Source organism: Cryptomeria japonica, chromosome 4 (genome assembly GCF_030272615.1).
Source record: "Cryptomeria japonica chromosome 4, Sugi_1.0, whole genome shotgun sequence".
Classification (NCBI taxonomy): Eukaryota; Viridiplantae; Streptophyta; class Pinopsida; order Cupressales; family Cupressaceae; genus Cryptomeria; species Cryptomeria japonica.
This window is the reverse complement of record NC_081408.1, coordinates 637,807,231-637,879,319: the sequence shown is the minus strand read 5'-3', so window position 1 is coordinate 637,879,319 and position 72,089 is coordinate 637,807,231.

The window sequence follows — 72,089 nt, the reverse complement described above, 5'->3', positions numbered from 1 at the left end:
GTTGTTTTGTGAGTTCCATTTTCTTGGTTAGGAGACCTTGTTTTCCCACTCCCTTTCACACTCTACTGGAGAGTTCAACCCCTCTACCACAAGATCTTCATTCCCCACACTATACACATTAGGAAGGATGATTTTGGAATGATTCCCAACCCTATTCCTTGATGGAAATTGACACTCATTGGATTCATATGTTGTCATATCTCCTACCACTTTTGATTCTGATCTAGAGGATAATCAACCTCTTGCATTCAGAAGGGTATAAAGGAAGCAAGTTGATAAGCCTCTGGTAGAAGTGAAGAAAGTGGAACCAAGGAGGAATATAGTAAGAAAGGTGACAACTATATCTACACCTCTAGCAAGGAAACCTACTTAGAAGAGGAAGCCTACTCCATCTGCTCTTGTAACCCCTAGCAAGAAGAAGAGTAAGAGTGAATAAGCAACTGAATCTGGTAATATGACTTGTGTGAAGTTAATTGATGAGGTAACAAAAGATGGAATTTTGAAGAATGTGTCAAATTTATATGAAGATTTAGATAACAATGAGCAAAATGAAATAGAAGAAGTAATTTTGTTACATTTAGACATATATAAGATGGCTTTGGTAGAGATTTTGAAGGAAAATCCTTTATCATTGTATAATAAGTTAGATGCAATTAGGAGAGATAGAGAGATTAAAGATGTTGAACTTTTTAGTATGTGTGGTTCTATAAATACTGAGGAAATGAAAAGATGTATAGAAGTTACAAATAGAACAATCTTTAGTAGAAAACCTCGACAAATAAGCTTAATGATGGGTAGAATCAATGAAATATTAAATGAGACCAGAGATGGTTGGGCTAAATTCTTCCAAATGAATCCTAATTCCCTTACTTCTCAAGAATAATTTGCTAAGGAAACAACTCCAACTATTTCGGGCAAATCTAAAGGGAAAGGAATTTTGGGAAATTTAGATCAAATTTTGAGTGAATTAGCAGTTAAATGTAAAACTGATGAGAGTGTATAGACTAAACTAGTAGCGATAACATTTTTATAGTCTATGAATGGTAATAGAGGTACTGTATAGGGTACTGATAATATTGTCGATAATACTCCACCGACAGTAACAAATACTGCACCAAGTGGTGAAGCCAATGATGCAAAAGAGGATAAGGAAAAGGAATATGATAAGACATTTAGTATGATACCGACAATTAATTCCCCAACACAACTTTTGGCAATTTACACTTCTCAAGTTGAGAAGAAATCAATCACAAAAATGAGTCCCACAAAGCTAATGAAGGAGGGATCTATAGGCAAAGGATTAATAGATCAGTCAATAACAGTTTTGCACATATTGATTCCTACTTGTATGATTGAAAATGAAGCAAGCCCTTTTGGAAAGCTTAAGGCATTGATAGAGCACATATCTAAAAACTTTCAATCATTATAGTATATTTCCTACTAGCAAGCACTTGAAAGATTTACTCTGGCGAAGAAAGCCAGTTTTGACTAGATTGTTGAGAAAAACAAGAGGAAAGTTGAAGAGAAACTTATACTTATTTAAAATTCTTTGAACAGGGCACTAACATCTATAGGGTTTGTTGTAATATAGATATTCTTATACAAAATGTAGATAAGAGGATAAAGGAGTTACAAGAAAATATTGCTACTATTGTTAATTCTTTTGATGGACTAACTTCACTTGCAACATCCATTGATGGCCAAATTTTAACTTTGGAGAACCAAATTTTTTCTTTTGAAATGGAAAGAGAAAAAAATTGTCAGAGAGCAAGAAGTCTCCGAGGTTTGGTGAGTCCAAGATTGGATTCACTTAGTGTACATAAGAAGGAATGCATAAATATGCTTGCAAAATCCACACCGACAGAATTCAATGAGAAAGAAATACTAGCACATCTACTGAGTGGACTTGTATCCATATCTAGAACACTCAACACTAGCTAGGATACCTATATATAGTTGCTAGAGAAACCTTACCCGTAAATCTTGAAATTGGTCAAGCTCCGATAAAGTAATCTGTAATTATTCTTTCAATTCTTTCATCAGTCTTTGGCATTGATGCTAAAGGGGAGTGTATATTATGTGAAAAATATTTATATTTATATAATCCTAGGGGGAGGAGATCAGACAAAGAGTATATTGCAAACATAGTCAATCATCTTAGGCGGAGCATATTTTAGTTGAACCGACAGGGAATCCACTTTTCACATGAGTGTTGCCATGAATGCTTTAGGGGGAGATTGTTGGCAATTGACACTTATTGGATTCATATGTTGTCATTGATGGAAACAAGATTCTATTGAAGGCATATACTAGCAGGTACTAGTATTGGAGGCATACATCGATAGATACCGGCATTGGAGTAATCGGGGTCATCACCGACACTGACATTGGCATCCAACACTTCAATGAATCTGACATCAGTCTAGGATTTGAAAGGTTTTATTTATAAAATCATTTTGTATAGGGCCAACATTGAATATCTTTTTGTATTGTCATCCGACATAAGGCATAATGTTTGTAGAGGGTATATAAGTTAGTTTGCTAGGTCATTTTGTGATATGACAGGGTAGTACAATAAAGTGATGTGAAGGATATGTATGTAGATCATTTTATATGAAAAATTTATATCATGTTGGGATCAATAGATGGTTTGTAAAGCATTCTTGGAGGAAAGGAGATACTGGTAGAAGGATTCAAGGTTTATGAACTGGTACAAAGCAGAGCTATAACTGGAACTCTTTTTGGCATTGCAGATGCATTTTGTGAGTTCACCATTACTGTTTTATCTCAACAAAAGCTTGTAGTCACTGAGACTATTTTGTGTTGAGAAGTGTGCCTTCCTGCATGTGCAAGCCCCCATACTATGTAATATCTTTCATATGGCCAGTGAATTGATATTCTGGGTCACAAATCCCACCGTGGTTTTTCCTCTTTGAGGTTTTTCATGTATAAAATTATGTGTTCTATGGTGTTCATTCATGAGGCTGGTTTATTTAGACCAGTTTATATGTGTATGTTATAATAAGGTAAAATCTTATATTACTGACAGAGAACTAATTCACCCCCCTTCTCAATGTTCTTAGATTCCAACAATTGGTATCAGAGCTTGGTACCTCAGAGGAAGTTTAACAGCTTAAGGAAGAACCTGAAACTGGAATCATTGAATATGGCTATGGAGAAGAAACTTGAAATGGCACTTGAGGATTATGATGCTAAAAGGACGAAGAACTTAGAGCTGCAAGATTAATTGAATTCTGCAAATGAATTCATTCTTGTTCTGCAAGAAAGGTTATCATCATCTCAAGCTAAGAGGAAGGAACTTTTGCAAAACTAGAATGATGAAGAGAAAAATGCACTTAAGGAACAATGTCACAAACCAAGTCAAGCTAACATGGTCATGAAGAATGAAATGCAAAACCTGACTATGAGGATGTCAAAAGATATTGATGATAGAAAGAAGAAGGAAGAAAAATTTTCTATATCTCTTAAATTTTTTTTTGAAGAATGTGGCAGATTGGATCGTGAAAATAATCTATTGAGAACTGATTTGGTACAATCCCAGAATAATGAACAAGAGCTAGAGAGACAAATAATGACTCTAAGAGATGATCTGACTATTGCAAGTGAGTATAAAGAAAAAATCAGGATTAGTGTTGCATAGTTGGATGATTTATTGAAAAGACAAAGGCAGAGTGAAGATTCTAGAGGACTTGGATTTGTACAAGGTGAAAGCTCTGGTACTGCAAATGAAGATCAGACAATCGGTATGTAAAACTCATCAGACCAGAGGAAACCGGTAAGGGAATCTAATGCTTACAAATTTAATGGTAGATGCTTTATTTGTAATAAATTTGGGCATATGGATAAACAATGTAGAAATAGAGAAAATCAAAACTACAATTTAGTTCTAGGTCAATGCACAAATTAGAAATATGGTCATAAGTCAAAAGATTGCAGAATGAGTGTTAAATGTCATGCATATGGAAAGTTTGGACATTTGACTAATTAATGTAGGTCAAGTAATGACACCGGATATGTCAAAGCAATTCAAAAGAACAATGTTACATGTAATGCATGCAACAAAATAGGTCATATTGCTAAGTATTGCAAAAGCCAGACTAAAATAGTTAGCAATGATAAATAAAATGAGAAAGGAAAGTAGAAGGTAAATGAAATACAAAAAGATCGAAACAAGAGATGGTTTAGAAAGTCTGAAGAACCAAGTGGAGATACAACTACACCAGTAACTGCACCATTAACACGATTGGTAGAATAGAGCATTCCTGCACCGATAGGAAATTCAACTGGTAACTGAGGCATACGCCTTAGGGGTTGGCAAATTCATTGAAAATATTGCATATTCCCTAGAAGAGATCTGGAGAGTGGTATTGATCATTGATGGAGGTTTATCTGACCTAAAATTGTGAAAGCAACATCTAGTAGGGTGCATCGCTAAGTATTTATGACAATGATGAATTAGGGTTTACTTGCTGATAAAATGGGAAAATGGACTCATTTTCACTCACCCAGCACTTGAGAAAACATGAGTGAAGCAAAGGTGAATCATAGGTGACCATGAGTGAGAAAAGGTATTCTAAAATATTTCCAATAGTTATCTGATAAGTAATCAAAATCTTTCAACCGACGATCGTTATCTAGGTATTTCTTTGAAATGGCATCCGGATCATCATCTACTCCTACTTTCATTGTGAATCCCACTTTTGTTGAGGTTAAGGATAGGCTTAGACCTATTTTCAAAGAAGTTCCTCAAATTTCAATGAAGAAAAACTCTATTGGCACATTTTTGAGGGTTCCCGATGGCGTAGTTTATGTGGAAGATGTCAGGGCTTATATTCACTACACCTTGGAGGATTTAGGCACTAAGGAAATCAAGGGAATGTATCAATCTATGATACTAGGCAGCTCCGAAATAATCAAGTCATAATTTCAAATCATTGAGGACCTACGGTTAACTGGAATTATGTACATACCGAAATTCAAGGATGAAGTAATTAGATATGTTCTAAGAAAAGTCCATAATGAATTTATCTAGCTAGACCAGCCTCACATGATCACCAAAGAAACAATTCAGGCAGTCACTGACTTACCCAAAGTTGGACAGGAACCAAGGAAGAAGTCTCCAACATTAAGGTTGAAAAGCTCACCGACACAACCCATGATGGAAGGTCGATGAGGGTTAGCACCATCAAAGATACAGATGTGAAATTTGCCAGCATGATCATCGATTACAAGGTAACACAATCAAGTTGATTGAACTTTGTTGCCAGTTCCTTTTGATGGTATGATGAAAGAATAAGTATCTGGTAACTTACTGAGAGGGGGGGGGGTGAATCAATAAACTGAAAAAACTGATACAAACTTCCCAATCTCAAATTCAAACTCACAAAGTAAACTTTCACTATCAAGATCAATACTCATAAGAATACTCAACATCAACCAGTTAACTATTATAACAACTTAATAGTAAACAACTTCAATCTTGTAAATATCCAAATGCGTAATCATATATCAACATACTTCATCTCTCAATGTTTCTAGTTATCATGCCTTATTAGAATAGTTAAGTAGTCAATCAAATCAACAAATATGATCATAACCATAAAAACATTCACCACTTGACACAAATGTTTATACGTGGAAAACCCAAATAGGTAAAAATCACAGTGAGATAAGACTCACAAGATAGCTATTTGAACTCTTCTGAAGTTCACCTTGTTAGGAGCCAAGCATGTTAAAGCTTTTACAATAAGTCCTATTAAGAACTCATCCTATTAGGAATAACCCAGTTAAGGGATTTACAAAATGCCTTGATGAAAAGAAAATACCTTGTTAGGAGTAACCTTAGTAGAGGATTTGAGAATCCAAGCTAATGAATCACCTTGTTAGAGGATTTAAGAAGTAACAAAGCTTGTTAGAGATTACCCGGCTAGGGGATTTCACTTCTGTTGTAATTGTTAGAAAACAACAGGTTTTCTTGATCTATCTGAATAGAACTACATTTGCTTGATCAGATCCTTTTAATCTTCAATCTTCTTTTACTCAAACTGCAAATCTATTCTCTAGTTAGGCAAGCACACACTCAACTGATTTCAGCCAACACTTTGCAAACAACTTTACAAACAACTTCATCAACCTTAAATACAAATCAATTAGGTCAGTAACACAACAAAAACCTAATTCTCTCATAGAGATTACAAACAAATCTGTTCAAGTGCGACCATTGGATTTACATAGCAATCTATACACATTCTTCAAGAAAATTCCAACCGCTCCATGATCACCACTTCATTAGACTTGTAACTCATCACACACTATGCATTATATGCAATCCACTTTTCTCATTCCCTAGACAATCAAACAAACGATCAAAAATGCACAAAAAAAATATGAACTAATCCTCATTCAATGATCACATGTGTCACCATCATTACCACTCATCATTAGATCTTAAACCAACAAACTTGATCAATTAGGGTTTAACACAAAAACAATTGGTAGGGTTTACTCGTTGCATTGCATAAAAAGGGTTTAACCTTATACACCGGTTTACCAGTTCAACTCACAAACTATCATACCAGTTTACAACATCTTCCTCAAAGCTCTTCCTACTAGTTACAAGACAATATCAATAATAACAACAATATCAACATTATCATAAGTACCATTACCAGTTCAATTGACATCATTGACAACATAACATATCATTAATGCAATCTTCATGCAAATACCAACACCTTTATCCATGCTACATATCAAATGATAAAGAATAATGGAAACTATGATTTGTGTGAATGATTAAGAAGTGAGTTGATGTTAAATCTTGGCAAGATCAAAGGGGTTAAGAAAGGAACTTTCTGGTTTGGCAATCTTATTGTTTGCTTGATGTTATACTTCATGAATGAGCTATCAGGTTTGGGAAAGAAACGTTTGGCTCATAACATATCGGTAGGCATGCAGATCAAAGATGCAATCACCAGTCTTCAAAGGAATAGGGATGAGAAGTTATGGGGCTACTTTAAAACTTTTCAAGAGAACATGAGACTGAGGTAGAGAATCTCCAAACACATTGTGGAGAAATACTCCACTGAAATCTTCTTCATGGTAAAAATAGATGAGACACTCATGGAAACGGTGAAACCTAGAACAATATAGGTCACCGAACTGGGATATGAATTTGATGACAACATCTTGGAACTATATGCTAAAATGTTGATTGATGCTCCTTTGAATGATAAGGTTGAACACTTTGGCACTGCAGAGGAGAAGGCTCTTGAAGTTAAAATTGGTTTCAACAAGAAAAGGATGGAAAAGAAGATAGACAAAATGTTTGCCTTCATTTAGAATGTAATTCACTGGATAGATACAAAACTAGGCTCTAGATCTAAACCGGTAGATCAAACAACTATAGTGAAAAGTGCTCCTGAAGTAAAGAGGCCAACAACTTTCATATCTCCTATCACTTCTAATTATGATCCAAAGGATAATAAACCTCTTGCATTCAGAAGGGTATAGAGGAAGAAAGCTGACAAGCCTCCAGTAGAAGAGAAGAAAGTGGAACCAAGGAGGAAGCTAGTAAGAAAGGTGACAACTGCATGCACACCTTTGCCAAGGAAACCTACTCAGAAGAGGAAGCCCACTCCATCCACTCCTGCAACCCCCAGCAAAGAAGAAGAGTAAGAGTGATGAAGCAATTGAATCTGGTAATATAACTTGTGCAGAGTTAATTGATGAGGTAACAAAAGATGGAATTTTGAAGAATGTGTCAATTTATATGAAGATTTAGATAACAATGAGCAAAATGAAATAGAAGAAGCAATTTTTTTACATTTAGACACATATAAAAAAGGCTTTGGTAGAGATTTTGAAGGAAATTACTTTATCACTGTATAATAAGTTAGATGTAAGGAGATTAGATGCAATCAGGAGGGACAAAGAGATTAAAGAAGTTGAACTTTTGAGTATGTGTGGTTCTATAAATAATGAGGAAATGAAAAGATGTATAGAAGTTGCAAATAGAACAATCTTTAGCTACAAACCTTGGCAAATAAGCTTAATGATAGGTAGAGTCAATGAAATAATAAAAGAGACTAGAGATGGTTGGGCTAAATTCTTTCGAAAGAATCTTGATTTCCTTACTTCTCAAGAAGAATTTGCTAAGGCAACAAATCCCACCATTCTGAACAAATCTAAAGGGCAAGGAATTTTGGGAAGTTCAGATCAAATTTTGAGTGAATTGGCAGTTAAACTTAAAACTGATGAGAGTGTACAAACTAAACTGACAGAGACAACATTTGTATAGTCTGAGCAAGGTAATATAGGTACTGTACAAGGTACTGATAATATTGTGGATAATACTCCACCGACAGTAACAAATATGGCACCAAGTGGCGAAGCCACCGGTGGATAAGGAAAATGAGTCTGATAAGACACCCATTACCATACCGATAGTTGATTCCCCAACAAAAATTTTCACAATTGACACTTCTCAAGTTGAGAAGAAATCAATCATAGAAATGAGTCCCATAGAGCTAATGATGGTAGCTACTCAAAAGCTAATGAAGGAGGGATCTATAGACAAAGGAATAATAGATTAGTCAATAACAATTTTGCACAGATTGATTCCTGATTGTATGATTGAAAATGAAGAAAGCCCTTTCAGAAAGCTTAAGGCATTGATAGAGCACATATCTAAAAACTTTCAATCATTACAATAAATTTTTGATCGGAAAGCACTTGAAAGATTTACTCTGGCCAAGAAAGTTTCATTTGACCGGATTATTGATACAGAGATGATGAAGGTTGAAGAGAAACTTATACTTATTGAAAATTATTTGAAACATGGTACTAACATCTATAGGGTTTGTTGTAATATAGAGATTCTTATAGAAAATGTACATAAGAGGATAAAGGAGTTACACAAAAAGATTCCTACTATAGCTAGTTATTTTGATGGACTAACTTCACTTACAACATCCATTGATGGACAAATTTTAACTTTTGAGAACCAATTTTTTTCTTTTGAAAAGGAAAGAAACAAAATTATTCGGAGAGCAAGAAGTCTTAGAGGTTTGGTGAGTCCAAGATTGGATTCACTTGGTGAATATATGAAGGAATGTATGGATATGCTTGCAAAACCCACATCGACAGAACTCACTAAGAAAGAAACAATAGAACATCTACTGAGTGGACTTGTATCCATATCTAGAACACTCAAAACCAGCTAGGATACCTATAAATAGTTTCTAGAGAAAGCTTACCCATAAATCTTGAAATTGGTCAAGATCTGGTAAAATAATCTATAATTATTTTTTAAATTATTTCACCGGTCTTTGGTATTGATGCCAAAGGGGGAGTGTATATTATATGAAAAATATGTATGTGTATATAATCCTAAGGGGAGGATATCAGACACAGAGTATATTGCAAACATAGTCAATTAGCTCAAGGGGAGCATGTTTCAGTTGAACCGATAGGGAATCCATTTTTCACATGAGTGTTGCCATCAATGCCAAAGGGGGAAATTTTTGGCAATTGACACTCATTGGATTCATATGTTGTCATTGATGGAAACAAGATTCTATTGAAGGCATATACTAGCAAATATTGACATTGTAGGCATACACTGATAGATACTAGCATTGGAGTAATGAGTCTCATCACTGACACCGACACTGGCATCCAACACTTTAGTGAAGCTAACATCAGTCTAGGATCCAAAAGGTTTTATTTGTATAATCATTTTGTATAGGTCCCACATTGAATATCATTTTGTATTGTAAGCCGACATAAGGCATATTGTTTGTAGAGGGTATATAAGTTAGTCTGTTAGGTCATTTTGTGATATGACAAGGTAGTAGAATAAAGTGATGCGAAGGATATGTATGTAAATTATTTTGTATGCAAAATTTATATCATGTTATGATTAGTAGATGGTTTGTAAAGCATTTTTGAAGGAAAGGAGATACCTATAGAAGGGGTCAGGGTTTATGAACCAATACAGAGCAGAGAGCTATAATTGAAACTCTTTTTGGCATTGCAGATGTATTTTGTGAGTTCACCATTACTATTTTATCTTAGCATAAGCTTGTAGTCAGTGAGACTCTTTTGTGTTGAGCAGTGTGCTCTAGGTAGTGTGCCTTCCTACATGTACAAGCCCCCATACTATGTAATATCTTTCATATGGCTAGTGAATGGATATTGTGGGTCACAAATCCCACCGTAGTTTTCATCTTTGAGGTTTTCCACATATAAAATATTGTGTGCTATGGTGTTCATTCATGTGACTAGTTTATTTACTTCATGTTATATGTTTCTTCATTTACTGGTTTATATGTGTATGTTATAATAAGGTAAAATCTTATATTACCAATAGAAAACTGATTCAACCCCCCCCCCCCCCCCCCCCCGCCCCTCTTAATGTTCTTGGATTCCAACATTACTTACTCAAGAGATTTGACACTTATCGGTTTGGTGTTTTACAAACAAACTGCACTTTTAGGTCTAAACGAAGACCTAATTCTAGTAGCCTTGTTAGCGGAGTATTTTGCATTTACCGATTAAACTTCCTTAACAATCCTATGAAAAATTTTACATTCCAGAAACCCTTTTTGGGTTTACATATAATATTACAAAACCAGAGATGGTTTTTCTCATTAACATATCTAACCCTTACCGGTTTATCTAGGCCTAAAAGTAGGGATTGGACAAAACTCCTTCATCAGTCCGATTGCCCTTGTGAACTGATGTTGGTTTGAGGTTTGTAACTTCATATGGAATTCCAAATCAATCATACTTCACCTTAACCCACAAGATTCACCCAATTAGGGCCTATTATCCATGATTCCTAATGCTTGCCAACTCAACGTGCCAAGCTTAGGGTATTGTGGCAAATCTTTGATTTGGCTTTCCTTGTCTCAAAACCAAAAAGAAAACATAAATTAAATTGCAACCTAACATTCCAAAAGTTTTTAGAGAGGAAATACACCATGGAATGTTAGGTTGGAGCCATTTTTCTCTCAAAACCCTGGTTTTTAGGGCTCTTAGACATCCTTGTAACAAAATGAAGTTTATTTACAAACTACAAGACTTCAAGACTCAAAATCACTAAAAAAATGAAGGTAAGACAACAGACTATTAATCCATGTCCTTGTTTTGGAACTCTCAATTTGTACAGGTCATAAAAACTTGCAAAGAACAACAAAAACTTGGAAGAACACACAAATGGGAAACCAAAACTTATCTATTTACTTTATATCTTCAACCACTTTCAACAACAATCCATTATATTTGGTCTTTCCAAGCCTTATACTCACCTTGGAGTAGTTACAAATGCTAACAACTGATTGTGTCAACCAACTAACCATTGGTGTCTAAAAATGTTGCAATGTTGTTGTGAGCAACTTTTGTAACTTTTGCAACTTGTTGCATAGGTGAGTGACTTTGTTGAAACTCAAAATTGGTCATTTTCAACTAACTCATATGACCTTAACAACTTCAAAACAACATCAACCAACCTACATTACCCCAAAAACAACTTATCCTATTAAGTGCTCTACCTAGAACCCTTAAGAGATCACAAGCCAACATTGGCCAAACAAATACTCTTAGGGCCCTTACAATCATTTGAGAACACACTCAATGGCCTCTTGGCTTTATTACAAAACTAAAAACATGATTCCAACATCCTGGAAACAAAATCAACAAAAATTACTAAGTACCCCTACACCAAACTAGCATAGAATATTGCAGAGAAGAGAAGAGTACCAACAAAGAAGGAGCAAAGACTGAACTATTAAGGTTGTAGCAGAGAGTTAGTTGTAACAGGAGATAAGGTTACAACAGATAGCTGAGCAGAGAACCGATAGAGAATTGGATAGAGGATAACTAGTGGAGAAACTTGCATGAGAGTTACAAAGTTCTTTTGTAACAAGGACATTACTTTTGTATTTATTATATGATCTTGTAATCACTGAGTTGGAGCTCCTTGGGTTTGTGCCTTAAAATTAGGGTTTTGTGCTCCTTGGGTTGGTTCCCTAAAGCAAGAGTGGTACTCCTTGGGTTGGTACTGTAAATTTTGTAACCGAGTGTTTCATTGTGAAGCTAGATTGGAGTAGTAGACTCCAACGACATTTCTCATCAAAATTTTTTCCATCTTGGGTTTTCCTCGTACTGTTGGAATTGAGTTTTCATTGATGTCAACCAGTATGAAGAAGATTGAACTGGCATAAAGAACAGATGTATGTTATAAGTTGACAAATTATATCACTAGTATGAGGTGTGATGCAGGAGTGTATGAGCATGCTTGAGTTATAGCCAGTGAGGAATAAACCGGTATGATGGTTGACTGTTTGTTTGTGATGAAGAGGTGGAATGTTAAATGAATCACAACAACACCCAATGAGGAGAACAAAAATAATGGCATGAAGACATATCAGAAGGCAAGATGAATTGTTAGAAGGATGTGTTGTCGGTAAGTGTGATTGTTTAGTTTGTTGGTTATACTGGTAAGGTAAATTGAACCAGTAGTCAATCTTGGTCAAATGTCAAATTGACATAGAAAACCAAGTAGAGGTGGATGTCGAAAAAGATGATAGATGGAAGCCAGGTGGTGATAAAGCATAGGTTGGTGAAGTGTGCATTGACGTAACTGTTAGCAAGCAGGTCAACTTTAATGAAGAACCTGCAAGTCATGGAGGATGCCAGAAGATTGTGGCTTGAGGAAGATAGGCTGGCATGCGATTGAACTTACCTAGTAAGAAGATTTGATCTTCATACCCATTTGCTAAAGGAAACAATCGAGCCATTAATGGTGTATGACAAAGAAAATACAAAGAGTGTGGTGCTGACCTTCAATTTTAGAAAATGCACATTGGAATGCGGGGAATTGGTGGTGTTGATTGATGACATGAAGATCATCTCCCTATAAAAGAAGATCGAATCAAATCCAATATGGATTGAGTTGGTGAAGGAAAATCCTAACATGACACTGTTTGAATGCGGTTTTTGGTGGGAACCTTAGATTATAAATATATAAGCTCGAGATAGAAAATATTAATGCTTGACATGAATAAGTTGAGTGAAGAGAGCTTGAAAAAGGAAAATGATCATCTTCCTTAGAATTTATTCTAAGAAAGTTGCAGAGTGAGTTAGCATGCAAACCGATGAGAGGGTTTAACTAGTAGAGACAGAGAAACTGATAAACTGTTGTAGGTCTAACAGTTAAGCTAATTGGTGAAGTGTGATTGATCAAGAAGGCATTAAAGTGTGGTCAAGTGTGAAGTGAATCCAGCAGTCAGAGGGAAAGAAGCTTTTAGCAGAGTAAGAATCTTCATAAAGGCATTGTTGCAAGGTGAGTGGAGTGTTCACATACCAGTAAGATTGAAACCGGTAGAGCAAAGTATTGAAGGGTTGCAAAACTTCATTTGTAATAGGGAATTTATTTGTGCATTTGAATCTTCATATTGTCTTCACTAAGTAGGTACTTAGGGCAGGGGTTCTAGCTCCTTTAGGTTGTCGCATATAAATTATTTAGGGATTAGTGATCCTTTGAGTTAGTGCTCATAAATAAGGGGTTCGTGATCCTTGGGTTGGTGCCCTAAAATTGTAATTAGATCATTTTCATTGTGAGGCTGAATTGGAGCAGAAGATCTCGAGTAGCTATTCTCACCGAGGTTTTTCCCATATTGGGTTTTTCTCATATATCTGGTGTTATGTGATGCATTCTTGTGTATGCGTTATATTGATGTTATAGAAAATCCTTTCACACACTTAGTTTGAATTGTTTCGTTTACCGGTCAACACTTTGTTTGTTTTACATTGTACCAGTATATCCCTGATTATGAAAGAAGAGTTTAAATCACTAATTGACGCCCCTCTTAGTGATCCATTGTGTCCAACACATACATCTGGTGTTATGTGATGTCCCTTTTATGTGTGGTTGCATTTGTGTCATCCTCCCATCTAGCTGGTATGTTTTCTTTATGTTAGATTTGTTAATCGGTATACATACATAGGATAGAAAAGAGTAAAGTTTGGAAACCACTGATTCACCCCCTGTCTCAGTGGCATCTTGTGTTCAATAGTGTTATGTGTGATTCTTGTGTGTGAATTGATTATGTTCTCCCTACATTTTAATTATCAATGATTTAAATGATTCACAAGCTAAATTTTTAATTATGACTTATTCAACCCCCCTCTCAATGACCTATTGTGTTCTTTCAATTTTAGAGTACTAGGTTCCCTATTAGATAAGCTTTCTCTAGCTTGGGTAGATTCTAGTCTATGAACACAATAGCAAGAAATGAATCCTCATCTACAAAAGCACCAATGTTTGATGCCACAAACTATGCCTTATGGAGTAGGAGAATGGAAACCTATTTGTCCTCCCTAGGTTTTGATCTCTAGTTGTCAATCAAAATGGCTACACTATTCCTCAAGTTCTTCCTATAGAGCCAAATGAAAAAAGGGAATATGAGGACAATGCCAAAGATAAGAATGCAATCTTAAGTGGCATATCTTTTACCGAGTTTATCAAAGTCATGCACTGCACATTAAAAGAAGAAACATGGGACAAACTAAAAAGAATATATGAAGGAGATATTATGGTAAAGGAGGCCAAATTGCAAACACTTTGAGGTTAATTTGAAGGACTAAAGATAAAAGAAGAAGAGAAGATTGCTAATTTCCTTCAAAGACTGGATGAAATAGTTAATGCTATAAGAGAACTTGGAGAGGATGTGTTAGATGAAGTAATTATCAAGAAGATACTAAGATCATTAACAACAAAGTATGACACAAAAGTCTTTGTGATTGAAGAAGATAAAGACCTAAAAACCTTCTTTGTGGATTAACTATTTGGCTCATTATCAACATATGAAATGAGAAGTGCAAGTTCTGAAACATAAAAAAGGGAGGCTATCTTAAACACAACCAAGAAAGGGAAAATAGGTAGACACAAGGGTAAAAGTAGATGACTTTGACACTGCTAAAGAAAACTTTGTTAGAAAGCTCAAGAAAGGTTCAGGCAAATATAAGGTAAGCTTTCATTTAAATTCTTCAATTGTGGTAAAATAGGACACATTGTTTCTAAGTTCCCATATGAAGAAAAGGAAGAGGATGAGGAGAAAAATGTGAGGATCATAGGAAAAGGAAAAGTGAAGAAATTTCAAGAAGAAGAATTGGCTTTTCACCATTCACAGTGATGATACTAATGAGGAAAGTGAATCAGACATGGGGAGCAGTGAGGATGAAAGAGAAGTGAATCTTTTCATGGCACAAGAGGATTTAGATGAAAAACAAAACTCAGGGAATGAGTGGAGCTAAATCTAAAAATTCAAATCCTTGTGATAGTGATGAGGAAGATGAACCCGATGTTGATGTCAACCTTGAAGGTGAACTAATTTGTGCTCTTGAAGAACTATAGAGACTAAAGAAAGAGAACACCAAATACAAGTCAACCATAGAGGAACAAAGATAGTTGAGCATGAGACTTGATGAATCTAAAGTGAATATCAACACCTTAACAACTCAATTAGAGGAAGCCAAGTTGATGAATGAAGTGATAAAATTAGATTTGAGGGAAAAAGAAAAGCAGTGTCAAAAGCTAGAGCAAGAGGTTGTGAATCTTAGGAAAGAGCTTGAGATGTGCAAGGATGATCTCAAGCCGAGGATGAAGTATGAGGGTAGAACCAATGCATTAAATGACATGTTCTACCAAGAAGGAAATATACTTTTCCTCTTCAAGTGAAAATGGTAATGAACAAACCTTCACTATCAGTAGGCTTCCAAGAAGAAGACATATTCAATTGCTGCTGAAAAGAATATGAAGACACATGTTGCTGCTACAAAACATCAATATGATAATCACAAAGGTGTTGGGACCTATAAAATCCTGAGGGTTTAGGGTTTTTTTTTTTTCATGAAAACATTTAGAAAATTATACCTTTGTAGCACATTGTTGTAATTCATATTGAACTTGAACCCTTGAACCTTTTTGGTTCAAGGTTCAAGGTGCAACCGTTTCTCTTGCGTGAGTTGTGGCTTTTTAATATTTTTTAATAAGCAAGTGAGAATGCGTTATGTCTATTTTGAACCAGTCACAAATTGGTTCAAGGTTCAAGGTTCAAAATGTCCCTTTACTTTGATTAAAGCTCTTTTCTCGTTGCCTTTTTCCACTTAAGTGGAAGGGTCTGTGTGTCGTCAAGAGGGGCCCCCTTTTAAGTCTAGGCTTGGATGAGTTCTGATAAATTTTAATTTTTCCTAAGTCCTGTGTCTTTTCTTATGTTTCTGTCAGGCTTCCTAAAAGATCAAGCAAGTTTCTTTAGATCTTGTGGCTATTGCTATACCACAACATAAAAGTGCTCGATGGTTATTGCCTTCAACTTGGCGACAAACCACTAGCGGTGAACCATGGCCGGCAGTTAATGCAAGACGTTCAGGCAAATAAAGATCCGTGGGCATTTGGGGAGGCATCAAAGTTTTATAAACAGTACAATGGCAGGTGTATAGTCCAGGCCCAGACCAAAACCATCCTCTCTGCATAGTCTAGGGAAACAATTTCACTTACCAGTGCCATCGGGTATCGATAGAGGCTTTTTCATGCTACACCAATGACCCGATGGAAAGGCCCAAGCAGACCTTTCATCCCACATTGGCCATGGGGAGGAGCATTTTTGTATTTAAATCCAAAGCCCCATGCATATCAAGTGTCAAAGCTTAAAGGATTTTAACAAAGTGGCAGCTTAGCGTTGGTGGGGCCCTCACATGCGCACGCATCTCAGAATGACCTAATTTTATCGCAAAAGGGGAGATTAACCAGCCTGCAAGTCCAAGAAGATCAGACGATGGTGTGAAAGATCTGACGGGTATCACTATACCACAACATGAAGGTGCTCGACTAATTAAAGGTCGCAACTTGGCGACAAACTACTAGCGGTGAACTATGGTCGGCAGTTAGTGCAACCAATTAAGGAAGACAATTATGAAGAGGTTCATTCTGATGGTTAGTGGAGGCCATGCTAAGGTGTTAAGATAAGGACCCCAGAGCCAATCAAGGAGTTCCACGTGGCAAACAGGTGGCATGTCATCAGACGTGAATGTCGAGTAGACCTTGGTCGCAATGAACCTCTAAATGGTTTCACTAAAAGCTCATTTCCATCAACAAAGGCACATCGAACAAATATCAACTAGACTTGCCAATAAAATAAGGGCATCGATGAAACTGCAGTTTTGATGAGATATATGAACAACTTGCTGAAGAGGAAGTTTAGTCAAAATAATGATGCTAAACAAACCAAACCAAGTGGTGGGTCCAGTGGCACTGACATGGTAGATGAGGCTATGCTCAGATGGATCAAGTACCATAGTTGTGAAGTGCCTGGAATTAATACCCTCATGACAGGTAGCACCGAGGTGGACTCTAAGCTAATCATGAGGTGCCACATGATGACATGCAACTGATGAGGTGGAAGGTCCAGTGGTAGCACAAGGAAGACAGGTGGTGTGTCATCAAAATGAACATCGATGAGACCTTAGCTTCGATGGATCACTATAGGGACTCACCGAAGGCATCAATTGATAACTCAATGATGAATGAATAGTACCAAACCGGTACTAAGAGGGGGGGGGTGAATCAGTACAGACAAAAACACACTCTTGAACCGGTTTGTCTACAGACACTGTGCATTGACAGACAAACAGTAACACCGGTCCTTGAATAGAGTACAACCAGCAAAACCTAGAATAACTAAGACAAGCATAAACCAGTTGACACTTATCTTCTCATACAATCTAACACTTCATTTCCATTTCACCCTAATGCATGAACAAGTAATCTACCATCAAAGATGTACATATAAGCAACTAGATCAACATGATTCACCGCTCGACAAAAAACAACATAGCATCACATGAAGAAGACATCACACATGATGCACATATTTTTCATGTGGAAACCCAACTAGGAAAAACCACAGTGGGGATGAATACCCACAAGCTTTTTTTTGAACTTTTTAGAAGTCTGCTCTATTAGGAGCCTCGTCTGATTAAAGACTAATATAATAGGTTCTGTTAGGAACCGATCCTATTAGGGATCACCCGGTTAAGGGATGGCTAGAATACTCGATTAAGGGTTAAACCCTATTAAAGATTACCTTGTTAGAGGATTTCAAGAACTCAATGGTTTTGAGTCACCTTGTTAAAGGATTTATAGCAAGCCGGTTAAAGCTACCCTATTAAGGGATTTCTCAATTGTTGAAGTGGTTAGAGATCAATAGGTATTACAATGATATGGTAATAGCACTCAATGCCAATATAGATTTGCTTAAGCTCCTCTTCACCTTCTGCACTTACACTCTGCAGGTATCACTACTTTCCTTTGGTCTGGCAAGAATCACGTATCTCTTCTCTTGGATACACACACACAACTTTTGCCAACAACCCTAGAAAGAATCACAACATCGACCTTATAGGAAAATAGATAGGTCGGTAGCATAAACCCTAAACCCTAAACCTATTAGGTTAAGGAATTCAAATGGTTCAATCCTAACCGTTGAGCACACTGCATTGATCTCCATTGTTTGTTTTCCACTGATTTCATGGCGGCTGATAACCCATCACACGTTATCACCATTTACAGACTTTGCACATTCCTGAGGTAGATAGGAACAATCTCCTTCATGCAATATCCTTCACACACACAAGGCATACGTGGCAACATGATCTATTCTTCATTATCATGCTGACACATCACACAAAGTCACCGGTTGAGCCACATAGGCTTGAAGCACTTCAACCGAAAACCCTGAAGTTGAGACTACCAACTGGTAGTCATACAATGCTTCCATGTGCCGGTTCCCATAACCATATGCCAGTTCACCTTGAACAAGCACACTGCTTCACTTTGGCACAAATGTTGGTTCATAGTGTTATACTAGTTCTCTTGTCCTCATCATATTGACATCAATGACAACACACAATGTCATTATGTCCTCATACCGGTTCACATAATGCCGACATCAATTTCATCGACATAAAAGGTGTTGATGAAACTAGGGTTTCGATAAAACATGAAGTGGCTTTTTGAAAGGGAGGTTTGGCCGAAATACTGAGACCTAACAAACTAGGAAGTGACACATGGCGGGCCCACTAGAGGAGAGAGTAGCCCAGGTGAATTAACCAGTGGGCATGTCAAGAGGGATCCAATGGTTGGATGGATGATCTGATGGTGGTCTCCATGTTGTGATGGAAAGATGCTCGATGGTTAAGAGGCGTGACTTGGTGACTAAGTAGTGGGACCCATAGGAAGAACAGTTCAAAGGAAGTAAAGAATAAGAAAGTTCAAGGAATATCCATGGTTGTCGCCATACTTCAAGATGGAGGTGCTTGAATGTTAATGGCCATGACTTGGTGACTAATGAGGTGGCAAGACAGGTGGAGTCTAGAGGGACTCACTAGCAAACCTGGAGGTGACATGTGGCCGAAACCTGCACAAGAAAGTCAGGTTAAAATATAGCTTCAGACTATAGTGAAAGAGGAGAAATTAATGAATGACCTACTAAGGGATTGATGGCTGAGGATTGAAATTTTGCCCAAGTATGGATTTGTCATATATTGTTGGAAGCTCTTGATCTAAGGAATTTTGATTCTACAATCAATTGTAGCCCATGACATGTATTTGTGGGGCAGTGACCTCGAGATCTCAGAAGTTATTTCTCAGATAGAAGGTGATGATTTTCTGCAGGCCAAGTGCAAGAGTGGTTAATGCTAGTAGTTAAGGTAAGCAGTTACAATGGCAAACTAGTGGTATCAGTTAAGTTTTTAACAGCTAGAGACCAAGTGGTGGGACCCATTTCTAAGCAGATTACTTAGGAAAGTTAAAGGGTGCGCTAGTTTCCCATGATCAGATGGTTGTCGCTATACCACAATGGGAACGTGTCTGAACTTTAAAGGTCATGACGTGGCGACTACACGAAAGGTGCTTAGAAAAGAAGACCTCTTGATCTATTGGCACCAAAAATTCAAAATATTCAAAAGAAATGGTGGTAGAGATGAGCAAATCCCATCAGATATTGTTCAAAGTGAAAAGCTGGTGAAAGGTATTCAAGGTGATCTACAGAGGACATAATGGTGCATGGCTCTGTGTGTTTTTCTTAGATAAGAACTCATCAATGCTCTGGCACAAGATGATCCACCAGCATTATGAAGTTGATAGTAGTTGTATCCAATTTTGGGGAATAGGAGCCTGCCCTTTCGGCCATTTTCCAAATGAATGCCCTGTGAATTAATGAAGCATGCATCCTAGAAAGAATGTTAGATTTCTCCCTCAATTGCAATGGCACAAAAATATAGCTTTTGCAATAAATGACTATTAGGGTAAGATTTTTCTTCTAGGTAGTCCAAAGCTTGTTGCATCCCGATTTCTATAAAAGGATACCAAGGCTACCTATAAAAGGGGACACAAATTTTTGTAGCTAAACTGTGGCAAAATTAATACAAGCCTTTGTCTTAGGAATTTTTGAGTCAAATATGAAGTACTTGTAACCTTCTGATAGAGGAATGAAATATACAGTCCAGAGAATTTAAATTCAGATTTGTATTGTCTCTATGTCATTGTACTAGTGTTCATTCCATTTAAGTAATCAAGGATTGCTTATATGAATGATTTTCTAGGCATCTAATGAAGTTGTTTTGAGTCTTTTTCTTAAGGAGAAAAATATAAATATACTTTAAACAAAGTCATTGATATCGGTATTTCTGGTGTAGATTTGATGATGAAATCTGGTGCAGATTTGGACTCTGTGTATGTTAGGCATATTCAAAGTTGATAAATCAAGAACTTGTGATTTGTGTACTAGTTTCTTCTGTCAGGTTGCAGTCAATTGTAGATGACTATTGCCTGGATAAGGTACTAGTTTATCTGTTGATTTTTTTTGCATTTGTGATCCTTTTTAAAAAAGTCAAATCAATTTTCCATTTAGGTTAGTTGTATTGGTCAGTAAGGAAAGTTTGTAGGAATTTACACTAGTTTTCTGCAAACCATTTACTATTTTTGTGAGAAAATAGTCATTAAAAGGGTTCACCTACCCAAGATTTTATAAGCTTAAAGTGTAGGAGGTTTCCTAATTCTATAACCTCATATTTTTTTCTTTAATTCAATTTTTTGTTGTTCTCTTCCATTGTAGCACAAAGGGAGTAATTTTCACTTCTAAAGAGAAGAAACAAAAGTTTTCAAAATGGAGAACAACAAAAGGAAAGACGAAATTGAATAATGATGGCTTTACATTAAAAATGGAGGCCAAAGAAAAGGAGTGTCGAAAGTTGGATTAAGAGGTTGTGAATCTTAGGAAAGAGCTTGAGAAGTGCAAGGATGATCTCAAGTTGAGGATGAAGTATGAGGGTAGCACCAATGCATTAAATGACATGTTGCATAAGAAAAAACATTAAAACAATTCATTAGACATTGAATATAAAGATGGTCAATGTTATATTAATGGGGACTCATCCAAGAAGGAAATACACTTTTCCTCTTCAAGTGAAAATAGTAATGAACAAACCTTCACTATCAGCAAGGCTTCCAAGAAGAAGACGGATTCAACTATTGCTACAAAGAATATGAAGAAACATGTTGTTGCTAAAAAACATCGTTATGATAATCACAAAGGAAAGACCAAATTCAATGAAGGCAATAGATCACTTTGTGATCTTTTTGGTGCTACAAATGGTTTGTCAATTAGACACACATTTTGCAAGTTATGGCCTCTAGAAGTTTGTACTCTTTAAAAAATAAATATAATTTATATGGGACACATAAATGAGCTATAAAAGGGAGGGACACATGTTTATGTGTTTTTTACCATTTTATAGGGCATCGATATTAGAGATAAGGTCGGCTATACTTTATTGGGTGGTTTCATCTCATGGTTTTGTAATAGCGTTTGATAGTTTCTTGTATTGTATCTCCTATTTATGAGGTGCGTGAGATAGAGGTTGTGTGTAAGAGACTTATGGCTATTGAGTTACCTCTGAATCTCTGATTAGTGTTACTCTTACAAAGACCTTGCTCTGCAAGTATATTGTAATTTTTTTTTATTGCTGAATAATATATTGGGAGGCTTTTGGAGTGTGGGGTTTTTCTCCCAAAAGGGTTTTTCCCATGAAAATTACCATGTTATGGTTTGAATGTTATTATGTTTATTTTTGCTTTTTGTAACTGTTGTGATGATCTATAAAAATTTTTGCATTACCTACCTCTTAAGGTTAGTGTAGGAAGTTGTTCCACTACTTAATTTCCTTACAAGTGGTATTAGAGCTTGATCACCTTTGGTTTCAGTTGTGGGTTGTTGGGTTTTTTGAACTAATTCAGATTTGAGTGCAAGTTTCTATAGAAGACACTTTTTTTATCTTGTTACATGATTTTTTAGATGACAAGTGACGAATACTAAGAGGGGGGGGGTGAATTAGCATACCAGAAAATAATGAACTTAAACACTTAAGGTAGACATGTATAATAGTTTTACTAACAAATCGGTTAACACAAATGCAAACCAAACAACAAATAAGACATTCACCCATAGAAGCACAATCACCATAACACAAGAAATTTTGACGTGGAAACCCAAATGGGAAAAACCATGGTGAGATGAAACTCACAAGTAACTATTTGTAGAATAGTAACCAGACCGGTTAAGGTCATACAATGTTCTTTACCAGAACAGATCCTGTTAGGAATCTCAATCTCTATTAGGAGATAAGTCCAATTAAAGACTACCTTTCGAGAGGATTTTAGATCCACAGTTGTGAACCACCTTGTTAGAGGATTTACAAAGGATTTGCTAGGCCTACCCGGTTAAGGGTTACAAACTTGTCGAAGATGTGAGTAATCAACAAGTGAGTGATATAAATACTAGCACATTATGCTTGGTTAGATCCTTGATAGCTCATTGTTAATGCATTTCAACATTACTTCAGTCTTCAATATCTTCACACTCTATTTCTTCACACAGACCTAATCTTCTTCTGTGATCGCACATGCAAAAACTTCATCAACCACACAAAAACCCTAACATTGGCTAAAACCCTAGACATGATGTCCTTATAAAGGAATCTAATTTCATGTCGGTCCAATAGGATTACATTGCAAGTTCCTAGGTTCAGTGCATCTAGACACATTTGGTAACACAACATAGAATCACCGCCAAAGTGTCGGTGGATGATAACTCATCACAAAATAATACTGGTTGGTAACTCATCACAGAGCAATATCAGTTCATACATTTACCTATTACCGGTTCACATATTTTACCAATTACCAGTTTGCCAAAATGAAGACTGGGAACAAATGATAACTGTCATTTTAGTTCCTTCATACTGCTTGAGATCTTCAAACCACTTGAGGTCTTCGTACCACTTGGGATCGGTAGACACGTTCTGCAAAAACTGATAGCCTAAAGACTATAATACATAATACCGATTTGGAACAAATACCCATTGAGCATAACTCATACATACAAGAAGTGATCTCAAAGCAAGTTTGTGTCCATCAATGACAATCACAACAACATCATCAAAATGCCAACAATCTCCCCCTTTGGTATTGATGGCAACACTTAGGAAAAAATTTGACATCTAAGTGTTTTACAACAAAAAATATGCCATAATCAAAATTACTCCCCCTAAGCATATACACTACCCCTTTTTTTTGGAAAATACAATGTATACTACTCTCTTACAGAGATAAACATGAAAGTATATGTAACATGCATCAAAATTTTAACTACAGATTACTACTCCCCCTTTGCCAACAATGACAAAGTACATCTGAATAACCCCTGTTTCCATTATCATTAAAATAATAAGTGTTTATGACAATAAAGAGGGAAACTTGTCAAAAATTGATTTAAAGTCTTGCATAAATTTCTTCATGGATACACACCATGACTCAAGCAATGAGGTAGCAACCTCACTTTCTGTTTGCATCTGAAAAACCTGTTCCTCCATGGCATCCAAGGTACTCATCTCTTGAGTGACTGTTGAGGCATCCAGATTGAGATAGCATTTCTGAAGTATTTGCAGTCTTGGTAGTAGAACCAGTTGAAGTTCCTGTAGATCTCATGTCCAGTTGCTGATCTCTAATTTTATTCTTGTAGTTTGGAGTTGAAACCGGTGAATAGTTTACCCAAATATGGTGAAAGAAACATAGGGTGTCTTGAAGGTGCTTATATATGCCTGCAAATCAGATTGCAGTTTGTCTTTCTGAACAAACACATTATCACATAATAGATGGGGTTGGCTTATCTTATTGAGTAGTAATTTCCCCTCATCCATAGCATCTCTTATGTCCTTCTATGCCTTCTGAAGTTTAGACCAGAGCTCATTTAACTTCTTCACTAAGGTAGTGTTCAGTACCTTTTGATGCTTCTTTTGAGCATTGGCTTTAGCAACATCTTCCAGGCATTGCACTTGGTCCTCTACAACTGTGCATAAGAGTTTCAGTTGAGCTAGAGAGGAATCGGTACATGGGAGGTTGGTACCAAGAATCAAACTGGTAAGAGTTTCTACCACAGTTTGAATAACATCTTGCTCCTTCTTCCTCCTTAGCGCTTCCAGTCACTCTAAGGAAAGCTAAATGCTTTGCAACAACTCCGTTTCATTTGCAGATTGGAGGTCAATGGGACTGGTAATATCAATCGTTTTGGTTTGACTATCGGTTGCCTTTGGGGTCTCCACTTGTATGTTCTTTGCTGCTTCCTACTTGTCCTTGGCTTTTTGCTTTTCTTCTTTTGCCTTATTTTACTCCTCTGCTTCTTTCTTTCTTTTCTCTTCTTCCTTCTTCCTTTCTTCCTCTTTTTGCTTCTCTTCTTCCTTCTTCTTCTCCTCTTCTTTTCTCTTCTCCTCTTCCTTCTTCTTCTTCTCCTCTTCTTTTCTTTTCTCCTCTTCCTGTTTCTTTTCTTCTTCCTTCTTCTTCTTCTCCTCTTCCTATTTCTTCTTCTCCTCATCCTTCTTCCTCTTCTCCTCTTCTTTTGTCTTCTCCTCTTCCTCCTTACTCTTTTTGTTAGGTCCCAAAGACAACTAAGAGGGGGGGTGAATCATTTGTCAAATAAATTTAAACCAAAATCAACTTAACCAACTTAATGCTTAATACCAGTAAACTAGTTTAGTATGCTGGTAGATAGTGTTAATAGTTAATTGCTATACCGGTACATATTAATGCATGAAACATAAACACAAAGTCATCCACAACACATAACACCAATATTTGTACGTGGAAACCTTGTAAGGGGAAAAACCACGGTGGGAAATCTTACCCACAATCAGATGATACTACTGCAAATAGTAAGTGTACATAAATGGGGTCTGCACATGCAAAAAGGCCAACAGCCTAGAGCTCACTGCTCAATCATAGAATGGGAGTTACACTGACTATAGTTGGATGGTTAGATCCAATAAGAATGTACTGCACAAAAATAGCATCTTAATATGCTGGATTCAGTACTGGTGTAATGCTGATATGCTTCCACAAAAACCTAACTTCACCTTCAAATGATGTCTTCGTGTATAGCTCTGCTTAATCTCGCATATACCTTCTCTTTATTCTTTTTCACATTCCACATTCGATCTTACAAATAAGATCTTACATTTATACCATAACCTAAGACCAATTTTAGTAGGTCGGCTCTACAAGATATTATAATAAAAACATTTTACAAATAGTATAATTTTCAATGTAATAAACGATTAAACATGTTGGCTTAATGCATTTACAACAACAATAAATCATCTGCATAGCGTGCCATGCTGATCTAGAAAAGATAAACCTGTCGGTGTAACCCTAGGTAACCCTGGACCTATTTGTTGGTAAAAGCAAATATGCAAATATGATTATACCAATGATTAATTCTTCAAAACAAAGTGTCCACACAATGTCTTTGACATTACCAAGTGTCTTCCATATCATTCCAAGTGTTGGTGATAATTATATCCTGCTAGTGAACTATATACCAGTAACTGTGCAATAGTTACTTGCTTGCTGGTGCATGTTGCTAGATATCCAGAGTACTAGTGTTTTAGTAGGTGTTGACATCACTGACAAAACCATACCAAAATACCAACAATCTCCCCCTTTGGCATTGATGGCAACCCAAGATGGAAAAACCATCAAAGTGCCAAAACAAAACTACCAAAACCCAAAAGCCAACAATCTCTAAACAACAATCTCTCCCCCTAGGAGTAACATGTGTTATCCAAAGTTCTCTTAAAAGATAATGTGTGTTCCTATAGATATCTCTCCCCCTTTGACATCAAATTCCAAAGTTATAATAATAAAACCAAGTTCATATACAAAATACCAATCAATTCAAAATACCAACTACTCCCACTGAGAAGTGGCTTCCTCAACAAAGACCGAAGTAAAAGATTTGTCTTTTAGTTCTACCGGTTGACGACAATCATCAACTGTCTAAGTCTCTATCGGTGGTGGTATGACTCCAAGCTGATCTCTATGATATGTAAAAGTCTCCTTAGGCAAAGGTTTTGTGAAAATATTTGCAAGTTGTTCTTTAGTATTCAAATAAACCAGTTTTATCTCCTTTTCTTCAACTTTTTCCCTTAGAAAATTCAGTTTGATAGAAACATGTTTTGTTTTAGAATGTAATACCAGATTCTTTGATATATCAATTGCTGCAGTGTTATCACAATATATAGTAATAGGTTCCTTGCATGTTACCTTTATGTCTTTCAACATCTGTTTAAGCCATAGTACCTATGTACGGTTAGTTGGTGCTACAACATATTCTGATTCTACTATTGATAAAGAAGTACACCTCTGTTTCTTACTCAACCAAGAAACTAATCTCTTTCCAAGAAAGACTACTTCGCTGGTGGTGCTTTTTCTATCATCCACATCTCCTTTCTAATTTGCATCTGTGTTTGCACATAGATCAAAATTTTTATCTCTAGGATACCATAATCCAAGATTTACAGTGCCTTGTATGTATTGGAAAATCTTTTTTACTGTTGATTCATGATTTTCCCTGGGATTACTTTGAAATATAGAAACAATATATACTACATTCATAATATCTGGTCTAGTTTGTGTCAAATACAATAAACCTCCTATCATAGATTTGTATCTAGTTAGATTAACAGATGTAGATTCATCCCTTTGAGATAATTTGTCATTTGTAGTCATAGGTGTGCTTACCGGTTTAGAGTTCTCCATCCCAAATTTCTTTAGTAACTCTTTCAAGTACTTGGATTGACTCAGAAATATACTTTTGTTAGTCTGTGAAATCTACAGTCCTAAAAAGAATTGTATTTCTTCAATCATAGACATTTCAAATTCTTGCTGCATTTTAATAGAAAATTCCTTACATAATCCATCCTCTCCTCCAAAGATTATATCATCAATGAATGCTTCTATAATCAAGATGTCATCATTAGTTATTTTGTGATATAAATTGTTGTCTGCATTTCCTTTAGTAAAACCAATCTTTAAAAGATACTTATCCAATCTTGTATACCAAGCTCTTGGGGCTTGTTTCAATCTATACAAAGCTTTTCTTAACATGTAAACCATATCATTGTCATATGTCAAAGAAAATCCATCAGGTTATTCAATATAGACTTCCTCTTCAAGATCTCCATTCAAGAATGCACATTTAATATCCATTTGATAAACTTTGTAGTTCTTGTGAGTAGCAAAAGCCAAGAATAATCTGACTGCCTCAATTCTAACTACCAGTGCAAAGGTTTCATTGTAATCAACTCCTTCTTTCTGAGAATATCCCTTACACACTAGTCTTGCTTTATTTCTGACAACCTCACCATCTTCATTAAGTTTGTTTCTAAATACCCATTTGGTTCCAATTACATTTTTATCTTTAGGCCGGGGAACTAATGCCCAAGTATTATTTTTCTCAATTTGTCCTAATTCTTCTTCCATCGCTTTAATCCAAAATTTATCTTCACATGCCTCATTAACAGATAATGGGTCAATTTGAGAAAGAAGACATACCTCTTCATTTTCCAATCTTCCTCTTGTCATAACTCCTTTAAATTTGTTTCCAATTATCTGATCTTTAGAATGATTTAATCTTACATACAGGGGTGTCTTAGTTTGTTGTTGTTCCTCAATTATTGTGGAATCTTTTGATGATATCAGGGTAACTGGATCTTCATTCTGTACTGGTGGATTTAGGGTAGGTTCATTTGTCACAATTTCTATTGCCGGTTCAGAGTCTATATACCTTGAAGTTCCTCTGACTTGTTCATCAATCTTTGCATTTGTACTCTCAACAATTTTTTGCAATCTCTTGTTAAAACATCTATATGCCTTGCTCTTAGAGGAATAACCAAGAAATATTCCTTCATCACTTCTAGGATCAAATTTACCAATATACTCATCTCTTCTAATATAACATTTACTTCCAAAAATTCTAAAATACTTAAGAGTAGGAGTATTACCAAACCATAGTTCATGAGGGTTCTTACCGGTTTCACCTTTGATGTGAACTTTTTTGAATGTATAGATGGCTGAGCTAACTGCTTCTCTCCAATATACATGTGGTAGATTTGCTTCAGATAACATACTTCTTGCTGCATCCAAGATAGTTCTATTTTTCCTTTCAAAAACTCTATTTTGCTATGGTGTCTGAGGTGCTGATAGTTGTCTTCTGATTCCATTCACTTCATAGAATGTATTAAAGTCCTTAGATGTGAATTCACCTCCTTGATCTAATCTTAAATATTTGATTTTCTTACCGGTTTCATTTTCAACCATTGCTTTGAACAGTTTGAACTTTCCAAGTGCTTCTGATTTTTCTGTGAGAAAAGTAACCCAAAGCATTCTAGAATAATCATCAATAATTAGCATGAAATATCTATCAACTTGTAAGCTTTTAGTTCTAGCTGGACCACATAAATTAGTGTGAATCAAATCAAGAGTATTATTGGATTTTTCTAGAATACTTTTGAAACTAGCTCTAACTTGTTTTCCAAATTGACATTCCTTACAAATTGTATTCTGATGTTTCACAATTTTAGGTAGATCTCTAACTACCTTAGAAGTACTAATCTTCACAATGCAATCAAAGTTTACATGACAGAGTCTCTTATGCCATAACCAACTTTCATCTATATGTGCAATCAAGCATGCCTTTTCACTGTTATTCAAATGAAATTTATTACCTCTAGTCTGATTACCGGTTGCATTTTAAAATTGTAACTGAAATCCTTTCTCAACTAATTGGCCAACACTTAAAAGATTGTGTTTTAATCCTTCAACATAGTAGACATTGTTAGTGTTAGCCTTACCATCAACAAATATTGTACCCTTACCTTTGATTGAACAGGCTTTGGAATCTCCAAATCTTACTAAACCTCCATTATATTCTTGAAAGTTCAAGAATTTACCTTTGTCTCCTGTCATATGATGTGAGCATCTTGAGTCAATGATCCATTCATCCTTTACTTCTACTTTCGCTGCTAGGGCTTGTTCTACCAGTTGAGCAGTAGGTACCAGTTGATTTTCTGTTATAGCAACAAAAACCCATCCATTGTCTATTGGATCCTCATCAGAATCATCAGTCACACCTTCATCAGCAATCTAACAAGATTTGTCTTTGTTCTTCTTAAATCTGTATCTCTGATATTCGATATTAGGCTTGTATGTCCTTCTAGCTTCTTCTCTTAGTCTAGCATGTATATCAGGGCATCTCGAAGCCATATGACCAGTCTTATTGCAGTTAACACATTTAAAGGGTGCTTTACCTTCATACTTACTTCCAATAGGACCTTTTGGCATTTTCCTTGCAAATAGTGCTTCAAGTTCTTCAAGTTCTTCATTCTCCTTCCTAGTTTCTTCAAGTTCTCTTGCATAAAAGGCTTTTCAATTTGACTTGTCAAATGATGGAGCAAATGATGTTGATGCTTTAAAGGCCAAATTTGTCTTTATAGTAGCAACAAGACCAAATTCCTCAATTTCAAAAACTGAAAGTTTTCTAATCAATGTATCCCTAGTTACTGATGTATTAAGTATTGTTCTCAACTCATTTATAGCAGTAACCTTCATTTTATATGCCAGTGGCAATCCTCTTAAGATTTTTGAAACAATTTCATCCTCACTAAAGGTTCCTCCACAACATTTAATACCCAAAACAATTTCATTTACTCTTTCCATAAAAGCAGAAATCCTTTCATCTTCTTCCATTTTCAGATGTTTATACTTAACTCGGAAGCTTTCAAGTTTTGTAACCCTTACTGTGGAATCTCCTTCATTCAATGTTTCCAAATGATCCCAAATAGCTTTAGTGGTAGACCTATCTGATAATCCCATGATTTGTTGATCTAATAAGGCACTCAAAAGTGCTTCTCTTGCTTTGTAATCATTCTCCTCATCTTTAGCTAAGGTACTTGGAGTAGTCTAACTAGCTACAACAATAGTATAACCATTCTTTGTAACTTCCCAGATGTCTTTACCAATGCAATTCAGATGTGTCTCCATTCTGATCTTCCATATTCCATAGTTGGTTCCATCAAGTTTAGGACTGTCCTTCCTGAAATAATTAGTAGTCATTGGATCTCCTCAAGTTGTTAAACTTCTGCAAAAAGAGGACTAGGCTCTGATACCAATTGTTATGTCCCGGAGACAACTGAGAGGGGGGGGTGAATCATTTGTCAAATAAATTTAAACCAAAATCAGCTTAACCAACTTAATGCTTAATACTGGTAAACCAGTTTAGTATGTCGGCAGACAGTGTTAATAGTTAATTGCTATACTGGTAAAGATTAATGCATGAAACATAAACACAAATTCATCCACAACACATAACACCAATATTTGTACCTGGAAACCCTGTAAGGGGAAAAATCATGATAGGAAACCTTACCCACAATTAGATGATACGACTGCAGATGGTAAGTGTACATAAATGGGGTCTGCACATGCAGAAATGCCAACAACCTAGTGCTCACTGCTCAATCACAGAATGGGAGTCACACTGACTACAGTTGGATGGTTAGATCCAATAAGAATGTACTGCACAAAAATAGCATCTTCATATGTTGGATTTAGTACCGGTGTAATGCTGATATGCTTCCAGAAAAACCTAACTTCACCTTCAAATGATGTCTTCATGTATAGCTCTGCTTAATCTCGCATATACCTTCTATTTATTCTTTTTCGCATTCCACATTCGATCTTACAAATAAGATCTCACATTTATACCATAACTTAAGACCAATTTTAGTAGGTCGCCTCTACAAGATATTACAATAAAAACATTTTACAAATAATATAATATCCGATGTAATAACTGATTAAACATGTTGGCTTAATGCATTTACAATAATAATAAATCATCTCCATAGCATGCCATCCTGATTTGGAAAAGATAAACCTATCGGTGTAACCCTAGGTAACCCTGGACCTATTTGCCAGTAAAAGAAAATATGCAAATATGATTATACCAATGATTAAATCTTCAAAACAAAGTGTCCACACAATGTCTTCGACATTACCAAGTGTCTTTCATATGATTCCAAGTGTCGGTGATCATTATATCCTATCGGTGAACTATATAACGATAACTGTGCAATAGTTACTTGCTTGCCAGTGAATGTTGCTGGATCTCCAGAGTACTAGTGTTTTAGTAGGTGTTGACATCAATGACAAAACCATACCAAAATAGCAACACTTTTTCTCCTCTTCTGTTTGTTTCCTCTTCTCTTCCTATTTTCTCTTTTCCTGCTCTTGTTTCTTTTTCTCATTCTTCGCTTGTTCTCTGTCAGCCTTTTCTTTGTCCCGTTTCTCCTTTGCTATATCCGGGGTGATATTTTCACCATCTAAACCATCAATGTCAATAGGGTCCATTTGTTGAATGAGTGGTTCTCCTGCACTATCATATAGCTCATCCAGTTTTTCAATTTTCGATTCTTGTTCAGCCTTCTTGTTGGCTTTGGACACTTGGTGCAACCACAGAGCAGCTTTGGCATGAGACTGGGTATCTTTTACCACTTCAGGGACTTTCCCTTCTAGCAACAAGAGTCTCCTTCTTCTCGTGAAGAAGAGGCCTTTATATTTTTCCATAACTTCATAAAGTTTTGAATTAGACACATCTAGAAAATATTGAGCAAATATTACCTCTCTTATTTCCTATTCCTTTTCTATGGCAATGCGCCATTTGTTATCTAAATAATTGTATAAAGAATTCGGTGTCACAGATTTAATCTCTGATGGTGATTGGTCATTGATACATAAATATTGAATGACTTCCTGTTCTACTTCCTCTTTCTCATTGTCATTGAAATCATCAAAATAATCTACTAAATCACTCAACACTTTTCTCCTAATATTCTTTATAGTTCTTTGACAATGTGTCAAAGGTTTGTAAGAGGAAATATCAATATTTACCACTGCTGATTATGTCAGTTCATTGCTGGTTGTCTTTGTCTTCTTCCTTGTTTGCCTTGTCTTCTTAGGCTGTTCTTCAGATTCTGTGTCCTCTGAGTCCAATGTGTTGCCTTTTGTCTTTCGCTTCCTCTCAAATACCTTGGTAGGTGAAACTTCTAGTTTCTTCTTTGCCGGCGACCGCTTGGTCACTTTAGGACTTGCTGAAGTAACCAGTGCCAATACAAATGGCACTGTCTTTCCCTTCTTTACTTAAGGCTCTTCAACTGGTGTAACCCTTTCCAGATAGGTGTCAGTTTAGCAACTTCCACACTAGGTGCATAAACCAGTTCTTCTTGTGACACTTCTTTAGGTTTCTTCTTCCATGTTGTCTTCATATCTGTTTTAATAGTTTCAACATCAATCTTTTCTTCCGGAGTGACCGGTATATCATTTGATATGTTCTTTCTCATTCTGCAGGTTCTGGCAGGGTGTCTCGGTTTGTTGCAATGATAGCAAACCATTATAGATGATGTCCAAGGTCCATTATTCATGTTTTCATTCTTCTTTCTGCATGTTGCAAAAGTGTGACCATTTCCATGATAGATCAAACAAGTTACTCTCCATCCAGTTGCCACTTGATATCAACCGCTTCCTGACTGATGATTATAGGTATTAAACCAGTTTGGATTCCGGTTCCCAGAGGGTTCAGGAAAAAATCCTTGACTCCTTTGAGGATACCTTCTGTTGTTGTGCATGATAGACCTACATTCAAATGTTTTATGCCCAAACTTGTTGCATGCATAACAATTTCCATTGACTCTATTGGATCTAGGCTTATTGTTTAGAAAGTAAGGAAAGTTATTGTAAGCCTTATTTCTACATACATTAGCAGTATGTCCTTCCTTAAGACAATTAAAGAAAACAGGTTTGAAATTTTTCTTACCTTTATCCTTTGAAGTCAGTTTCTTCTTTGATGCTACATCTTTTGTTCTAGAGGTCTCACCTTCCTCATAACAAGAAAAACCAAGTCCAGTGGTATTCTTCACAGGTTATGCTGATTCAAGCTTTTGTTTTAGCTTAGCAGTCCTCTTATTGAATTTTGCAAGTATTTCCTTTGACTTAGTGAGTTCTTTGGAAATAGTCGCATTGGACTCCTTCAAGGTTGCATTCTCAGAAATAGCCAGGTTTAGTTCACCTTGCATTTCTTCTTTTTCCACTTTATTCTCTTGGAGATGAGCGGTAAGTGCACTCATTTCTTGCTTTAGCTTGGAGATCTCATGGTCTTTGTCTTTTACTAGATCTTCATCTTTTCTCCGATTCTCAAGCTCTTGACACATCTTGATAATCAGTCCTTCAAGTTCCCTTCTTAGGTTGGCATTAGACTCATTTAGTTTTTCAACTTCTTCAACTAGGGCTTCCATGTCCACTTCATCAGATGAACTATTTTTAGTTAGTTGCATCAGTTTTTCAGCATGCTCTCCTCTTTTTGCCAGAGAGGCCTTATATTTGACTTTGAGTTCATCATAGGCTTTCTCAGTCTGAGTGAGAAGATGAGCAAGTTCCCTCATAGTGTATTCCCCCATATCTCTTTCCAAGTGGTTAAACTTATAGAAAGGTTGGCTCTCATACCAATTGATGAATACTAAAAGGGGGGCTGAATTAGTATACCAGAAAATACTGACTTGAACACTTAAACGGTTTAGCAGTAAATTGGTATAGCAGTTTTACTAACAAACCGGTTAACACAAATGCAAACCAAACAACAAATAAGGCATTCACACACAAAAGCACAATCACCATAACACAAGAGATTTTGACATGGAAACCCAAATGGGAAAAACCATGGTGAGATGAAACTCACAAGTAACTATCTACATAATAGTAACCAGACCGGCTAAGGTCATCCAATGTTCTTTACTAGAATAGATCCTGTTAGGAATCTCAATCTCTGTTAGGAGATAAGTCCGATTAAAGACTACCTTGTGAGAGGATTTCAGATCCACAGTTGTGAACCACCTTATTAGAGGATTTACAAAGGCTTTGCTAGGCCTACCTGATTAAGGGTTATAGACTTGTCGAAGATGTGAGTTATCAACAAGTGAGTGATCTAAATAATAGCACATTATGCTTGGTTAGATCCTTGATTGCTCATTGTTAATGCATTTGAGCATTACTTCGGTCTTGAATTTCTTCACACAGACCTAATCTTCTTCTGTGATTGCAAATGCAAAAACTTCATCAACCACACAAAAACCCTAACACTGGATAAAACCCTAGACATGATGTCCTTATAAAGGAATCTGATTTCATGTCAGTCCAATAGGATTACATTGCAATTTCCTAGGTTCAGTGCATCTGGACACATTTGGTAACATGACAGAGAATCACTACCAAAGTGTAGGTGGATGATAACTCATCACAAAAGTAATACCAGTTGGTAACTCATCAAAGAGTAATACTGGCTTATACATTTACCTATTACTGGCTCACATATTTTACCAATTACAGATTTGCCAAAATGAAGACTGGGAAAAAATGATAACTACCACTTCAGTTCCTTCATACCGCTTGAGATCCTTGAACCACTTGAGGTCTTCATACCGCTTGGGATCAGTAGACACTTTCTGCAAAAACCAATAGCCTAAAGGTTATAATACATAATACCGGTTTGGAACAAATACCGGTTGAGCATAACTCATACATACAAAAAGTGATCTCATAGAAAGTGTGTGTCCATCAATGACAATCACAACAACGTCATCAAAAATGCCAACAACAAGGTCATCAGGGAGAATAGAGGTTGATAAATTTATTGGAACAAATTTTGAGACGTGGAAGTTGAAGATGGAAGAACTACTAATAGATCAACATCTATGGGATCCTATTGATGCAAATATCCAAAGACCCTTAGATGCTACTGTGGTGACTCAGTATGATGTTATGGGCTGAAAATCCAAGGGTATAGTCAGACTGTGCCTAGTAGACTCTGTTCTGATCAATGTCCATGAAGAAAACTCTGTAAAGAAGCTATGGGGTAAGCTTGGTGAATTGTATCAAGTGAAATCTTTATTAAATCAAATTTTCTTAAAGAAGTTGTATTCTTTGAAGATGGAAGAGGGTGGATGAATTCCAAACCACCTAGAAGTATTCAATATGTTGGTGGCTCAATTGGTATCTGTCAGTATTAAGATGGATGAAGAGGAGAAATGTTAGATCTTGCTTTAGTCTTTGTCTGATTCGTGGGATTCTCTTGTTATGGCTATCAATAGTACTTTTATTATTTTGAAATCTGAAAATGTGGTGGGTGTCCTACTTGGTGAAGAGATGTGGAGAAAGTTTTCTATCAATTCAAAGGAATCCCTATCTGTTTGTGGAAACCCTAAGGAGAAAGACAAGAAGGATGATCTCCTGGAAAGTCAAAAATCATTTGTTGGAATTCTGGTAAACTAGGCCACATCTGTAAGGACTGCAAAGATGAAAACAAGAAGCAAACAAAAAGTTTGATTCTTAGTCCCAGAATGAAGATAATGATGTATTCTTTGTAGATTTGGTGACTCATGTAGGTAATGATGGCTGGTTAATTGACTCACGTGCATATTTTCATATGACATCTAATAGAGATTGGTTTTTTGAATATCAATAATTTAATGGAGGTAAGGTGTACTTGGGTGATGATTCATATTTACGCATTGTTTGTCGAGGTAAAGTTAGAATTAGGTTTTCTGATGGTAGAATAAAATAGGCTAATGGTGTGCTGCATAACCCAAGATTAAAACAAAATTTGTTATCTATGAGAAAACTAATAGATGTGGGTGTGCAGGTAGTCTTTTTTGAAGTAGGATGTAAGATGATTAAGGGTGCTATGGTAATTTCTAGAGGTTTCAGGTTTGACACTTTGTATAAGCTAGACTCATACACTGTTGAGTGTAATAGCACTTTTGTAAAAGGTAAATTTGTGGATACTTCATTGAAAGATTTGAGGGTTTCACCTTCAGTAGTTGGAAATGGCTTTTGGGTACCTAAGGGTGCTCTTTCTTCTGATGAAAAGTTACTTGCATAGAAAACTATGGTATGGCAAGAGAGGCTTGGCCACATTGGAGAAAAGGGTCTAAGGACTTTGAAAAATGTCATGCCCAAAATTTAGGGCAAGAACGGGATAATTTTTTTTTTTTAAATTACATCTTTGAACATTAAATCAACAAATATAAAATATTATACATGTTTCATTTTAACTATGTTTATAGTTAATCTTTTCTACTAGCTTCAAGTATGCAATATTTTTACAAATTTAAATACGGAAATCTAAAATAAACAATTACTATTTTAACTCTTCAATTTAGTCCATTAGGTTAATCTGAATTCAAAAGTCTAAATTCGATAGACAAGGATGCTAGGAATTTCCAATAGTTCTTAATAGCTTTTAAGAAAGAAATTAAATTATTCTCGGCACTTAGATTTTTAAGTGTATATTTTTTTTTAAACAATTAATTAAATATTAGGCTGAGCTAAAACCGCTAAATTTATTTAATTAAAATTAAATATCACTTCCCTGATTTTTTACTCAAAAATAACACAATCTATTTGAATTTAAAATATTAACTTCATTAATATGTAATTTGTAAACGTCTCAATCTAATTAAATCTAACATAAATAATACTTCATTGGTGATTAAATCCATAAAGAAAATATGATCTACAAAGTAAATACCTATATTTAGGTTCATCTCCAATTAATAATAAAAATATTTAAATCTAAAGATTTTCTTTATTCTTTAATTTCCATAACTTTCTAATTTTATTTTTATATATGTATATATAAATAATTATATTTTTATATATAAACACATATATAAAAATATATATATTTAATTAATATAATGATTTCTTTCCAAATTTATAAAAGACAAAATCATGCAAACCCTAGCCAGGGATATTGCATTATAAAATACTCTTTACATTTGAATTTTACCATTTTTATATTAATACCCTAGCCCAAGTAGGGCTAGGGTTTAATATTTTATTTTTGATATAGGTTTTGTGTGCAGGGCCGAATGGGAAATTTGCAGCGGCGGCAATGGCGGTTGGGCAGAGGCAATGTTCCCCAATGGGTCGCCCCACAGTGGGGGTCGCGGCCCACACAGTGGCCTTGGCTGCTGTGTGAGTCGCGGCCCGCACAGTGGCCATGACCCACTAGTGCGGAGCACGGCCCACACAGGGAGCCGCAAGCCCCTGTGAGAGTTGTTGCCCGCACAGGGTCTGCGTGCCCTGTGCGGCCAAGGCCCCGGTTTGCCCCCCTATTTTTCTTTGCAATTTTTTTTTTTATTATTAATTTTTATAAAATATATATTTATATATATATATTTATAAATATATATATATATATATACATTTTTATGTGCAAATAAGTATAAATATATTTATATATATATATATATATTTATATTTATATATGCATTTATTTCGCAGGTAATTATATGATATATTTTATATGTATAAATATATAAGTATATACATGAAATTTGCATGTATATGATTATATATATCTATATATATATTTTTTCTAAAAAAAAAATAGAATTTATATATTTAAGAGTCCATAGTATTTTGAAGTTAGGTGAGTATTCGAACAAATTACTGAGGCATTATATTGTTTCTTTTTGATTTATTTCTTTACATAAATTTCTTAGATGCAAAATATAAATTAGATGGATTATGAAAGATTTTGATTTCAATTACAGCAAAAGTAAAGTCATTAAACTGTTTACTATAGATGTTATTTTCTGTAAATAAATAATGCCAGTATTTTAAAAATAGCTAACTTCAACTATATCAAGGACTAAATTTAATGAATTTACCAGCAATCTAATAAATACAGATTTTATTTAAATAAAACTATAATAGGTTAAGATCTTCATTTCCTGCAATAATTAAATTGACAGACTTTGCAAAAAATCTACAGCAACTATTTAAATGACAGATTTGGATACTTTATAGCTAAAACATAGATAGACTTTCTGTAATAAAAATAAATAACAGAATTAAAAAATCCTAAAATAGCAACTATATTAAATAAAGAATTTATTAACTTAAACTATAGAGATGATTATGATCATTTTAGATTTTTATTTTTTGGATTTAAAATAAAATAAAGATAAAATAAAATCATAGATTTAATTAAATAATTTTACATTTCCATGTATAATCCTAAAAACTTTTATATTTTAGCCTTTGCATGCATGCAAAATCAATTCTATTTCTTTTCAATTAAATAAAAGAATAAATTTAATTCATTTCCTTTCAAGAAATATTAAATACTCTACAAGATTTAACCTCAACTTTAGGACTAGAACTTAGAAATAAACCATTTATCTTTTCTGCAAAATAACATGATATTTTTTGCATATATATAACAAATAACATATCCCCAAGTCTTTATTTCTATTTTACAAATAGCCTCTTATTTCAAACGAATGAGGACTTTTCAAAGGGTATTAATTACATTTACAACAATTTTCCTCAATCCATATCTTCCACCATAAATGCATGCCCTGATATTTCTTCTAACAATTTGCAAATAAACCAAAACTATGACCATGGAGTGCTCACCTCCCAGCCTAGGTTAACTTGTACCCACCCTCAAGCTTAGAGAACCAAGCCCTAGACGGGTAACGAACATGCAAACACAAAAAGACAGAATACACACAAAACTCAAACACATCCCAACCTAGGCTACACTACACCACACATTGTGATGTCCTTTTCAAGAGTGGTAGTGGACCAAGTACCCTGAGGAGAACTGCAAGTATGGAAAAATATGTAGCCACCTCATGGTAAACCAAATACATCAAGTATAGAAACCCCTTATTCCTTATGCCCCCCAAGGCATTCATGCCTTATTTCCCTCCTTATGACCCCAAATGCATAAACAATCCATGCAGCAAGGGTCACATAAAATCCCTTGTGATCGCTCTCATAATGAGAGTCTCTCACTCGAGGGCTGTCACTTCTACCACCCACCAGATCCTCCTCTCTCCCAAGAGTAAGAGGTCTTGATGACTCCCAAAAACACATACAATGTGTAAACACAAAATACCAATTAAATTTCCAAGAGAACATGCACGGAAACTAGTCTTTTACACAATCATTACTTTCAAAAACACATGCAATAAGAAATCCATTATAAGAAAGATACAACCAACCTTAATCTTCCCAAAAGTATGCTAGTTTTGTTGAGGTTGAGCAGCCCAATTCCACGGTTCTTCCATTTCCACCCTTAGCAAAATTCTCAATCCAAAAATCTAGCTTCTCCTTTTCAAAATTCTTTTGTCTCCAAAGATGGAGAGTGGGTGATTACCCATAAATTTTCTAATTCTTTCTTAAGAAGCCCATTGTGAGAGTTCTCACAACTTTCTAAAAACTAAAAAGGAAGGTAAGGTAAAATGGAAAGGGAATTCTCATTCGAAAAGGAAGGTTTTCAACTTAGTTCAAGTCTTCTAGTTCAATTTTCGCACAACTTAGAAAAGTCACCTTTTAGGGTGTCTAAAAGGTCACATGGGAGTAGAAACTTGCCTAAAATTATCCCTAACCCTTAGGTATACCTTATGGACTTTAGGAAACCCTATTAGACTACCCCTAGGTGTCCATTTAACCCTTTTTTAACCCCTCTGAAGTTTATTTTCGGGTCAAACCTATGTTGACCATCCCAAAGATTCTTTACCCAAGGCATTTATGACATCACATTACATTAATTGAAAAAGATATAGTTAAACAATTCCCACCAAGAGACAAATTTAAAAATTAAAACATAAACCCACACATGTGTCAAGTGACACAAAGAAAATACTTTTAAAAATTTATACATGAAATCGTGTCTCTTGTGGATTTTACATAAATCAATTAAATAACACTTAACACACATGCATCATTTAGTGTTACGAATAAAATACAACACAAACGGGGTGTTGACTCTCCAAATAGACAAACCTTGGCTTTACGAACATACATAGGTCTAGGTTTGTTTCTCCATAATATTTCCATGGTCACATGGATATCTTTTCCCGTGCCACTCAAACACACATTAGTAATTTCCGATAACCTCATATAATATTAAACACATGAATTATAATACACATTAAACACTTCGCATACAATTTACATTTTAACAATTCAATATATCTCATATCCAAATAATTCCACATAAGCATTTATCACAATTCTCCTAATTTTGGTCCACGCATAAAACATACATCTTAATTCTATCTTCATAATAAAGTCCTGCAAATCCAATAATGACATACATCATCTCCAATTTATCGTATTCTAGAATCATATAGAGTTCTATATCATGAAGCATCAACATTTATCAATATTATCCATATCATGGAATCATATAAGTTCTAAATAGCTGACATACGTTAAGTCAAGATTATCCAATCAATGGATCTTTTAGGATTTCAAATTCCTAACACATCAAAATTTACACCACAAGGTGCAATAACTCTATAACTTGGTTCAATTACTTTTCTCACCAATCTATCTGTCTAACACAGTCCATTCTTTTGAATTATAAAGTATTTATTAATAGGGTCAAACATGGTCAACTAAGTTAATCCAAGCTTGGTTTAGGGAAGGCCTTACATCCTCCTCCCCTAGAGTTTGACTTACTCCTAGAAGTCGCATGAGTAGAATTTTGAATTAGGGTCACAACATTTCCCACAATTTCAATAGGTTACTCAGAATCTTAACTTGCCTACTAGAAGGATGAAATACTAAAATTAACATTTTTTTTTTTTTAATTAACTTACTATCTGCACAAGGTTAAATTCTTAGTATTTTTTTAATTACGTTTCCCTTAAATCTCGGGTAGGTGTTTACAAAGTTCTATCTTTTAACAACTTACATCATTGTGCCATCCAAACTATATCAATAACACACATCAACTTTCACAATCAAGGTTACACATATTGAATTTATAGGAGTCCTACTTTGTTTAGGATTTGTCTAAAAGCATGTTTATCCTGCTGTATTCTTGACCGTACAAGTTACTTAAGAAAATTGACATCACACTTAGCCACAATGAATCTACTTATTTTACATTCGAGACACCTGATTAGGGTGTTGATGCACTATTTGCTAACCGTCCTAGGTGCATAATTTCTTCCACCTTTCTTAGATAACAGGGCAAAATCAAATTTAGGTTCATCAATTCCGCCCTTATATAGGGTAGTCTTCTACCACTAGGGATTAAAGTGTTTATATTTCTAGGCACCAAGGTTTAAGTTTCATAGGGTACATTATTCACAATTTCCAAACATTAAGGTACATAACAATCCCATTCTAAGGGAGTGATGGGAATCATTAATACTTATTTTAGATATCATCCATGCAATCATCTCCATACACATGCTAAATTTACTAGTCGACAATCATTAATTTCATAATTCATTAGGTCTATATCATACTATTGCTATAAATTTTTCTCTTTCAGATTGCCACAACTAATTTAACTTAGGAGGATATTCCTTCCTTTATCTTAATTTGGTAAAATATATATATATTTTGTTAATTCTTTGTGCCTAATTTCACCCCTTGCGGTATTCTCCCATGACACACTACCAATGGTTCAATGAACATGATAGACATTTACACAAATCACATCACTAGGGCTAGTTATATCAACCATCAAAACGACCACTTTGACACTTTACAAGATCAAAATATAAGTTACTTCTGCCAAGTCCAATAAAAAAAGAAAAATGCCAGCAATGGCAAAATATTAAAACTAGAAACATGGCAAGTGCCATAGCTCAAATAAAAAGAAACATAAATTTAGTGGTCCTTTCATCATAAAAAAATATAGATAGAAAGTACTAGCCCCTAGATCACGAAATTCTATTCAAAGGAAAACCAAAAATAATGTCGAATCAAACTCGAGACAAGATGACCATTCTAGCCATGCTATAGGGAGTAACCGCAACACATCACTCAAGATCACGTGTCCTGAGAGTGTTAGGAAGTGATTATTAGACTCTTAAGGTTCTTAGATTATTTATAATCCTTTATTGACTTATGAAATAAATTATTATATACAAGAGATCGTAATCGTTTAATAGATCATGTTCCATTTTAACCTTCACGTGCTTACTATTACCAGCAACCCTTTCCGATATAAACCACTATCTTTTAGGGTTATTAACATCCATAATAATATCTAATAGGTGATTTCACTAACTCTACCATTCTCTGTCCATTCTTCTTGAACTTCAATTACTTATCTTAATATGCTAAACCTTGATTCAATGATACGTGGCAACTCAATTATCAACACTTTCATGTCTTAAACACTCGGTTGCTAGTTTGGTACAAAATAGACACTCGTTTACTTAGAACCATTTAGGGTTTGTCTAATGTAATCATATAATTTTACTAGAAACATCATTTGTTTTCTTAGCACCTTATGTTAGCTCCTTTATATTTTCACTTCTAACATTCACTTGCCTTCATTAGGTAAGAGCTTGTTGCTAAAATTACTAACACTTATGGTTAAGAGACATTTGGGGTGGAATTATTGTCAATTAAGGTCGATAATGGTTGACAACAATTTCTACCCCTGCATTTCACGACATAATTCAAACAACTCGGAGAGTGGACTTATTCTCTCCTACTTCACTTATGCAACTTGAAAACAAGGGGTTGTGCACTCGAAAAGTGGCCAACACCCATCCACTTAATTAAAATTTAGTAAAAGGGAAGTTATCTCATTCCATATTAGTTATTTATATTTACTTACTAGTCAAATTATGGCATATCACAACCTTTGATCTCTCCAATCTAATAAACCATCTTACCAACCCAATATCCAATTACCCAATTATAGTATAACATAAGGATGTCCAATAATTACCAATGTCTTAAGACTCCGGTAACTTACAAGTTCTCCCTTAGCTAACCACATAATGCGGCTCCTTATCAATGTTCTCATAAAATATTTTATACTACCAACTAATTCTCATTAAAGCTTTGGTATTATATTACTATTATACTATCTTTCCCTAAGCCATATCCACCTGCACGTTGTTTCATCCATACTTAACGTTTTCGCATACTTTCACACTGGAATGCCAAAATTTGCAAAACTTCTTCGATTGTGCTTAGTAGTTGAATTGTGTTACATATTGTCTTGTACCTAGTGGTTTAACCATGATTAGGTTGCACTTTTCTTCTTAGTTTTCTAAACAAATATTAGTTACTTATTCCTAGATTATAAGATCTTAATTCTTTTACACCCCTTGTACTTCCATGGGGATTTTTTTTTTTGTATGAATCCCCAAATCAACTCTACTCTCTCTCCCATTATTTACTTTCTTCTAGATTATCTTCCCATAAAGGAACTAGTTGAGGTTTTACTTGCTTGTTTCCCCAATAATATAACCATGGATTAACTTAGGGTTTATTGTAATTACGTGTTTTTACCCAAGAAGTTCATGCCTCCTTTCTCCTTATTTAACTCTCCTATAGTATTACTAGGGTTTTCTGATCAAGGGGATTTCCATTTTTTTTTACTTTAGTTATTATCTTCAGGGTTATCCAATTCTAGCTTCACTATATTGCTACAAACATTGTCCAACAAATGCTCTTAATAAGAAACTCTAGTATGACCACAATCTTAACGTACCTAGTCATTAGGATAGATTAATGCTTCTATCTAAGATTCGCAAGAGTTCCTTTTAATTCTTCCTCATTTATGTCTCCAATGACGGCCTTGATCTTTTTAACCATCAAAATTTCATATAACTTAAAATTTTAATTAGATCTATCCCGATTCTTATTTATCTTGTTTATGGTGACTTCATCTAAGGTCTAACTATATTGCTTGACTTGCCATGTCAAGAACATATCTTGATGGATGGCACTCCTTTAGTTACCATCAGAGGTATTTTATTGAAAGATTCATCTCCTCCTACTTGGTTTGATTAGGGCCATTATTGCATTTTAGGTTCCAATTGAATGGTAACCTCATAAGCACAAAAGTACTATCCTTTCATTTTTAAACACCGAAATACTTTATATAAATAAATAATTGAACATTTCGCAACCCTTGGGATTTTATCATGCTATAAGCCTTATGACTAATAGGTTCAAATTTCAGGGCTTTTAGAGACCCTTGGAACCCCTTGAATTGATATTTGTTGATCTGTTGATCTAAAAGAATTTCCATTTATGTTTCACTTTGTTATATCACATGTTTCCACTTAGGTGTTATACTTCAAGCCATAGTTCGGTTTGAACTAAGCTATTTTTGTAGCCCATGTTCACCAGTGTATGAACCTAGGGCTCTGATACCAAAATGTCATGCCAAAAATTTAGGGCAAGAATGGGATAATTTTTTTTTTTTTAAATCACATCTTTAAACATTAAATCAACAAATATAAAATATTATACATGTTTAATTTTAACTATGTTTATAGTTAATCTTTTCTACTAGCTTCAAGTACGTAATAATTTTTCAAATTTAAATACAGAAATCTAAAATAAACAATTACTATTTTAACTCTTCAATCTAGTCCATTAGGTTAATCTGAAATCGAAAGTCTAAATTGGATAGACAAGGATGCTAGGAATTTCCAATAGTTCTTAATAGCTTTTAAGAAGGAAATTAAATTAGTCTCGGCACTTAGATTTTTAAGTGTATTTTTTTATTTAAACAATTAATTAAATATTAGGCCAAGCTAAAACTGCTAAATTTATTTAATTAAAATTAAATATCACTTCCCTGATTTTTAACTCAAAAATAACACAATCTATTTGAATTTAAAATATTAACTTCATTAATATGTAATTTGTAAACGTCTCAATCTAATAAAATCTAACATAAATATTACTTCATTGGTGATTAAATCCATAAAGAAAATATGATCTACAAAGTAAATACCTATATTTAGGTTCATCTCCAATTAATAATAAAAATATTTAAATCTAAAGATTTGCTTTATTCTTTAATTTCCATAACTTTCTAATATTATTTTCATATATGTGTATATAAATAATTATATTTATATATATAAACACATATATAGAAATATATATATTTAATTAATATAATGATTTCTTTCCAACATATTTAGAAATATATATATTTAATTAATATAATGATTTCTTTCCAAATTTATAAAAGAAAAAATCATGCAAATCCTAGCCAGGGATATTGCATTATAAAATACTCTTTACATTTGAATTTTACCATTTTTATATTAATACCCTAGCCCTACCCGGGCCATGGTTTAATATTTTATTTTTGATATGGGTTTTGTGTGCAGGGCCGAATGGGAAATTCGTGGCGGCGGCCATGGCGGTTGGGCGGAGGCAAATTTCCCCAGTGGGTCGCGGCCCACACAGTGGCCTTGGCCACTGTGTGAGTTGCGGCCCGCACAGTAGCCATGGCCCACAGGTGCAGAGCACGGCCCACACAGGGAGCCGCAGGCCCCTATGAGAGTCGCGGCTCGTACAGAGGATGTGGCCTCTGTGAGGGAGGCGGCCCACACAGGGTCTGTTTGCCCTGCGTGGCCGAGGCCTCGGTTTGCCCCCCCCATTTTTCTTTGCAATTTTTTTGTTTATTATTATTTTTTTTTAATAATATATATATATATATTTACAAATATATATATATACATTTTTATGTGCAAATAAGTATAAATATATTTATATATATATACATTTTTATATGTATATATTCCTTTATATATTTATATATATATATATATATTTATATTTATATATACATTTATTTCATAGGTAATCATATGATATATTTTATATGTATAGATATATAAGTATATACATGAAATCTGCATGTATATGATTTTATATATATATATATATATATATATATATATTTTTAAAAAACAGAATTTATATATTTAAGAGTCCATAGTATTTTGAAGTTAGGTGAGTATTCGAACAAATTACTGAGGCATTGTATTCTTTCCTTTTGATTTATTTCTATGCATAAATTTCCTAGATGCAAAATATAAATTAGATGGATTATGAAAGATTTTGATTTCAATTACAGCAAAAATAAAGTCATTAAACTGTTTATTGTAGATGTTATTTTCTATAAATAAATAATGCCAGTATTTTAAAAATAGCTAACTTCAACTATATCAAGGACTAAATTCAATGAATTTACCAACAACCTAATAAATATAGATTTTATTTAAATAAAACTATAATAGGTTAAGATCTTCATTTCCTGCGATAAATAAATTGACAGACTTTGCAAAAAATCTACAACAACTATTTAAATGACATATTTGGATACTTTATAGCTAAAACATAGATGTACTTTCTGTAATAAAAATAAATAACAAAATTAACAAATCCTAAAACAACAACTATATTAAATAAAGAATTTATTAACTTAAACTATAGAGATGATTATGATCATTTTAGATTTTATTTTTTGCATTTAAAATAAAATCACAGATAAAATAAAATCATAGATTTAATTAAAATACTTTTACATTTCCATGTATAATCATAAAAGCTTTTATATTTCAACCTTTGCATGCATGCAAAATCAATTCTATTTCTTTTCAATTACATAAAAGAATAAATTTAACTCATTTCCTTTCAAGAAATATTAAATACTCTACAAGATTTAACCTCAACTTTAGGACTAGAACTTAGAAATAAACCATCTATCTTTTCTGCAAAATAACATGATATTTTCTGCATATATATAACAAATAGCATATCCCCAATTCTTTATTTCTATTTTACAAATAGCCTCTTATTTCAAACAAATGAGGACTTTTCAAAGGATATTAATTATATTTACAATAATTTTCCTCAATCCATAGCTTCCGCCATAACTACATGCCCTGATATTTCTTCTAACAATCTGCAAATAAACCAAAACTATGACCATGGAGTGCTCACCTCCCAGCCTAGTCTAACTAGTAGCCACCCCCGAGCTCGGAGAACCAAGCCCTAGAAAGGTAACAAACATGCAAACACAAAAAGACAGAATACACACAAAACTCAAACACATCCCAACCCAGGCTACACTGCACCACACATTGTGATGTCCTTTTCAAGGGTGGTAGTGGACCAAGTACCCTGAGGAGAACTGCAAGTATGAAAAAATATGTAGGCACCTTATGCCAAACCAAATACATCAAGTACAACAACCCCTTATTCCTTATGCCCCCCAAGGAATTCATGCCTTATTTCCCTCCTTATGACCCCCAATGCATAAACAATCCATGTAGCAAGGGTCACATAAAATCCCTTGTGATCGCTCTCATAACGAAAGTCTCTCACTCGAGGGCTATCACTTCTACCACCCACAAGATCCTCCTCTCTCCCAAGAGTAAGAGGTCTTGATGACTCCCAAAAACACATACAATGTGTAAACACAAAATACCAATTAAATTTCCAAGAGAACATGCATGGAAACTAGTCTTTTACACAAACATTACTTTCAAAAAGGTCACTTCTTCTAGTTCAATTTTCGCACAACTTAGAAAAGTCACTTTTTAGGGTGTCTAAAAGGTCACATGGGAGTAGAAACCTGCCTAAAATTACCCCTAACCCTTAGGTATACCTTATGGGCTTTAGGAAACCTTATTAAACTACCCCTAGGTGTCCATTTAACCCTTTTTTAACCCCTCTGAAATTTATTTTCGGGTCAAACCTATGTTGACCATCCCAAATATTCTTTTCCCAAGGCATTTATGACAACACATTACATTAATTAAAAAAGCTATAGTTAAACGATTCCCACCAAGAGACAAATTTAAAAATTAAAACATAAACCCACACATGTGTCAAGTGACACAAAGAAAATACTTTTACAAATTTATACATGAAATCATGTCTCTTGTGGATTTTAGATAAATCAATTAAATAACACTTAACACACATGCATCATTTACTGTTACGAATAAAATACAACACAAATGGGCTGTTGTCTCTCCAAATAGACAAACCTTGGCTTTACGAACATACATAGGTCTAGGTTTGGTTCTCCATAATATTTCCATGGTCACATGGATATCTTTTCTTGTGCCACTCAAATACACATTAGTAATTTCCGATAACCTTGTATAATATTAAACACATGAATTATAATACACATTAAACACTTCACATACAATTTACATTTGAACAATTCAATATATCTCATATCCAAATAATTCCACATAAGCATTTATCATAATTCTCCTAATTTTGGTCCACATATAAAACATAAATCTTAATTCTATCCTCATAATAAAGTCCTGCAAATCTAATAATGACATACATCATCTCAAATTTATCCTATTCTAGAATCATATAGAGTTCTATATCATGAAGAATCAACATTAATCAATGTTATCCAAATCATGGAATCATATAAGTTCTAAATAGCTGACATACGTTAAATCAAGATAATCGAATCAATGGATCTTTTAGGATTTCAAATTCCTAACACATCAAAATTTACACCACAAGGTACAATAACTCTATAACTTGGTTCAATTACTATTCTCACCAATCTATCTGTCTAACACAGTCCATTCTTTTGAATTATAAAGTATTTATTAATAGGGTCAAACATGGTCAACTAAGTTAATCAAAGCTTGGTTTGGGGAAGGCCTTACATCCTCCTCCCCTAGAGTTCGACTTACTCCTAGAAGTCACATGTGTAGAATTTTGAATTAGGGGCACAACATTTCCCACAATTTCAATAGGTTACTCAGAATCTTAACTTGCCTACTAGAAGGATGAAATACTTAAATCAACTTTTTTTTTTTTAATTAACTTACTATCTGCACAAGGTTAAATTATTAGTATTTTTTTTTATTAGGTTGCCCTTAAATCTCCGGTAGGTGTTTACAAAGTTCTATCTTTTAACAACTTACATCATTGCGCCATCCAAACTATATCAATAACACACATCAATTTTCACAATCAAGGTTACACATATTGAATTTCTAGGAGTCCTACTTTGTTTAGGATTTGTCTAAAAGCATGTTTATCCTAGTATATTTTCGACCATACAAGTTACTTAAGAAAATTAATATCAAACTTAGCCACAATGAATCTACTTGTTCTACGTTCGAGGCACCTCATTAGGGTGTTGATGCACTATTTGCTAACCGTCCTAGGTGCATAATTTCTTCCACCGATTAAACATGTCGGCTTAATGCATTTACAACAATAATAAATCATCTCCAAAGCGTGCCATGTTGATCTAGAAAAGATAAACCTGTTGGTGTAACACTAGGTAACCCTAGACTTATTTGCCGGTAAAATAAAATATGCAAATATGATTATACCAATGATTAATTCTTCAAAAAAAAGTGTCCACATGATGTCTTCAACATTACCAAGTGTCTTCCATATAATTCCAAGTGCTAGTGATCATTATATCCTGCCGGTGAACTATATACCAGTAACTGTGCAATAGTTGTTTGCTTGCCGGTGAATGTTGTTGGATATCCAGAGTACTAGTGTCCTAGTAGGTGTTGACATCAATGACAAAACCATACAAAAATACCAACAATCTCCCCCTTTGGCATTGATGGAAACATAAGATGGAAAAACCATCAAAGTGCCAAAACAGAAATGCCAAAAACCAAAAACCAACAATCTCTAAACAACAATCTCTCCCCCTGGGAGTAACATGTGTTATCCAAAGTTCTCTTAAAAGATAATGTGTTTTTCCATAGATATCTCTCCCCCTTTGACATCAAATTCCAAAGTTATAATAATAAAACCAAGTTCATATACAAAATACCAATCAATTCAAAATACCAACTACTCCCCCTGAGAAGTAGCTTCCTCATCAAAGACCGAAGTAAAAGATTAGTCTTTTAGTTCTGCTGGTTGATGACAATCATCAACTGTCTAAGTCTCTACCAGTGGTGATATGACTCCAAGCTGATCTTTGAGATATTCAAAAGTCTCCTTAGGCAAAGGTTTTGTTAAAATATCTACAAGCTATTTTTTAGCATTCACATAAACTAGTTTTATCTCCTTTTCTTCAACTTTTTCCCTTAAAAAATTCAGTTTGATAGAAACATGTTTTGTTTTAGAATGTAATACCAGATTCTTAGATATATCAATTGTTGCAGTGTTATAACAATATATAGTAATAGGTTCCTTGCATTTTACCTTTATGTCTTTCAACATTTGCTTAAGCCATAGTACCTGTGTATAGTTAGTTGCTGCTGCAACATATTCTGATTCTATTATTGATAAAGATGTACAACTCTATTTCTTACTCAACCAAGAAACTAATCCCTTTCCAAGAAAGAATGCTCCGCCAGTGGTTCTTTATCTATCATCCACATCTCTTGCCCAATTTGCATCTATGTATGCACATAGATCAAAATTTTCATCTCTAGGATACCATAATCCAAGATTTACAGTGCCTTGTAAGTACTGAAAAATCCTTTTTACAGCTGATTCATGGTTTTCCATAGGATTAGTTTGAAATATAGAAACAATATATACTAAATTCAGAATATCAGGTCTGGTTTGTGTCAAATATAGTAAACCTCCTATCATAGATTTGTATCTAGTTGGATTAACAGGTGTAGATTCATCCCTTTGAGATAATTTGTCATTTGTAGTCATAGGTGTGCTTACCGGTTTAGAGTTCTCCATCCCAAATTTCTTTAGTAACTCTTTCAAGTACTTGGATTGACTCAAAAATATACTTTTGTCAATCTGTGAAATCTGCAGTCCTAAAAAGATTTTTATTTCTCCAATCATAGACATTTCAAATTCTTGCTGCATTTTAATAGAAAATTCCTTACATGATCCTTCTTCTCCTCCAAAAATTATATCATCAACGAATACTTCTATAATCAAGATGTCATCATTAGTTATTTTTTAATATAAATTGTTGTCTACATTTCATTTAGTAAAACCAATCTTTAAAAGATACTTATCCAATCTTGCATACCAAGCTCTTGGGGCTTGTTTCAATCCATACAGAGCTTTTCTTAACCTGCAAACCATATCTTTGTAATCTATAAAAGAAAATCTATCAGTTTGTTCAATATAGACTTCCTCTTCAAGATCTCCATTCAAGAATGCACATTTAATATCCATTTGATAAACTTTGTAGTTTTTGTGAGCTGCAAAAGCCAAGAATAATCTGACTGCCTCAATTCTAGCTACCAGTCCAAAGGTTTCATTGTAATCAACTCCTTCTTTCTGAGAATATCCCTTACACACTAGTCTTTCTTTATTTCTGACAACCTTACCATCTTCATTAAGTTTGTTTCTAAATACCCATTTGGTTCCAATTATAGTTTTATCTTTAGGCCGAGGAACTAATGTCCAAGTATTATTTTTCTCAATTTGTCCTAATTCTTCTTCCATAGCTTTAATCCAATATTTATCTTCACATGCCTCATTAACAGATGATGGTTCAATTTGAGAAATAAGACGTACCTCTTCATTTTCCAATCTTCCTCTTGTCATAACTCCTTTAAATTTGTTTCCAATTATTTGATCTTCAGAATGATTCAATCTTACATACTGGGGTGTCTTAGTTTGTTGTTTTTCTTCAATTACTGTGGAATCTTCTGATGATACCAGGGTAACTGGATCTTCATTCTGTACCGGTGGATTTAGAGTAGGTTCATTTGTCACAATTTCTGTTGCCAGTTCAGAGTCTATATACCTTGAAGTTCCTCTGAATTGTTCATCAATCTTTGCATTTATACTCTCAACAATTTTCTGTATTCTCTTGTTAAAACATCTATATGCGTTGCTCTTAGATGAATAACCAAGAAATATTCCTTCATCACTTCTAGGATCAAATTTGCCAATATACTCATCTCTTCTAATATAACATTTACTTCCAAAAATTCTAAAATACTTAAGAGTAGGAGTATTACCAAACCATAGTTCATGAGGGGTTTTATCGGTTTCACCTTTGATGTGAACTTTGTTGAATGTATAGACAACTGTGATAACTGCTTCTCTCCAATATACATGTGGTAGATTTGCTTCAGATAACATACTTCTTGCTGCATCCAAGATAGTTCTATTTTTCCTTTCAACAACTCTATTTTGCTATGGTGTCCGAGGTGTTGATAGATGTCTTCTGATTCCATTCACTTCATAGAATGTATTAAAGTCCTTAGATGTGAATTCACCTCCTTGATCTGATCTTAAACATTTGATTTTCTTACCGATTTCATTTTCAACCATTACTTTGAACAGTTTCAACTTTCCAAGTGCTTCTGATTTTTCTCTGAGAAAAGTAACCCAACACATTCTAGAATAATCATCAATAATTAGCATGAAATATCTATCACCTTGTAAGCTTTTAGTTCTAGCTGGAACTCATAAATCAGTGTGAATCAAATCAAGAGCATTATTGGATTTTTCTAGAATACTTTTGAAACTAGCTCTAACTTGTTTTCCAAATTGACATTCCTTACAAATTGTATTCTGAGGTTTCACAATTTTAGGTAGATCTCTAACTACCTTAGAAGTACTAATCTTCACCATGCAATCAAAGTTTACATGACAGAGTCTCTTATGCCATCACCAACTTTCATCTATATGTGCAATCAAGCATGCCTTTTCACTGTTATTCAAATGAAAGATATTACCTCTATTCTGATTATCGGTTGCAATTTCTAAACCAGTTCTATTCATGATTTTGCATTTTCCATTTTTATATTGTAACTGAAATCCTTTCTCAACTAATTGACCAACAATTAAAAGATTATGTTTTAATCCTTCAACATAGTAGACATTGTTAGTGTTATTCTTACCATCAAGAGATATTGTGCCCTTACCTTTGATTGAACAGGCTTTGCAATCTCCAAATCTTACAAAACCTCCATTGTATTCTTGAAAGTTTGAGAATTTACCTTTGTCTCCTGTCATATGATGTGAGCATCCTGAGTCAATGATCCATTCATCCTTTACTTCTACTTTGGTTGCTAGGGCTTGTTCTACCGGTTGAGCAGTGGGTGCCAGTTGGTCTTCTATTATAGCAACAAAAACCCATCCATTGTCTGCTGGATCCTCATCAAAATCATCAGTCACATCTTCATCAGCAATCTAACAAGATTTATCTTTGTTCTTCTTAAATCTGTATCTCTGATATTCAGGATTAGGCTTCTATGTCCTTCTAGCTTCTTCTCTTAGTCTAGCATGTCTATCAGGGCATCTTGAAGCCATATGACCAATCTTATTGCAGTTAAAACATTTAAAGGGTGCTTTACCTTCATTCTTACTTCCAATAGGACCTTTTGGCATTTTCCTTGCAAATAGTGCTTCAAGTTCTTCAAGTTCTTCATTCTCCTTCCTATTTTCTTCAAGTTCTCTTGCATAAAAGGGTTTCCAATCTGACTTGTCAAATGATGGAGCAAATGATGTTGATTCTTTAAAGGCCAAATCCGTCTTTATACTAGAAACAGGACCAAATTCCTCAATTTCAAAAGCTAAAAGTTTTCCAATCAATGTATCCCTAGTTACTGATGTATTAGGCGATGTTCTCAACTCATTTATAGCAGTAACCTTCATTTTATATGCCAGTAGCAATCCTCTTAATATTTTTGAAATAATTTCATCCTCACTCAAGGTTCCTCCACAACATTTAATACCCAAAACAATTTCATTTACTCTTCCCATAAAAGCAAAAATCCTTTCATCTTCTTCCATTTACAGAAGTTCATACCTGACTTGGAAGCTTTCAAGTTTTCCAATCTTGACTGTGGAATCTCCTTCATTCAGTGTTTCCAAATGATCCTTAATAGCTTTTGTAGTAGACCTATCTGATAATACCATGATTTGTTGATCTGATAAGGTGCTCAAAAGTGCTTCTCTTGCTTTACAATCATTCTCCTCGTCTTTAGCTAAGGTAGTTGGAGTAGTCTGACGAGCTACAGCAATAGTATAACCATTCATTGTAACTTCCCAGATGTCTTTACCAATGCAATTCAGATGTGTCTCCATTCTGATCTTCCATATTCCATAGTTGGTTCCATCAAGTTTAGGGCTATCCTTCCTAAAATAATTAGTAGTCATTGGATCTCCTCAAGTTGTTAAACTTCTGCAAAAAGAGGACTAGGCTCTGATACCAATTGTTATATCCCAGAGACAATTGAGAGGGGGGGTGAATCATTTGTCAAATAAATTTAAACCAAAATCAACTTAACAAACTTAATGCTTAAACTGGTAAACCAATTTAGTATGCCGGTAGACAATGCTAACAGTTAATTGCTATACTGGTAAAGATTCATGCATGAAACATAAACACAAAGTCATCCACAACACATAACACCAATATTTGTATGTGTAAACCCTGTAAGGGGAAAAACCACGGTGGGAAAGCTTACTCACAATCAGATGATACTACTGGAGATAGTAAGTGTACATAAATATAGTCTACACATGCAGAAAGGCCAACAACCTAGAGCTCACTACTCAATCACAGAATGGGAGTCACACTGACTACAGTTGGATGGTTAGATCCAATAAGAATGTACTACACAAAAATAGTATCTTCATATGTCGGATTTAGTACTGGTGTAATGCTGACATACTTCCACAAAAACCTAACTTCACCTTCAAATGATGTCTTTGTGTATAGCTCTACTTAATCTCGCATATACCTTCTCTTTATTCTTTTTCGCATTCCACATTCCCTCTTACAAATAAGATCTTACATTTATACCATAAACTAAGACCAATTTTAGTAGGTTGGCTCTACAAGATATTACAATAAAAACATTTTACAAATAATATAATATCCAAAATAATAACCGATTAAACATGTCGGCTTAATGCATTTACAACAATAATAAATCATCTCCATAGGGTGCCATGCTGATCTGGAAAAGATAAACCTACCGATGTAAACCTAGGTAACCCTGGACCTATTTACCGGTAAAACAAAATATGCAAATATGATTATACCAATGATTAATTCTTCAAAACAAAGTGTCCACACGATGTCTTCGACATTACCAAGTGTCTTCCATATCATTCCAATTGTTGGTGATCACTATATCATGTCGATGAACTATATACCAGTAACTGTGCAATAGTTACTTGCTTGCCAGTGAATGTTGCTGGATCTCCAGAGTACTAGTGTTTTAGTAGGTGTTGACATCAATGACAAAACCATACCAAAATACCAACACTTTTTCTCTTGTTCTATTTGTTTCCTCTTCTCTTCCTATTTTCTCTTTTCCTCCTCTTGATTCTTTTTCTCATTCTCCACTTGCTCTTTGTCAGCCTTTTCTTTGTCCTGTTTCTCCTTTCCTATATCCGAGGTGATATTTTCACCATCCAAAGCATCAACATCAATAGGGTCCATTTGTTGAATGAGTGGTTCTCCTACACTATCATACACCTCATCCGGTTTTTTAATTTCCGGTTCTTGTTCAGCCTTCTTGTTAGCTTCAGACACTTGGTGCAACCATAGAGCAGCTTTGGCATGAGAGTGGGTATCTTTTACCACTTCAGGGACTTTCCCTTCTAGCAACAAGAGTCTCCTTCTTCTCATGAAGAAGAGGCCTTTATATTTTTCCATAACTTCATAAAGTTTTGAATTAGACACATCTAGAAAATATTGAGCACATATTTCCTCTCTTATTTCATGTTCCTTTTCTATGGCAATTTGCCATTTGTTATGTTAAGAATTGTATAAAGAATCTGGTGTCATAGATTTAATCTCTGATGGCAATTGGTCATTAGTACATAAATATTGAATGACCTCCTATTCTACTTCCTCTTTCTCATTGTCATTGAAATCATCAAAATAATCTACTAAATCACTCAACGCTTTTCTCCTAATATTCTTGATAGTTCTTTGATAATGTGTCAAAGGTTTGTAAGAGGAAATATCAATATTTACCAGTGCTCATGATGTCGGTTCATTGCTGGTTGTCTTTGTCTTCTTCCTTGTTTGCCTAGTCTTCTTGTGCTATTCTTCAGATTCTATGTCCTCTAAGTCTGGTGTGTTGCTTTTGTCTTCTGCTTCCTCTAAAATACCTTGGCGGGTGAAACTTTTGGTTTCTTCTTTGCTGGTGACTGCTTGGTCACTTTAGGACTTGCTGAAGTAACCAGTGCCAATACAGATGGCACTATCTTTCCCTTCTTTACTGAAGGCTCTTCAACTGGTGTAACCCTTTCCAGATAGGTGTCAGTTCAGTGACTTCCACACTAGGTGCATAAACCAGTTCTTCTTGTGACACTTCTTCAGGTTTCTTCTTCCATGTCTTCTTCATATCTGTTTTAACAGTTTCAACATCAATCTTTTCTTTCAGAGTGACCGATATATCATTTGATATGTTCTTTCTCATTCTGCAGGTTCTGGCAGGGTGTCCTAGTTTGTTGGAATGATAGCAAACCATTCCAGGTGATGTCCAAGGTCTATTATTCATGTTTCCATTCTTCTTTCTACATGTTGCTGAAGTGTGACCATTTCCATGACAGATCAAATAGGTTTCTCTCCATCCAGTTGCCGCTTGATATCCACCGCTTCCTGACTGATGATTATAGGTATTAAACTAGTTTGGATTCTGGTTCCCAGAGGGTTCAGGAAAAAATCCTTGACTCCTTTGAGGATACCTTTTGGTGTTGTGCATGACAAACCTGCATTAAAATGCTCTATGCCCAAACTTGTTGCATGCATAACAATTTCCATTGAAACTGTTGGATCTAGGCTTATTGTTTAGAAGGTAAGGAATGTTATTGTAAGCCTTATTTCTACATACATTAGCAATATGTCCTTCCTTGAGACAATTAAAGCAAACTGGTTTGAAATTTTTCTTACCTTTATCCTTTGATGTCGGTTTCTTCTTTGATGCTACATCTTTTGTTCTAGAGGTCTCACCTTCCTCATAACCAGACAAACCAAGTCCAGTGGTATTCTTCACCAATTTTGTTGATTCAAGCTTCTATTCTAGCTTAGCAGTGCTGTTATTGAATTTGGCAAGTATTTCCTTTGACTTAGTGAGTTCTTTGGAAATAGCAGCATTGGACTCCTTCAAGGTTGCATTCTTAGAAATAGCCAAGTTTAGTTCACCTTGCATTTCTTCTTTTTCCACTTTACTCTCTTGGAGATGAGCAGTAAGTGCACTCATTTCTTTCTTTAGCTTGGAGATCTCATGGTCTTTGTCTTTTACCAGATCTTCAATTTTTCTCAGATTCTCAAGCCCTTGACACATCTTGATAGTTAGGCCTTCAAGTTCCCTTCTTAGGTTGGCATTAGATTCATTTAGTTTTTCAACTTCTTCAACTAGGGCTTCCCTGTCCGCTTCATCAGATGAACTATTTTCAGTTAGTTCCATCAGTTTTTCAGCATGTTCTCTTCTTTTTGCCAAAGAGGCCTTATATTTGACTTTGAGTTCATCATAGGCTTTCTCAGTCTGAGTGAGATAATGAGCAAGTTCCCTCATAGTGTATTCCCCCATATCTCTTTCCAAGTGGTTAAACTTATAGAAAGGTTGGCTCTCATACCAATTGATGAATACTAAGAGGGGGGGTGAATTAGTATACCAAAAAATACTAAACTTAAACACATAAACGGTTTAGCAGTAAACCGGTATAACAGTTTTACTAACAAACTGGTTAACACAAATGCAAACCAAACAACAAATAAGGCATTCACACACAGAAGCACAATCACCATAACACAAGAGATTTTGACATGGAAACCCAAATGGGAAAAACTATGGTGAGATGAAACTCACAAGTAGCTATCTACAGAATAGTAACCAGATCGGCTAAGGTCATCCAATGTTCTTTACCAGAATAGATCCTGTTAGGAATCTCAATCTCTTTTAGGAGATAAGTCCGATTAAAGACTACCTTGTGAGAGGATTTCAGATCCACAGTTGTGAACCACCTTGTTAGAGGATTTACAAAGGCTTTGCCAGGCCTACCCGATTAAGCATCACAGACTTGTCGAAGATGTGAGTAATCAACAAGTGAGTGATCTAAATACTAGCACATTATGCTTGGTTAGATCCTTGATACCTCATTGTTAATTCATTTGAGCATTACTTCAATCTTCAATATCTTCACACTCTGTTTCTTCACACAGACCTAATCTTCTTCTGTGATTGCACATGCAAAAACTTCATCAACCACACAAAAACCCTAACACTAGATAAAACCCTAGACATAATGTCCTTATAAAGTAATCTGATTTCATGTCAGTCCAATAGGAGTACATTGCAATTTCCTAGGTTTAGTGCATCTGGACACATTTGGTAACATGACACAGAATCACTGCCAAAGTGTCGGTGGATGATAACTCATCACAAAAATAATACTGGTTGGTAACTCATCAAAGAGTAATACCGGCTTATATATTTACCTATTACTGGTTCACATATTTTACCGATTATCGGTTTGCCAAAATGAAGACTGGGAAAAAATGATAGCTGCCACTTCAGTTCCTTCATACCACTTGAGATCCTCGAACCACTTGAGGTCTTCATACCACTTGGGATCGGTAGACACTTTCTACAAAAATCGATAGCCTAAAGGCTATAATACATAATACCAGTTTGGAACAAATACCAGTTGAGCATAACTCATACATACAAAAAGTGATCTCAAAGCAAGTGTGTGTCCATCAATGACAATCACAACAACAACATCAAAAATGCCAACAACAAGGTCATCAGGGAGAATAGAGGTCGATAAATTTATTGGAACAAATTTTGAGACGTGGAAGCTGAAGATGGAAGATCTATGGGATCCTATTGATGAAAATATCCAAAGACCCTTACATACTACTGTGGTGACTCAGTATGATGTTATGGGCTGAAAATCCAAGGGTATAATCAGATTGTGCCTTGTAGAGTCTGTTCTCATCAGTGTCCATGAAGAAAAATCTACAAAGAAGCTATGGACTAAGCTTTGTGAATTGTATCAAGTGAAATCTTTATTAAATCAAATTTTCTTATAGAAGAAGTTGTATTCTTTGAAGATGTAAGAGGGTGGATGAATTCCAAACCACCTATATGTTGGTGGCTCAATTGGTATCTGTCAGTATTAAGATGGATGAAGAGGAGAAATGCTAGATCTTGCTTTATTCTTTGTCTGATTCGTGGGATTCTCTTATTATGGCAATCAATAGTACTTTTATTATTTTGAAATCTGAAAATGTGGTGGGTGTCCTACTTTGTGAAGAGATGTGGAGGAATGTGCCTATCAATTCAAAGGAATCCCTATCTGTTCATGGAAAACCTAAGGAGAAAGTCAAGAAGAATGAGAAGCTTGATATTCCAAATCCAGAGGGAGATTGAAATCTCCTGGAAAGTCAAAAATCATTTGTTGGAATTCTAGTAAACTAGGCCACATCTGTAGGGACTGCAAAGATGAAAAGAAGAAGCAAACAAAAAGGTTGATTATGAGTCCCAGAAGGAAGATGGTGATGCATTCACTATATATTTGGTGACTCATGTAGGTAATGATGGCTAGTTAATTGACTTGCGTGCATATTTTCATATGACATCTAATAGAGATTGGTTTATTGAATATCAATAATTCAATGGAGGTAAGGTGTACTTGGGTGATGATTCATATTTGTGCATTGTTGGTCGAGGTAAAGTTAGAATTAGGTTTCCTAATGGTAGAATAAAATAGGCTAATGGTGTGCTGCATAACCCTGGATTAAAACAAAATTTGTTATCTATGAGAAAACTAATAGATGCGGGTGTGCAGGTAATCTTTTTTGAAGTAGGATGTAAAATGATTAAGGGTGCTATGGTAATTCCTAGAGGTTTTAGGTTTGACACATTGTATAAGCTAGACTCATACATTATTGAGTGTAATAGCACTTTTGTAAAAGGTAAATCTATGGATACTTCATTGAAATATTTGAGGGTTTCACCTTCAGCAGTTGGAAATGGCTTTTGGGTACCTAAGGGTTCTCTTTCTTCTGAAGAAAAGTTAGTTGCATAGAAAACTATGTTATGGCAAGAGAGGCTTGGCCACATTGAAGAAAAGGGTCTAAGGACTTTGGAAAATAAAAACCTTGTTAAAGGTTTAAATGATTGTAATACTGACTTTGATTTCTATGAGCAATTCATTTATGGAAAACAAAACCATGGTCAGTTTTACTCGAGTTCTCATAAAACTTGTGGTGGTTTGGATCTTCTTCATTCTGATGTGTTTGGTCCTGTAGATGTTCCTTCAAATGGAAAATCCACATATTATGTTTCATTTATTGATTATTTTAGTAGGTCATGGGTATATTTGCTAAAGAGTAAATATGATGTTTTTAGTTGATTTAAATAATTTAAAGAAATGGTTGAGTTGTAGAATGGAAAGAAAATTAAATGTTTGAAGACTAATAATGATGGTGAATTTTGTTCTAATAATTTTGATAGATTCTATAAATACTGTGGTAGTAATCGACAAAACAAAACTCCATATTCTCCACAACAAGATGAAGTTGCAGAAAGAATGAACATGACACTAATGGAGAAGGATAGGAGTATGCTTAGTGGTGCTCGTTTAGAACAAAAGTTTTGGGTTGAAGTTGTTGCCACCCCTTGGTACCTGGTTAATAGGTCTCCTACATCATCTCTTATTGATAAAACACCTATGGAAGCATGGTCGGGTTACAAGCCTTCATTGTGACCTCTTAGAGTTTTTGATTGTGAGGCATATGCACATGTGCTAGAGGAGAAGTGAAAAAAGTTGGAGAACAAGGTTGTGAAATGTATCTTCAATGGGTACAGTTATGGTGTGAAAGGATACAAGTTTAAGGACCTTGTTGCACAAAAGGTAATTCATAGTAGAAGTGTTATTTTTAGATAAATTAAGTCTTCTTCTGTTACATTGTAGCCAAAATAGACTAAAAAGGAAGATATCATTCAATTCCCCTCTACACTAAAAGAGTTGAATCGAGACCCCTAGAAGTTGACGAGACCTCTTGTACCTCTGAATCTTCAGAAGAGGAGGAAGAACCTCCAAGTCATCTTTTTCGAACGTCTACAAGACATAGACAACCACTTAACAGGTATTCACTTGATGATTGGAGATGTATTTTTTCTTTGAATACTAATGTGGATGAACCAAAATCTGTAGAAGAGGCATTAGGTATGAATGATGTAGAATCCTTGAAGATTTCTATGGAAAAAGAAATGACACCTTTGAAAAAGAATGATACATGGGATCTTGTAAGATTTCTTGAAGGACAAAAACTCGTTGGTTGTAAATGGTTCCTCAAGAAAACAATTGGTTCAGATGGAGGCATTGAGAAGTATAAAGAGAGGTTGGTTGAAAAAGGCTACTCTCAAGTTGAGGGTGTTGGTTGTGGTGAGATATTTTTTCCTGTTGCAAAAATGACATCCATTAGATTTTTTCTTTCTAATGCCACTACTTATGATTTAGAGGTTGAGAAAATGGATGTGAAAACTGCTTTCCTTCATGGTGATTTGGAGGAGGATATTTATATGACACAGCCAGAGCACTATGTGGTGAAAGGTAAAAGTAATTTGGTCTGTAAATTAAATAAATCTTTGTATGGCCTCAAACAAAGTCCTAGGATGTGGTACCGAAAATTTGATACATATGTGTTGAGTTTAGGATTTGAACACGTTATAAATCAGATCAATATGTTTATTATAAATTTGATGGTGATCATTTCCTATACATTGCATTGTATGTTGATGATATGTTATTCATTGCTAAAGGGAGAGGTATGATTTCAGAACTGAATTCTTAGCTTGTTACTAAATTTGAAATGAAAGATCTTGTAGTAGAAAAGAACATTCTTGGGATGAAAATTAGAAGAGATAGAGTGAACAAATAGATATGGATAAGCCAAAGTAAGTATGTGAATTGAGTGTTACAGAGGTTCAACATACATGATTGTAGACCATTATGTGTTCCTTTTATAGTTGGAACGAAATTGTCTATTGCAGATTGTCCTACATCCCCATCAGAGATGGAAGACTTAAGTAGAGGGCCTTACCAAAGTGTAGTTGGAAGTTTGATGTATGCTATGGTTGTTCTAGACCAGACATTTCCCAAGTAGTGCGAGTTCTATCTAGATATATGTCTAATCCTGGAAGAGTTCATTAGGATGCAGTTAAAAGGGTCTTCGGATATTTGAAGGGTACCTTAGAGTATTGTTTGTGTTATCATGGTAATTTAGTTGGAGACATGATTTCCCTTAATATTCATGGTTATATGGATTTAGACTGGGCAAGTGATATTGATAGAAAAATATCCACCAGTTCTTATTTGTTTACTTTATTTGGTCATGCAATTAGTTGGATGAGTAAGTGACATGTTATGGTTGCTTTGTCCGCTACTAAATAAAAGTATATGTTAGCTACTCATGCTTGTAAAGAGGCCATTTGTCTTTAGAGACTATGTTCAAATATTAGAATAAAACAAGGAGTAGTGATAATATATTGTGATAGTTAGAGTACGATATGCTTAGCTAAGAACCCAACATTTCATGCTCAGATGAAGCACATTGATGTTCAGTATCATTTTGTCTATGATATGGTCAAAGATGGTAGGATGATGCTGGTTAAGGTAGAAACTTTGATGAATGTTGCAGATTCTTTAATGAATCCTATGAGCACAGAGAAGTTCAGATGGTGTTCGGAGTCTACAGGCCTCATGGCCCCTAGCAATTGGTTCATTGTGTTGATACTCCCATTAATCCTGCAAGGTGTTCGAAAAGTGGGGGGATGTTGGGAAATGGTGTCTCAACCTTGCATTTACATGAGCTTACTATTTATAATAATTTTTTATTTAATCACAATGTTGTGAAATTTTCCCAGAAGGTTCTGGTTGGTTAGATAAGCATTCCAGTAAAATTTCATCATAAGATCATAGCTAGTCTTCAAGATATTAAATTTTTTGTTTAGGAAGGGTGCGATTAAAGGTTTAAACTTAATTTTGGGAAATTTAGACCCTCTAAAATGCCCTAAAAGGAAGGAATATATGGTGTATCATTTTGCAAGGAAATAGAGAACTTCACAATCTTTCCGACCCATCAGAGAGTTTGTTAATTGGACACATGGTTCACAAGTTATGGCCTTTGAAAGTTTGTACTCCTGAAATAGAAAATATAATTTATATCGGACACATAAATGAGTTATAAAAGGGAGGGACACATATTTATGTGTGTTTTAACACATCATAGGGCATCTATATTAGAGATAAGGTCAACTATACTTCATTTGGTCATTTCAGCCCATGGTTTTGTAATATCGTTTGATGGTTTCTTGTATTGTATCTCCTATATATGAGGGGTTGTGTATAAGAGTCTTATGGCTATTGAGTTACCTCTAAGTCTCTGATTAGTGGTACTGTTACGAAGATCTTACTCTGCAAGTATATTGTAATCTATTTTTTATTGCTAAATAATATATTGGGCAACTTTTGGAGTGTGGGGTTTTTATCTCGAAAGGGTTTTCCTCACATAAATCATTGTGTTATGGTTTGAATGTTATTATACTTATTTCTATTTTTTGTAACTATTGTGATGATTTTTAAAAGTTTTTACATTACCCTCCTTTCAAGGTTAGTGTAGGAAGTTGTTTCACTACTTAACTTCCTTACAATATATTCTTCCTCTCATCATGTATTGCCTGTCTATTAAGCTACCAAGGTCTATCCAGCAAGATATGACATATATTCATAAGCATAATGTCACACAAAAATTCATCACAATGAGATCCAATCTTCAATTTTACCAAACATTGTTCACTTACTAGAATCTTATGATCATCCTAAATCCATGCTATTTGATAAGGCTTAGGGTGCTTCAATCTCTCCAAATTCAACTTATTCACCATCTCCTCCAAAACAAGATTATCTAAACTAACACTATCAATAATAACATTACGACACTTACCAGATACTTTACATATGGTCTTGAACAAATTCCTCCTCTACAAGGGCTCTTCATCCTCTCTAATATGACACAAACCTCTCCTCATCACTAACAATTCTCCATCTTTCGGTTTATTACCTGATCCGGTATGGTCTTCTTCTACCAATGCTACTCTCCCAATGCTCTCTACCTTCCTACATTCAAAAGAATGATGTTCTTATCCTCCATACTTAAAGCTGGTTCCTCTAAACACTCTTTTAACTTGTCTTTTGTCTTCTTTCCCATAACCCTCATTTCGGTATCCATCAGGTTCTCTTCTCCAGTAAAAATTTCTATCATCCTTCTGGTATGAACTACCATCTTTGCTAAATTTATTGTCTTTTGTTTGATCTGTACTACCTAGTCCACTTCCTTTGAAATAGCTTCTTCCTCCTTGAAATATTCCACCTCTACCTCATTTCTTCTACTCATGTCTTTTGTTTAACTTATCTTCTACTTTTAGGGCATATTGATAAGCTTCCTCAACACTCTGCAACTTGATTAGACTAAGTTCATCTTGTATAGACATCCATAACCCATTCAAATACCTAGCAACTTGTTCAATATCATCATCACTATGCCTGAATCTAATATTCATCTTGTAGAATGCTTCAATATACTCCTTCACACTACATTGATTTTGCTTTAGGTTCTACAACTTCTAAAATAGATTCACTTGATAATCAGTAGGCATAAAATTTGATTTCAACTTGTTAACCATCCACTCGCAAGATTTAATCTTATGTTTACCTCTTCTTTGTCTATCAACCTACAAATGTTCCCACCAAAGAGATGCATGTCCATTCAAATTATTGCAAGTGTATCTCACCTTCTTATCTTTTGTGGTACCTTCAAACCCAAAATACTTTTCCATCTTCATGATTCGATCTAGCAATTCATCTAATTCCAGCTTACCATCATAATCTAGAGGGTTGAAATGTGGTCTAGTATTCAGTATAGACAATGTTTTTATAAACCTTTCTTCATCCATGTCATTAACTGGTGGATTTTCTCCTTGTTCTCCTACTACTTCTTCCTCATCTTCACTCACATATTCAACATGTCGACCTCTTCTCTAGCCAATTTCAAAAGCTTCCAATTGGGCTGCAATTCCTTTCAACATCTCCATCACAACAGAGTCTGCTTTTCCACGCATTCCACCACCTCTAACATTTCCTCTTCATGCCATCTACCTGCGAGTCCTCTATAGTTGCACTTAGAATCTTTAATACACCACCCTACAACAAAATATTATAGGACAACACAATATACAAAACAAAATCTCACTTTGATACCACTTGGTGCAGTAAGGAGAGGGAAGTCCTCAAAGAGAACAGCCTGGACTGTGCAACAAAAGTTACATAGTAGAAATAACTCACTGTGATGGAGGAAATGCAGAAACAAACTATATTATATCATGAAAATCAATTACAAACTGTCAGCAACATGAGGGCTCACAAGAGCTAGCTCATAGGCCTGAATACAAACATGCTCAATTACAATATCTGGGCTCAAGCAAGAATGCAACCAACTCGGGACCACATAACCTTCAAATTTATCTTCTATGTTCTATTAAACTGACTTCTACATGTTTGATTACATTGATTTATATGATCAAGGATGATCCATGTTTGCCCAAGATGAAAGGATAGCCAATGAATCAAGATGTAACATATAAAATGACCAGGTCATCCTCTGTCAAAGAGATCCCCCCCAAAAATACATAGAATGAAGTGCGAACCTAAGGAAAGGTCGGCCACAAGCCAAGGATTGTTGGAAAAAATGAATTGAAGCTCTGCAATCTAGGGAAATGATCTGCAATATCACCAAAAGCAAATAGGTCCAAGAGGTTCTGGTGCTCCAAGACAAAAAACTCTCAGATTTCAGAAACAATAACTTGCTAGAAAAAGATCCAAATATTCCGCGGACTTAGGATAAGGTAGATTAACATGCCCATAATAAAAATCTATTGGCATTGTGTTGTCATTGATGTTAATCGGTATGGAATGACTACTGGTATGAGAGATTTATGTGTAACACTGTCATGTAGTAGTACGAGATGAGATATCATTGACATCACCTTGTGTTGCAGATCACCAATAAGGAAAGGATGTCAACTGGTAAGTGATTTGATGAAATGGAGAAGTCAGATCAACCAAGTGAGTGGTTGTCATCCTGCAAAGGTCATGACCAATTTACAAGAAGGTTGAGTAAGGTGCTTGGATGTTGTATGTGATGAAGAGGCGGAATGTTACCTAAATCACATCAACACTAGAAGAGGAGAATGAACAGGTCATCAGTATGCTATGAGGTTGCAGAACAATAGGACTCCCACTGGATATGCAGTCATCATGGGAAGAGATGACTAATAGAGAATGCGCCAACATTGGATCACATGTGCCTATTTGAAGATATGCTACACAAATAGCAAAGCCACATGAGTACATTTCAGGATGTAGATGACATAGGTGTCACTCACCCGGTAAGTGAATCTTATCTCCTATTATGCATAATATACATTATAGTTCTGTGAGATAAGGAAGAAGAGGTAAAGGAAAGTGTCTTAAGGTTCACATGGGATCTACCATTGAAACAAAGGAATACCTTGAGTGCATGAAATCAGGGTTATGCACCGGACCGATAGAGAAGGCATGTTGGGATGTCGGTGCAAATGAAGATTGATGGGTTTGTCATCTTGACAAACTGGCTGAGATGTTATTCAGTTTGATGATGAAGAAGGTAAAATGGAGCAACTCAAAATAGAGAATGATACTGACATGCAGATGCCTTAGATGGAGTCTGGTGAAGGTTGATGACATGGTGTCATCAAAAAGGCTACCGGTAAGCATTAGAACCGTTAAGGAAGTGAAGAGGCTAAGAGTTATCACTCTACTTGATGAAAATGAGAATTCTTTGGATTGACATGTCTGATGATCGGTTAAGGAGTTTCACTAGTAGTTCAACAAAGTATAGACATGAAGATTTAACTGGTATAGTGTAAGATACTGGCAAGGTTAGTAAACCGGCAGAAAAGAGGAACCGATAGAGTGTTTGGTCGGTAACCCTATTTGGGCCGACATGAAGATTCAAGATGGCAGTTGGTTGACATGATTAACATTTGGAATTCAAGGTGGTGGACTTGCATGCAGTGGTAGATGGAATGTGTACCAACGAGGTAGGCGCAGAGTTGGTCGACATTAATGGTGTATCCCATAAATCATGGGATATATTACAGAGTCATTGCAGAGGTTTGTGGCTCGAGGTCTAGAGGACAACTGAAAGCCAACTCAGAGTGAGTGAGGATATTGAGGCAGATGAAGGAAACCACAACACCAATCTTTGTGTTTGACCAAGAAATGAGCTGATATGGTAAAAAGCAGATTGCCAAAAATAGAAGGCATGAACAAGAAGGTACAATAATGGCGGTGGTGAGGAAAGAGTTGTCTGGGCGATCAGATCAGATAGGATCTGATTGGATTTGGTTTTCCTCGAGGTTGATGAGGAAACCCTAATAGCCCATGTTTTTTAATTGGCTTTTGGCAGAGAAATGAAGTTTTAAATAAGGAAGCCAAATTCATTGAAGGTTGCTGCTACGAAGTGATCGAGTGTTACTTTTGCATGTGAGAGAAATTTAGTCAAGTGATCAATGAGTATCTGAGAAGAGATAGAGAGTGAGGGAGAATTAGGTTGAAGTGTTCAACTGGTAGCAGTTCAGAATTGGTAGTGTCCATGCCGACAAAGCAGAAGTAAAGGAAGTTGCAGAGAAGGTACACATAGAACCGATAGAGTATAGCATCATTAAAGAGAATAGTAGTAAGGAGAAGATCCAGTAGAGAAAAAAGGAGAGTTGAACCGGTAGAGTTTACTGGCAATGCAGCACTTCATGAGAGTAGTAGAAGAGTGAACCGATGTAGAAGAGAAGGTGTCTCACCGACAGAAGGAAATTGTGTGCAGAGGTTGCAAAACTGTTTTGTAACCAAGATATTAATTTTTTATTTAACTGTTTATAGTGATCACTGAGTTGTATCTCAGTGCAGGGTTTGTAGATACTTTGGGTTATAACCCATAAATCAGTGAGGGGTTGGTGCCCTAAATCATGGGTTTTATCTCCTTAGGTTGGTGCCCTAAACATTGTAACATAGGTTTGATTGTGAGGTTGGATTGGAGCAGTAGACTGTAGTAGCAATTCTCACTGAGGTTTTTCCCATCTTGGGTTTTCCTTGTACATAATGCTGTTATGTGATGTCCCTGTTGCGGCTCATTAAATTTTGAGTCAAGTTTTGAGGCCCAATTCAAATTTTTGCTTTGCATTTCCAAATGAGGCAGTTTGAATGGCCTAGTTAGAGAGAGGGTTAAATGGAGCCAGTTGATTTTCAAGGGGTAAGGCTTCAAAAACTTACTGTAGACCTTTCATTTGGCCTATGCAATGATGTGAAACTTTCAGAATTCAGTTTGGATAAGTTTATGAGGTACCCATTTCAAGGGGTGAGCTGAAAGTGCATTCTAGGCACAAATGCAGATTTTATTGAGTAGCCTACTTTGAGTGTTTACGTCTTTTGCCCTATTGATTGTCTTGAATAAATTCAAAATGGATTGAATTGTATGCATACATGTGAGTCAGCCTGCAAATTTTTAAGTCTTAATGAATCCATTTGCTCAGTTTGCCAAGCTCAAACTGTTTGCAGTTTGCATGTTTTGACAAGTCCTTGTTTCAGCTACTAGTCGGAGCCCTGTTTCACATAAGTGTAAAAGTTGCCTCAGTAAGTTTTATGACATAATTCTTGTTCCAAGATACTGTTGGTATAAATAAAAAGTTATGTTTCCAGTTTCAAGCCTCTGCCAATCCATTTGAGCAGTTTTCAAAAGGGTTCATTGAGTCATCGTTTTCAGTGATCCGTACTTTCAGTGCTATATAAGTTAAAGTAGCCATTTTCATGAGTGCGTCATTTGCACCTAGTCAGGTTTTTGGTCAAAGTGAGAAATCAAAGATTTAATATGTACTTCAAGGTACCTATGTTTCAAATTTGAGGGTCTATGGAGGTCGTTTGATATTTTTGAGAAAGGCATCCTGATTTGCCAGAACATTGACTTCATCAGGTCCGCAGTGTCGACAAAGCTAGTTGGTCATTTTCACCAATTAATATCTCTTCACTCAAGACTCATCTTGAAAAACCGCTTGGCAAAGTTCATTCTTGTATATCAGAGTACATGCCTATCAGATGGCGAGTTCTAGAAAGATGTTTTGACCGGTTTGAAAAATACGTCTTCACGATTAAATGCGAAAATGTGGCTTAAGTGCCTAAAAATTGTAAAATTAGGTATAATGATCCGAAAAAAGTGTCGATCGTTTCCAGAGGTATGTGTAAGGTTCCTGAAGAATTCTAGAGGTTAGTTGAATGAAAACAATTTTTTTTTAGTTGGACCCACTTTGGGGCCCAACCTGGATAAATGCTTGTGCATTAAATTTTATAGCGAAATGGTCTAAAATTCATGCTAATGTGTAAGCTATTTGTGGTTGGAGGTAAGAATGTTTGGTTTTATTAAGCCAAGTATATCTTACAATGCAATTGGCATGTGAGTGCAAATTAAATGCAATGGTAGATGTGAAGGCTTTTCTTCCTAGGGCAGCGTTGAAGGAGGTATTAAAGAGTTAAGAACTTCAAATGCAAATGGTAATTGGCAATTTCTGCAATCTCTCCTCCCTCATGTGGGTGTATGGAAATAAATGAAACCAAACCAAATGAATGCAATGCAGAATCTTTCCCCTCAACGTGGAGTTTGTGTAGCATAGAAAACTCAAGCAAAATGAGATAGCATGGTGAATCCCTCTGCGACGTGTAATGGTGGAAAAATAGTGGGCAGCGTTGAAGTTTTTTATTCAACAAATGCAATTTGGTTGCCAACACAATTGCAATTCCTCCTGCATGGATGGTGGAGGAGAAGAAATATGCAGAACTCTGAGCAAAATACAAACAATAAGAAAATCCTCCCTCTGCATGAGCATGTTGGAAAGAGCATATAAAACTTCAGCAAATAACAACAATCCTGCTAGGCAGCGTGGCTATTGGGGAATCACATTATAAGTCTTTAATCCCTGCAGGGTATGAGTAAAGAGAGACTCAAAGAAACTTCTTCCATGGGAAAAACGAAATTGCTAGATTTTGCGTGGTGTGTGGAGTGTGGAGGAAGGAGAGACCAATAAACTTCTGCGTGATATTTTGAAGGAGGGTTTTCAGTTTCAAAACAAATGCATTTGGATTAAGAAACCCTCCAGTAATGCCAATAACTCCTCCTATGTAGTGTGGGTGGTTTGAGGAAGATTAGAGATTTTCAAACAATGAAAATAATTCAATCAAATGCATAGAAAATGCCATTAAAGCTCAGGCAAAGTTTCAAAATATCGCAGTCCCAGGAAAAACTATATATCCCACATTCACTCGGAAATGGTATTTTTTGATATTTATATACAAATCTCCATCCAAATATAATGTCAAATCCTCAAGGCTTTTGATGGACGGTGCTCGTTGGGCACCCAAGGTGACCTCACGTGCATGGGCATGGATCCCAAGGCAACCAAGAAGGCTAAGTGATGGCAACAGGTGCAGCCCACATAGGTACGGGTCCCGAGGTGGGTGAAATTTTCCAGAGAAGGAGTGAGTTAAAGACCCTACAGGTTCAAAAGATCAGATGGCTCGCACAATTTCACGAAGGAAAGAAGCTCGCCAGTTAAGGGCTGCGAAATGGTGAAAAGCTCAGGCCGAAAATGCAGCGAAAGTGAGGAGTTAAAGATCGAGCAAGTCCATGGAGATCCAACGGCTCGCATGATTTCGGAGCCCGAAGATGCACGAAACTTTCCCATCGCGAAATGGCGAAAGCCAGGTGGTAGTGTGACATGGCGGTCCAGGAGCTGGGTCCCATCCCAATGGCGCGTAGGTGGCAATGACATGGCACACATGTGGCTTACAGGTGGATAGACAAGTGGTAGTGACAAAGAAGACACATGGCAGATGGATGAGGTGTCATCCAATATGGTGCCCAATGGATCCCATCAGCCAATCAGGTACCGCCACATGGCAAGGCGTTAGGTCAAATAAGGAGCCAAAAATCAAAGTTAAATTCAGATTAAATATATAGTGCAGACTATATGAAAAAATGAAAAATTTAAATGATTGTGCCACATGAAAAATTAATTCACCCAGAGATCCATTTTCGCCAAAATACCAAGTATTATATATTGGTGGAAAGCTCTCAAGATGGGGAATGTAGTTATGAAGTTTGTTTCAACAAACATCAGATATTTTGAAAGAATTTCCCATGGGAAAGAAGAAGAAAGTGAATTCAGTTGGAAAAGAGACACTTGGCAATTTCAGTTGCAGACCTAGTTTGTTCTCTCTTCCTTCTTATTCCAATTTTCTTCTCATTGTAAGGGTTCCAGAATTCTGTGAGAGGTCCTCCATTTTTCATGGCTTCCATTTTCTAAATTTATTGACCCAAACTTGTAAAGTTCAATGGATCTATTTAGGATATAGAGGATACATAGTAGGATGATAGATTGTTTTCTAGTTGCAGGTCTTACTTGTGTCAGGCATGAGTAAATTTCCCATTATATTGTCTCTATGCATGTATTTCATTATTATGAAATGAATCCTCAAGGAGGCCTATAATTTGTCATCTCAAGGAGATTGTATGATTGTTTGTAGGCACTCTTCAATGAAGAGTTTAAATTCTATAATCAATCATAAACAATGGAATGTGTCCCAGATCTGATAATTTTATGAATGGATTGAGGAATGCATTAGT